Source organism: Trachypithecus francoisi, unplaced genomic scaffold, assembly GCF_009764315.1.
Source record: "Trachypithecus francoisi isolate TF-2019V2 unplaced genomic scaffold, Tfra_2.0 Lachesis_group5, whole genome shotgun sequence".
Classification (NCBI taxonomy): Eukaryota; Metazoa; Chordata; class Mammalia; order Primates; family Cercopithecidae; genus Trachypithecus; species Trachypithecus francoisi.
The window spans coordinates 25106897-25164057 of NW_022681470.1; the positions used below are offsets into that span (position 1 = coordinate 25106897).

The 57161-nt window shown below is 42.9% G+C and overlaps 1 long non-coding RNA gene across 1 annotated transcript; it reads right to left on the reverse strand.

The window, feature by feature from the left end:
- Positions 1-24361: 24361 nt before the first annotated feature.
- LOC117075257 lies at positions 24362-48610 on the reverse strand. The gene is made up of 4 exons (XR_004433893.1): positions 48544-48610; positions 48086-48160; positions 38214-38355; positions 24362-26510 (listed from the first exon to the last, which is right to left on the reverse strand). It is a non-coding gene; the product is annotated as an uncharacterized LOC117075257 (long non-coding RNA).
- Positions 48611-57161: the final 8551 nt, after the last annotated feature.

Consider the following 57161-nt stretch of genomic DNA (forward strand, 5'->3'; position numbering starts at 1 on the left):
AGCTATTGAGAAAACAGTTGAGGGCAAGATTGAGAGATGTGTGAAGGAAACAAAAGAAGGGGTGAGTTCCGGTGCTTGTGTAGAAATGAGGATACAGACTCAGATGATGCTGCACTCACAAATTCTTGGTAGGGAGAACTTCTTGAACCTAAGCAGGGCTTGTCCTAGGGTCCAGACATGACAGAATGAGAGAAGGGTCTGCTGGGGCTCTTTCAGCACGAGGACCTGCTTCTCAACCTCCTCTTGTTCATGGTCTACATAGAGAATGATCGTCATGGTATGCCACACTGAGGTGAACTGAGGGGCTGCTGTCTGCATAGGGGGCTTGACTCTGCGGCTCTTGACCTTCAGTGCCAGCCCAGCAACCCTGGAGACTTCAGGGGAACGATATCTTCTGGCACACCAGTGGCCTATCTGCAGCATGCTGGTTGGAAACTCTGGTTTTGAGGAACCTCCTTGTCTTCCTCAGGGGAGAGAGAACTGAGCTACACAAACTTTTTTTGAAGAAGGCGGGCAGACCCCGAGGTCAGGAGATCCAGACCATTTTGGCCAACATGGTGAAACCACGTCTCTACTAAAATTACAAAAGGTAGCTGGGTGTGGTGGCGTGTGCCTGTAATCTCAGCGACTCAGGAGGCCAAGGCAGGATAATTACTTGAACCAGGGAGTCGGAGATTGCAGTGCGCTGAGATTGCGCCACTGCACTCCAGCCTGGCGACAGAGCAAGACACCATCTCAAAAAAAAGAAAAATGACTTGGAGTCAGAGATAAAGGACAGTTTTGAGTACAGCATTCATTCTGCAGGACTCTCTCTAACCCAGGCCACTGCATGTTAAACAATGTTTATTGGGTGCCAGCAGATGCCACACTGTGTGCAGTGAACAGAGTGCTCCACTGAATATTGAAGAAGAGGAAGCTGTCATCTGAAATCTCTGAGACGGCCAACCCAAAGGTGGGAGGGCTTCTGCTGCGTTGTTGGTCAGGACACTGGGGCCCTGGCTGTGGTAGGATGGGAGGCATTGGCACATCTGTAGCTCTGGCACCAGGAGCAGCTTCTCGGGGCTGGCACTGCAGATTCAGAGGAAACAACAGGAGGCCATGGCCTTGGCCATGCTGGAGGCTTTTCTCCCATGGTGTCCGTGGAGACTTTGTGCTTTGGCATCACCTTTGAGTTTCAGAGACCTCAGGCATTGCAGCAGGGAAGAAGAAAAATGGCTGATGCCTTGTGGTGGCTGAGAGGACCCTTTGGTGAGCACATGGAGGCATATCTTGGGGATTTCCCCAGTAGATATGTTGACTTAGGAGGGAGGTTGGGATTCTGTAATGATGAGTAAGGGCAGTGTTAAGTAATGCTAAAGAATGAATGTTTGTGCCCTCCTTGTCCCCAAATTCAGATGCTAAAGCCCCAGTTCTCAATATGATGGTATTTGGAAATGGGGCTTTTGAGAAGGAACTATGGTTAGATAATGTTATGAGGGTGGGGCCCTGGTCTGATGGGATTAGTGGCGTTATAAGCAGAGACATCAGAGAGCTCGTTCTCTCTGTCTCCACTCACAGGCACTGGGGAAGGGCCACGTGACCACACAGTGAAAAGGTGGCTGCCTACAAGCTGAGAGATGAGGCCTCAGAATGAAACCTACCTGGCTAGTGCCTTGATCTTGGATTTCCTTGCCTCCAGAACAGAAAATAAATTTCTGTTGTTTAAGTCATGGTCTACGGAATTTTGCTATGATAGGTAGCCCGAGAGGACTAATACTAATACCATTAATACTAATAATGGCCAAACCTTGCCATCACTCTTATTTTAACTCCCAGGATGTGCAGCCCAAAAAAACATCTATACATGCTTGAAAGCAAAGCCCATTCTCTAGCAACAGGTATTCTTTAAGCCACAGCACTTATGGTGGGCAATGGGTGTGGGCAGAGAAGACCCTCATGGTACCTCAGCCGGACTCTCTGCTGGGTTCTTACAGATTGTGCCACTTTTCACAACAGCCTACAGAGTGGGTATCATTATCTCCACTTTACAGATGAGGAAAGTGAGATTCAGAGAGTAATTTCCTAGTAAGGATGGTATCCAGATTTGGATGCCTGTCATTTGATTTACACTCCACTTCCCATTCTCTTGAGCAGAGCTTAAGCTAGGGAGTAGAGAAGCTAGTATTGTATCCAAGAGCTATCTAAATTTGAATTTCATATTCTTTTCACTCTATCACTCTAATTCTCTATACTCTGGGAAAACAGTTTGTTTTTCAACTATTTTAAGTCTCTATTTCATTCTTAAAAGAATCATATTTTACTCTTAAAAATACATAGTTAAATGTTACTGGAAAGTAAGACCTACATTTTCAAGAATTGAGACAAAATGTCTCAATTGTCCTAAAACACTTGCTTCTCTAATGAAAATTTGGTTTGGATAATTTTTTTTTAGACAGGGTCTTGCTCTCTCACCCAGGCTGGAGTACAGTAGTGTGATCTTGTCTCACTGCAACCTCCAACTTCTTGGCTTAAATGAGCCTCCCACCTATGGCCTCCTGAGTAGCTACAGGTGTGCACCACCACACCCAGCTGATTTTAATATTTCTTTTTGTGGAGGGTTTTGCCATGTTGACCAGGCTGGTCTTGAACTCCTGAGCTGAAGCAATCAGCCCACCTTGGTCTTCCAATGCGATTACAGGCGTGAGCCCTGCCTGGTTTAGATGATTTTTACATGAAAGAAAGGGTCTGGTCAAAACACTGAGATAAGTGGATTGCACTCCCTATTACTTCAAGTCTGTCCAAGAAGCTTCCATTTCTTGAGGGCTAGAGAAGGCAAGTTTGGGGAAGCTAGAGGGGGAACTGAAAAACAAGTGACTATATTAAATGCATTTATTGGGCCTAATAGCTGGTGAATTTGGTTGAAATTGAATGTAAAATAGAACAATTGTGAGTCAGAGGTTAAATGAAGCCATTTGAAGGGTGTTTTGGGGAGACTATCTTCATCATGATCATTATAAACACTGACAGTTACACAGCACGCTAAGTACTTTCCATATATTATTGTATTTAATCTTCACAATGGCTCTAAAAGTAGGTACTGTTAATATCCCCATTTAACAAGTGAGGAAACTGAGACTTAGAGATATTGTCACTGTCTGGTTAACTGTGAAAAATAAGGGATTTTGGTATTGCTGAGTGTTGCCTACATGAGTAGGGGGAATCGTGGTGTTGTGCCATTTGGGGGTGGTTTGTTTTTGATTCACTAAGCAGGAAGATGTTAGTGAAGTTTAGGGGCAGAAGGTGATGTGTTTAGAGCAGTGTTTAAGGACAATTAGCCAGCGCTATCCACAATGTATTGAAGCAGGAAGATTGGTGCTCTGAAGACCAGCTAGGAAGGTATTATGTGGTTCAGAGGAGAGGAGATGAGTATTTGAATTGGGTGGTGGCAGGAGGTCTGGGAATGAGGGGATAGATGCCAGAGGCTGTCAAGGGAAGAGGGCACAGTCTCTGAATGAATACCAAAGTGGAAGATAGATGAAGGACTCAAAAGCTGATTTCAGGATTTCAGAGTTGAGCAATGAAGGAACTATGAGGCCTTCAGCAGAAGTGGAAAGTGATCAGGTGGAGCTTGTTTGGTTGGAAGAAGAGGAGTCGAGTAGGTGCCTTGAGCTTTAGTAGAGAATCTCTTGGTGGACCTATAGAGCAGACTGGCAAGAGGTCAGTTTTAGGGGCAGAGATTTGGGCAATGCCTGCAAAGTGGTGATAGTTGTAATCTTGGAAGTGTGTGCTTCCAGGCTGGGCTCCTAAAGCCATGGGGTTCAACCTTGAACCATCCCTTGGGGCTTGGCTTGCTCATCCCATCCCTCTATCTCAGGCCTGTCAGCTAGTCAGGTTGAAACCTAGTATGGGATAGAAAATAGCATCCTTCCTCAAGACGCTTTTCTGATATCTTTTACAAGTTTGTCAAAATAACTACACAAATCTAAAATGATTATGAGAAAATGGTGCCCCCTGGAGTTGTGCAATATGCACAACAAGCACTAGCCTAGTCATCCTGCATTAGCTCTTATGGTCCAGATATTTTGGCCTCCACATTCACCCCTCCTTCCAAGCTTTTCTGGCTGGGTTTGGCACACGGGCTTTGGACTGGGTACTTCTCAACCAAATCAATATCACTGGGTTCTCCACTATTATGTGCCTCAGGTATCAGGCTCTGCAGCTGCTTCAGTGTTTTCTAGGTCTCCCAGCCTCTCACTCTGTCCAATGTCATGAGACAGTAAAGACTGAGATAGTAGAAAGATAGTCAATATCAGGACTTTAGGGATAACCACTATTATATGTGGAAGAGACAAAGTGACAAGAACGCAGAAGTTGAATGACTCAGAGCCCCAGTGTTTGGACTCACAGTTCAGTACTTGTTCTATTGGCCTAGAGGCTTCCTCCATTTTACAAGTCCCAGGCAACAGTGCTTAATCTTAAAAGCAGCCTTAAATATCATAAAATGCAAAGGCTATATGTGTGTGGATTTATTTATTTATTCTCTAATAACTATTGTATCACTTAACTGATGTCAAACTAAATTGCAATTTCTCAACTGAGTACTGTCCCCCAGGTCAGTTCTCTTTTTGCCATTCTATACTCAGATGTCTCTTTGGTATGCAAGTACAGATTTTTCTCTGCTTGATTGGTAGACATCTAGAGACCAAGTGCTGCATCTGATTAATTTATATTTTATAACACTTAGCATGATGAAGCAGGCAGATAAGTGCTAATAAGGGGTATTGGTGATTATGTCATCTTCCTGGGAAGAGGTCTAGATGGCTTCAAACACAGCTATTTGTTAACTTGTAGGTCAATGATATGGATAGGAGCCAATAGGGTGATGGGAGGATAATGAGTGGAGGGAGGTGGAAAGTTCTGTCTCAGGGAAAGCCGTATTATCCACTCCTTTATATAGAAAAGTATTGGGAACACAATAGTTAATTTAATATTGGTATGTGCTAACATACATACTATGGCAAATTTCCAAAATTTTCTTTCTATTAAATCTAACTTTGATTCGTTACAACATATCAGGAACACCAAAGACACCTTGAAAGCTAATCAAATTGGCAAGTAGTAGAGATTTGTAAAAGCAAAAAGGTTGAGGCTACCTTGATTGCTGTTTTGGTAAAATAATAGTGGTTGTGCTGGATGGGCAGAGCCAGTATTCTGAGGATTTAGGAAACGAATTAATAGCATTCCTCCTTTACTTGCTAAGTTTAATGCAATGCTGTCACAGCAAATCAGCTGCTTTTGACTGTCTACCTGAAAGTCATTGAGTAACAATTTGATGATTAAGGCAGATGGTGTAGTGAAACATCCTATGTGATGTTTTCTTATAGGTGATATTCTAAGCATTCAGTTTGTCAGTTTCTGAGATTTTCTTTCTATCTTAGTTTTTTAAAAGTCAGAAAATGACTTTTCACATTCAGTTAGGGTATATAACAATGTTAACCTAAGGTTATGAGCTGAGTAGGTAGTTAATAAACATCCTTTTAAGTTGTAATGTTTTGAAATAGCATACTAAAGGGTTGCAAGGGAAAACTGGAACATCAGTGTGAGTTATTTTATGGTCATTTGTAGGTCTGTTTGTGACCTTGGCCCTTCCACAGTAGTTTCTCTATCGCCTTTAGTATATTACTCTTTGGCACAGGTTGTCTAATCACATTTCATTTTTGCATCAAAAATCCCTTGGTTTAGTGATTCTTAATCATGTTTATTTTGGAATGTCATGGACCTGAATTCTTTGAGAAGTTCTTGAAAACCATATACCTTTCCCAGAGAAATGGGCTGCATATAATTTCAGGAGGTTCAAGGTAGGGAAAACAAGCTAGAAATCCCAACTTATTTCATCTTGAGAACTTAAATTGCCAACCATATTCTTCTCCTTCTTTCCTTTCCTGAACCCCTTCATTTGCCCCTTCCTAAACTAGCAACTGCACAGAGTGGCGAGTAAGGACCTAGCTGATAGTTGGAGATCAATCCGGAGTAAAACAGATATCCACTGACTCTGTGTCAAGAATACTGTGCTAATGAAGGCGAGATACTAAATTTGAACCAAGCCCACTTCAATCATGAATTCATATAACAAATAGCACTTGAGCACCCACTATATTCCTGGCTCTGAAACAGGTCTGAAAATGAACAGTGACTAAGATGTGACCCCCAAGGGGTTCAAGTCCAGTGGTGTAGATCAGCTTAGAAACAATTAGTAAAATACCAGGTCTTGGTTCCTTTACAAGGTCAGATAGCATCTTGAATCCTAACCAAGTGACCTCACAGATGCATAGTTTCTAATAAAAAAGGCTGACACAATTTCACAGGAAATACACCTAAAAAACGCATGTTTTATTAACCAGAAGCACCTCTGTACAAATTTCTCTAGACATTTCCAGTGTTGGAATACTTCTGTTGCGTAGGTTCCTGGAAATGGACTTGCTAGATCAAAAGGCTGGAATATTTAAATTTTTAATAGAGAGAACCAAATTGCCTTTCAGAAAAGGTTGTGTCAATTTCCTATAAAATTCCTGTCATTTATGAATGATAATTCTTGTTCAGTGATTAATTTTGCAAGAAATATTGATATTTCCTTACATGGGCCTCTGTGTAAGTTTTCTTTCACTTCTTTAAAGTCTTACTCATCTTCGTCTTCTTTTTTTGTTTGTTTGTTTTTTGCGACGGAGTTTCGCCCTGTCACCCAGACTGGAGTGCAGTGGTGCAATCTTGGCTCACTGCAACCTCCGCCTCCTGGTTCAAACGATTCTCCTGCCTCAGCCTCCTGAATAGCTGGGATTACAGGTGCCCACCACCACGCCCAGCTAATTTTTGCATTGTTAGTAGAGACAGGGTTACACCATGTTGGCCAGTCTGGTCTCGAACTCCTAACCTCGTGATCCCCCCACCTCGGCCTCCCAAAATGCTGGGATTGTCTTGTCTTCTATGGGAGAATCCTGTCATAAGAATGACCTAATCCTCTGTTGCACCTCTGATGGATTGTTTTTGGAATCTCACTGGTCCTTGTCCTCCTTGTCGCCTTCCCCCAAATGCTCACCTCCCAGTTTCTCTCCCATGGGCTGCTCTGGGCCTGGTCTGTCCCTATTGCTGCTGGCCTGCTTTGTCCCTATTCTCGTCGGCAGCAGCACATCAGGGCCTCTAGGAGTGAAATTTATTGTGCCCTTCTCTAGACCTTTGAAACAAAGAGCATTCCTGACTTTTCCCTTGCAGGAAGGGAAAGTGGATTTAGCTAAGCATGGATAAGATTCTGGGTTGAGGAGGAGAAAAGGGATAAGGAGGGAAGAGAGAGACAATGTATTTTTCATTTAGCAGTGGCATCAAGCTTTTCAATTTTATTTTGGTCATTAGAGATTTTTTTCTTTGCATGTGACTTTTTGTTGATGCTGGCTTGAAAGTGAGAACTCTGTGGCCTGGCCTTCAAGAATCATAAAGGTCAAGGCTACCACCAGCCCACTGCCCTTGTGCCAGGCATATAAAGTGCTACCATAGGTGCAAGGTTAGACACAAATGGCACCTCTGCATACATTTTTTTTTTTTTTTTTGAGACGGAGTCTCGCTCTGTCGCCCGGGCTGGAGTGCAGTGGCCGGATCTCAGCTGACTGCAAGCTCCGCCTCCCGGGTTTACGCCATTCTCCTGTCTCAGCCTCCCGAGTAGCTGGGACTACAGGTGCCCGCCACCTCGCCCGGCTAGTTTTTTGTATTTTTTAGTAGAGACGGGGTTTCACCATGTTAGCCAGGATGGTCTCGATCTCCCGACCTCGTGATCCGCCCGTCTCGGCCTCCCAAAGTGCTGGGATTACAGGTGCATACATTTTAAAAGGCACCAGGTGGAGGCAGTCCTGAGCCTTTTCTTCAGGCGAACTCAACTTGGAGCCAGATGCCTGGTTTGGTAAGAAAAGGGCAGGTTGTACTTCAGCCCCCACTTACATTCTTGGCTACATGTCTTCGTGCAGTAGCCTATGCAACTGCGCACAGCAGTCCTCACGGTAGTTTCCATACTTAGTTGCTGCTCTAAAAGCCTCTGTGTCAGTGGCTTGTAGTGTGCTCAGGGAGACACACACATGACCTGAGGACTGAGCAGAGGCCTCAGCCTCAACAAATTCGTCTTCCTTCAAACTTCCCCGCCTCGACTGACTGCCCTGGCTGCCTCTTGCCTAATATCTCTCCCATGTCCTGGAAACAGCCATATTGAGGTGTATGTCTTGTTTTAGTTAGAGCAAGTTTTGTGTTCAGCTTTGGTTGGTGCCCCAGCTGTGCTGGCACCTCTGAACCCAAGGCATGTGTCATTGGCTTAACCTTGCTGGTGATAAGGCTGTGTAAGTTAATGCTAGCTGCCATAACAGAGACACTCCGAAATCCCAGTTGCCTACCACAAGAGAATTTTGTTTCTAATTCACAAAGCAATTCAATGGCTGTGTTCAATGGACAGTTGGCCCTCTGTATCATGGGTTCTGCATTTGTGGATTCAACCAACCATAGGTCAAAAACACTTGGAAAAAAAAAGAAGAAGAATACAGTATAATAACTATTTACACAGCATTTACATTGTATTACGTATTATAAGTAACCTAGAGATGATTTAACCTGTATAGGAGGATGTGCATAGGTTACACGCAAATACTGTATCATTTTATAAAAGGAACTTGAGGATCCCTGGATTTTGGTACCTGTGGGGATCCTGGAAGCAACCCTTCTTGGATACTGAGGGACACCTGCAGTGATTTAGGGATCCAGGCTCCTTCTATCTCCCTGCTTTGCCATCTTAGCCTGAAGCAGCAGGAGAGAGAAAGGGTGGAGATGGCCTCATTTGGATTTGAGAATGACCCATATCACTTCTGCTCACAGCCTATTGGTAGGAACTGGTCACATGGGGCCTGGGTACAGAGACTGCTGGGAGGAGTGCTTCTCCAAAACAGTTTTATAGCATGGAAGGGGATGGCTAAACTTTGGTGGCAGAAGGCTGTCTCTGCCACAGGGGCTGAGCTGAGAATGGCATCAGGATCTCTAGCTTCCTCTTCTCTGCCCAGTGGTTACCCTTTTCTTCTGTGGGGAGAAATCCTTATACTTATTGAGTGATGGGCTTTGCCCAGAGATTACGTTAATTGAGGCTTCCAGTAGGAAGGGAGGGGGGAGGAGAAAGAGGTTTTAACCTTTCTTGATCAGATTTGCCTCTGTTCCTGCTCTACAGAGCACAAACCCCTTCCCAGTCTCCCGCTACTATCCATTTTCTCATTCTCCGGATCCCAAAGCAGAGTCACAGATACATTCGCCTGGGGATCATTCGGGACCCTCCCTAGTTGCCTGTCCTGTTTTTTCTTTTTCTTTTTCTTTTTTTTCTGATTTTGCCTTTTCATAAAGGCAGCTTCCTCCCTTCCTGTGTTTGCTGAGGTGGGTGGGAGTGGGAGGGCAGCTCTTGGAGTTCTGGAGAAGCTCTGGGAATCAACCAAGTCTGACATAGGCCAGTGAAGCCCGCGGGAGGCTGCGGAGGTGTCCTAGCTCAGTGACGTCAGGCGCGGCTGGCGTTGCCTCGGCAACCTCACCTGATCCGAATGCCGTGGGCGCGCACGCTGACTTCTGGGCTCTCTGCTTTAGTGACGAGGAGCTAAAAATGAATCGCACTATCCCAAAAAAGCAACTTAATCATCAGGAGATACTCTCCAGTACTCATGCAACTCGTAGGTGGAGACTGATCAAGGGAGTGGATGATGTTGGAATAACCTGAAGGACACGTGGAAGACCAGGAATTCTTTCTTTTCACATAAAATCTTTATGTTCGTCCAGTTTCCTTTTTTTCCAAAAGGAAACTGCTAGTTTGCCCTGTAACAGAGATCTTCAGTTCCACCTGTTTCCCATGTAAAGTCTCATTGAATTACGTGGCCCATTACCAGTGAGGGTTCTGGAAATATCACAGAGGTGGGCACCATTAGATGCCAACATGGTAGAGAAGGGGAAATGCCCCCACTCAAAGCCCACAGATCCTCAGCTACCCACGTTCAACAAATGTGTCCTTTTTCCTCTCATGCTTGTTTTTTGAGCCGCTGAGCTGTTCCAATGTGCCAGTTTGAATTATATGCAAGAAGCAATAATTCACAAGAACTAGTGGTTGAGACAGAATTGCTATAGTGGCCAAACACCTAGGCATTTGCCTGACACTGACCCCCTGGCTCTACCACTTCCTGGCTGTGTGATCTTGACCCAATTAATTAACATCACTGAGCTTCAGTCTTGTTGTAAAATGATATAAATATCTACTCCATGGAGTTTTAAGGAATAAGTGACATAATGCATGTAAAGTGCGTTCACAGGTACTCAAATAAATGATGGTTATTTCTCCTCTTTATAATACTTCTTAAAATGCTTCTGGTCTGGGGCTGACATTTTCACACACTAAGCCTTTGCACACATTAGAAAAAGTGCCTCAGCTGGCAGACAAATTCAACAAAGGTCCTTCCTCCTCCAGCCTAATGCAGGCCTGTACAGGGTCCCAGAGGCTTTATGGTTTGGCAAACAAAGAATAACTTTCATATCAGCATGGAGCAGCCCTGGCTCTGAACTCCTACATCTCTAGTTTCTCTGTAATCTTCCTGGAAGGCAGCTTGGAAGACTTAAGTCTAATAGAAACATTTAAAAGTTTCAAAATACATAAGGGATGGGGAAGATGACAGTTCTACATAGATTTAACCATCAGAAATCAGGTGTCAATTCAGCATTGGTGGTTTCCGCTCTCCTCTCACCACAGGCCTGCTTACTCCCAATGGCTACCCTGTCTGTTACAAGCTGCAGGCAGCATCAGCAGCTTGTTTTTCTTTTTCTTCCTTCTTATTATTGTATTTTAAGGTTGGCTTGCTGTGAGCTGGCACTGGATAAGATGTGACCTTGTTACAGGTGGTGTAGAATTTAGGAGAATTTGATGCTGGCTCTGAAAGCCCTTGCTCAAAGCTGACTCCCTGGGACTGTTTTCTCCATTGGAGTGTGGCTATGGTAAGTATTAGAGCCATTCACTCAATATGCATTTGCAGAGCAATATCATACACCACAGCCTGGGCTGGACTCTGGGATCTGAAAGGTTGGACATAGTCCCTGTTCTCAGGGCACTTGTATTCTAATGTGGGAGAGGAAAGAAAGAAAAGTGGTCATCTGGTCTTGTATATGTATGTACACCTGGGAATCCTTGATTGAATGCTTGGATTTTATATAAGAATAACATCCAGTTAACATCTGGATCATTGTAACTTTCTCCAGAGAAAATTTATTTCTGCTTCTGGCAGGCTGTTAAACTAGGGGCACATCACCTTAATCCTGTTTGGGATTGAAATGATTCACAGCTGTGTTTCAGTTGCATGAGAATTTTTCTATTTCTGAGTCACTTTTACTTCAAAGATGTGTCTGCTGAATAATGGCTCCCCGAAGACATCCATATCCTAATTAATGCCCAGAATCTGTGAATATGTTAGGATATGCAGCCAAGGAAGAATTAAAGTTGCAGATGGAGTTAAAGTTGCTAATCAGCTGGCCTTAAAATAGAGAATATCCTAGATTTCCTGGGTGGCTCCAACATAATCACACAGGCCCTTAAAAGTGGAGGAGGGAGGCGGAGGAGGAGGTCAGAGTGATGGACTGTGATGAGAACTCCATCTGGGCTTGTTGACTTTGAAGATGGAGGAAGACGGTCACCAGCTGAGGAATGCAAGCAGCTTCTGTAAATTGGAAAAGGCAAGGAAATAGATTCTCCCCTAAAGCCTCCAGAGGGAATGCTGCCACCTTGATTGGAGCCCAGTGAGATTCTCCTCAGACTTCTAACCTACAGAGCTATAGGTTAGCACTATACCTTTGTGTGGTTTTAAGCCATTACATTTGTGGTAATTTGCTGCAATGGGACACTAGTATAAGGGGTCCCTGCTGAAAATCTTCAGTGTTTCCAAGAGCATCCTCTTGGTTGGTCCTGAACTGCACATTTTGTTTCCATATCTCTGTGAGGCTGCTAAAATCTTTCCCTTTTACTCAATGGTTTCTGCTTGCTGCTTACAAATCAGCAACTGCCTGGAGTGCAAAAAGCTGTCCAGAATTCAGAATCGCTTCTCTGCATTTCCTTTCTTTTAGGAATCAGTTCCCTCAGGTTTGGGCTGCCTTGGTAACCCTGAACTCAAATATATGTCTCTCCAACCATGTGGCACCTACCAGCTTCTCAGTGTGTAGCCTCCTGCTGCTTATGAATCAGCAGATATATATGCAATAAATAAATGTGAGCTATTTGTTGCCATTATCATTAATTGAGTTTGGGAAATCCTGGCTCAGCATAATGGCTTTGGGCGAGTCATTGCCCTTCTCTGGGCTTCTTTTCCTTCATCTATATAATGAGGGTTTCAGATTAGATTATCTCCAGGTTCTCTTTCAGCTCTTGCTATCTGCAATTCAGGAGTGACCTCTGTGTGCAGGAGAGCGATTTTGTGAGGGTCTGAGAGGTGGAGTCCCTGTGGAGAAAAGGGAACTCTTGTACACTGTTAGTGGGAATGTAGATTAGTACAGTTGTTATGGAAAACAGTGTGAAGGTGTCAAAAGAAATTACGAATAGGAACTATCATACAACCTGGCAATCCCTCTGCTGGGAATACACCCAAGAAAAATGAAATCACCTTGTAAAGATATCTGCACTTTCATGTTCATCGAAGAATTATTCATAATAGCCAAGATATGGACACAACCTAAGTGTCTGCTGATGGATGAATAGATAAAGACACTGTGGTACATTTTTACAATGGAGTGCTATTCAGTCTTTAAAAAAGAATGAGATCTTGCCTGTTGCTACAACATGGATGAGCTTGCAGGACATTATGCTAAATGAAATGAGTCAGATACAGGAAGAAAAATATTGCATGATCTCATTATATGTGAAATCTAAAAAAATTTCTAATATACAAAGATAGAGAAAAAACAGTGGTTACTGGGAGTGGGATGGGGGAAGAATCAGTGAAGTGTAGGTCAGAGGATACAAAGTAGCAGATATTTAGGATGAACAAGTCTAAAGAGATAATGTACAACACGAGGACTATAGGCAATAAAATTTTATTGTAAATAGGATACACGCTAAATGAGTAGATTTTAGCTGGCTCTCCCCAAAATAGGTAACTGAGATGGTGAAAATGTTAATTTGCTTCACTATAGTAACTTTTTTACTATCTATATGTATTCCATAACATCATGTTATGTATCTTTTTTTTTTTTTTTTTTTTTTTGAGATGGAGTCCCGCTTTGTCGCCCAGGCTGGAGTGTGGTGGTGCAATCTCGGCTCACTGCAGCCTTTGCCTCCCGGGTTCAAGCAGTTCTCCTGCCTCAGCCTCCTAAGTAGCTGAGATTACAGGCGCCCACCACCACACTCAGCTAATTTTTGTATTTTTTAGTAGAGACAGAGTTTTGCCATGCTGGCCAGGCTGGTCTCGAACTCCTGACCTCAGGTGATCTGCTTGCCTTGGCCTCCCAAACTGTTGGGATTACAGGCGTAAGCCATAGTGCCCAGCACTGTTATATATCTTAAATATACAAAATGAGTGTTTTTCTTCCTGTGCCTTTTTACACAATGAAATTTACTTAAAAGTGAAGAAAAGGGTGAGGTCCTTGCCCAGAAAGTGATTCCAGTATCCTTATTATATTGATGAAATTGGCCTATTTATGCAGAAAAAAATATTAGAGAACCAAATAGCATATCATCAAATGATGAAACAATACAGTGCAGGCAGAGAGCAAGATTTCAATGTAGATAAAATGAAATGACACAGCCAAATATTATGAGCTCTTGTCTCTAGAAAAATAGCAACCGTAAGCCTTAATACTTTCACATCAGCACAGTTTGGTTAATTAATCCATGATTAATCAGGAAAGTTAATTGAATTCACAGAATTTAATGAACTAACATCATGATGGATTTATGATCCCAATGGAGTTGCAAGCTATCTAACATTGATTATTTGCACAAACTGTGATTTTGACCTGACAGCTGACATTCTTGTAAGTAGTGTGGCAGTTAAATGGATGGCAGTGGGTTCCAGATTAAATAGGATGGCATTAGGTGGTATTTTTGCAGGATCTGCAGTTCAGTTTGCTTTCTGGGAAGGGAGTCAAGAAAAACGCAATAAAAGCCCTTGATTATATAAGCATTAGACCAAAACAAGGACTCCTCGGAGAGTTCTAACTCTTATCATCTTTGCCTCCTCAGTGCCCTAGGGCGTTGCTTGGCACATAGTAGATAATTAGCTAACTAACTGAATGAATGCATGCATGCGTGAATAAATAAATGATTTCTCCATCCATCTCTTAAATACATATTCAATAAATTACCCTGTTCCAGGACCTAAGGTAGGTACTGTATCTAAAAGGTGACAAATAAACCCCAGTCCCTGCCCTGGGAGAGTGCCCAGCCTCATCAGGGTAGCTGTCTCCCAACAAGTAATTGCATACAATTTGATGTAGTATCAGGTCAGTGACTAGAATGGGAAGGACAGAGAGAAGGATCTGAGGGAGGCTTTCACAGAGGAAGTCACACTTGATCTAGATCTTCATGCATGAATAGATGTTTGCCAGAAAGAGAACTGGGTAAATCGTGGTCCACAGAGAAGGATGGCATTACTGTTAAAGATGGAGGTGCAGAAGCAGAGAGCCTTTGAGGAATGCTGAGTGGCTTTGTACAGCAAGAACGTGGGAAGAAGCAGAGAGTGGAATCAGAAGGAGGATTGGAGCAAATTTGAAAAAAGGAGCTGAGAATGCCAGTTTCAGGAGCCTTGACTTTATTTGGACCTAAAAGGGAGTCTTTGAAAGATTTTCAGTATGTGAGTGATATGGTCAGATTCATGTTGTAGGAAGGAATTCTTGTAAGTGGACTCAGGTGGGTTGGAGGAGAGAGAGACTCATGGCAGACTGGTTAATAGTTGGTATAGACAGGCACAGTAAGACAGCAGCAGGTTGGGTGGGGAGGATAGGTGGCCATGGTGGGAAGAAGATAGGAGGGCAGAAGCTCTGGTCAAGTTAATTTCTCTGAGCATCCTTTAATCTGTAAAATGGGAAAAAATAATTCCTGACTCGTAGGGTTGAGATTTTGATGAGAAATTGCATGCAAAACTCTAAGTATATATTACCTGGCTTGTAATAAGCACTTAGTAGATAATAGCTGTTTATGATTCACCTGGAGAGCAATTATAAGAGCCCCAGTTAAGGTAGTAGCTATAGGGATGGAGCTCAGGGATGAAAATGAGAGATATTTCGGAGGTTAACTAGAATGCTGAGTCATGTTGCTGCCCCTGGAGCTGAAGACAGTTTTATGCTGACATTTGCTGCTGCACAGTTGGCTCTGCTGGCTTCATTATAAACTTCCCATGAGGCCCTGAGTCGTTTGACCTTGGGCCATCCTGGGTTGTCAGGTAGAGGCCACAAAACCAAGTCAGCCTCCAGCAAGAGAGACCCCACTCCGGTTGATAGCAGCTGCACCTGAGCATCATTTCTCCTGTCCTGGCAGGAGCCCAAGGCATGTCTTGCCTATGTGCTGTGATGCATGGTGATCAGCTTCACTCCTGAGCAGCAGAGCCACATGGGCCCTCGACATGGAGTGGCAGATGTGATCTGCATTGGGAAGGAGGCTCAGGTGCAGATAGCGGCTTCTGTGAGCCCCAAGTAGGTACTACTCACAGGGAGAGGCTTGAGGGGTGCCAGGAAGGACCTCTGCCCACGACTTTTCTCTTGGTCTGAAGCCCTGCTGTTAGGAACCTAATCGTTTGTATGTAAATGCTCTTTGTCTTCCACTGAATGCAAATACCCCAAGGAAAGGTAGTATATTTATTAAGGGAAAGGATAATAATGGTACCAGAAATAATAATAATATTGTGACATCAAATATTTATGGAGAACTGTTCAGTATCACTAAACACTGTGATGAGAACCTTCTATATTATTACACATGCAGAAATGAGAACTGTGAGAAGTTAAGAAACTTGATTAAAAACACACAGCATGCATCATTTGTCACGGGAAGTCAGGGAACCTGAATGGAGGGACCAGCTGAAGCCACGGCAGAAGAATATAAATTGTGAAGATTTCATGGACATTTATTAGTTCCCCAAATTAATACTTTTATAATTTCTTATGCCTGTCTTTACTGCAATCTCTGAACATAAATTGTGAAGATTTCATGGACATTTATCACTTTTCCAATCAATACTCTTATAATTTCCTATGCCTGTCTTTACTTAAATCTCTTAATCCCATCATCTTTGTAAACTGAGGATATATGTCGCCTCAGGACCCTGTGATGATTGCGTTATCTGCGCAAATTGTTTGTAAAGCATGTGTGTTTGAACAATATGAAATCTGAGCACCTTGAAAGGAACAGGATAACAGCGATTTTCAGGGAACAAGGGAGAAAGCTAATAAGAGAAATATCGCTGAATTCTTTTTCTCAGCAAGGAGGAACTGCCCTGGGAAAGAATGCACTCCCATGGGGAGGCCTCTAAAATGGCCACTTTGGGAGTGTCTGCCTTGTGCAGTTGCAGGTAAGGGATGAAATATGCCCTGGTTTCCTGCAGGGCCCCTAGGCTTGTTAGGATTGGGAAATTCCAGCCTGGCGAAATTCTAGTCAGACTAGTTCTCTAGTCTTGAACCCTGTTTCCTGTTAAGATGTTTATCAATGACAGTGTGTACCCAGCAGGACATGGACCTTCATCAGTAATTCTAGTTTCACCCTGGCCTTGTGATCTCACTCTGCCTCTCTGCCCTTGTGATATTTTATTGCCTTTGAAGCATGTGATCTCTGTGACCCACTCCCTATTCGTACACCCTTCTCCTTTTGAAACCCCTAATAAAAACTTGCTGGTTTTGCAGCTCAAGGGGCATCACAGAACCTGCCGATATGTGATGTCTCCCTTAGTGGCCCAGTTGTAAAATTTCTCTCTTGTACTCTTTCTCTTTATTTCTCAGACCAGCTGACACTTAGGGAAAATAGAAAATATGTTGAAATATTGGGGGCTGGTTCCCCCAATAATCATTGAGAGCACTGTGGTAGAGAGACTGAGAACTAGGGCGAGAGTGAGAGCGAGAGCTGAAGAGACGTAGATGTTGGGTATGGGATGCTGAGTAGGTGTCCCTGCAGGGGAGAAAAAAGGAAGAATGGAAGGTAAAGGAGTAGCTAAATTCTGGCCAGGACCAGTCCTTCTTACTTCATAACCATTAAATTTATAGATTTGCTTCTCCCCATGCAATCAGTTCTATCTTAGTTTGGAGGCACAGAGATGATCACAGAGCTCCTAAGATGGGTTGAGTTAAAGACTTTAGAGAGGACTAGCTTGACTGTCTAAGAGATTCAACTTTCTCTAAATCTGTCCAGCCACAGCCAGAGAGAACAAAAATCCCTCAAGAGCCAGGGCTGGGGATGAATAGTGTTTGCACTCCCTATGCAAGGCACAGGGCAGGGCACTCAGTAGGTGCTCAATAGATGTTGACCTTAAAACATTAGCTAAGAAGTCCCACTGGAACTCAGGTTTGCTCACCTCAGAGCCCTGCATACTCCTCTGATTGCTCTCTCTGTTTCCAGTGATAAAGGAATCAGAGCTTCTTTACTTATGCATTCAGGAGGGACCACATGAGGATCAAATGGAACTGAACTGCATTGTTAATGATCAGTCATCTGAACTATTTAAAATTTTAATCTTAAATTCTAAGTTTTCAATCAGAAGTGGGCAGAGAAGGCACTGGTGGACAAGGCAACTGGCCTGTTCTTCAGGGTCATGGTGACACATATATCTCAGACACAAGGTCGGAATGGCTTGATGGTCTCCAAGAGGTATAGCATCCCAGCAGTAACTGTATATAAACTGTAAAGGTAACATGGGAAGCTCCAAAATGACACTGGAGAGAGCACTGGAAGTTAGGAGATTCTGGTTTTGCCACTAGTTGTGTGACCTTGGTTATCATGTTCCCTTTTTGGGCCTCAATTTGCTCATTTGTAAAATTGGGATATTGGATTTGATGAGTAGTTTTCAAACTGCATTGACATTTGGAGTTTTGATAGTTTTGCAATCTATTCCAACTCACACCTGTAACATTTGGCTTCTGCCCTCCCTATTGCACTGAAATGGAGTCACCAATGCTCTGCAAAACAAATAACACTTTTTAGTCTCTGCATTCTTTCTGTGAACCATTTTCTTTTCCTTCCTTTCTTCCTTCCTTCCTTCCCTTCCTTCCTTCTCTCTCACCTTCCTTCCTTCCTCCCTCCCTTCCTTCCTTCCTTCCTTCCTTCCTTCCCTCTTTCTTCTTTCTTTCTTTCTTTCTTTCTTTCTTTCTTTCTTTCTTTCTTTCTCTTTCTTCTTCCTCCTCACCCTCCTCCTCCTCTTCTTCTTCTTCCTCTTCTTCTTTTTCTCCTTCCTTCCTTCCTTCCTTCCTTCCTTCCTTCCTTTTTTCGTCTTTTTCTTTTTTTTTTGGCAAGGTCTTGCTCTGTCACCCAAGCTGGAGTGCAGTGGCATAATCACAGCTTACTGTAGCTTTGAACTCCTGGACTCCAGTGATGTGATCCTCCCACCTCAGCCTCCAGAGTATCTCAGACCACAGGTGTGCACCACCACATCTGGCTAATTTTAAAAATTATCTCTAGAGATGGGGGTCTCCCTATGTTACCCAGGATGGTCTTGAACTCCTGGGCCCAAGTCATCCTCCCACCTCTGCCTTCCAAACTGCTGGCATTGCAGGCAAGAGTCACTGTGCCTGGCCCTGTGTAGACCGTTTTCTTCTAGCAGTTCTCCTTCCTTTTGACTTCTGAGGTATCGCTATCTTCTGGTTCCTTCCTAGCCCTACCTCCTTCATGGAATCCTCTTTTTTTGCCCACTTAAACTTCAGTGTTTCTCTTCTTATGCCATACCCTAATGGTGAAGGACCTTATTTAAAGCCAATTTCAGCTTTCATGGATGAGTACTAATTATCTTCAGCCTTCTCTCTGGTGTTCTACAGAGCTATCTCTCTACTAGATAGTTCTACTAGGATGCACCTAGGCATTTCAAGTTCAGTATGCTAAATTCCTGGCAAAACATGCAACTTCTGCTGTATTTCTTATTCCCTTAAATGGTATCACAGGTCCTTAGCTGTTCATTTCAAGGATGACTCCTTTCAGTCACTTGTGCATCTTCTCTTACTCAGCAAACCAGTCACCATCTTCCGTAGCCTCCTTAAACTCTCCCATATCCATTGACACGTCTCTGTCCTCACTGATGTTGCCTCGGATTAGTCCTTCATTGTTTCTTGCCTGGGTTACTATATGTAGTTACCATATAGTAACCCAGGTTACCATTCTTCCTGCCATCAGTATTTTCCACCCTCCAATACATCTTCTGTACTGCAGACTGAGTCATTTTTCTCAAATTCAGTTTCCAAACTGATATGTCACTCTCCTCCAGTGGATTTTTCTCGATGTGATCCTTGGTAAAGTATTTCAAGGTCTGGCTTTTGCTTACCTTGCTAGCATCATTTCTCTTTACTAGGCCACATACATTCTTTGATCCAATAGTACTACCCAGCCAAGGCCTGAGCTTCTAAAAAATTATTTTGCTTCTTTTTTGTCCGAACTTGCTTTCCTGTCTTTGAACTTTCCCAGATCATCTTGAGGCCACTATCTTTGAAGTCTTAATATTTTAATGGTAACAAACTTAGGCCATTTATATTTAATAAAATTTATATTTCCATTAGGAAAATACCCATATAAATTAATCACATAAATGAATGGGAACACACACACACAAATACATGGGATAATGAGTTTTATGTTACAAAAATGTGATGTATACTCAACTTTCTAAGCACAATTATAAAGTAGGGAAAAGTGTATAGCTTTAAGGAAGTAAACAAATTTATTAATAGATTTTCATATTGAAAAATTAAAGTAATTTGAGAATAGTTTGCTCCTCCTTTAGGAGGAGCAAATGGTTGCCACTGGCAGCCATTCTTGCACTGTTACAGACTGGACAGTGATGTATCTGATTAGAACAAGAGTGTAATGGAGAGTGTTTTCCAAATTGTGGGTCAGGTGTAAATAATTAAAGGAGACGTTGTCAGGCTTATTATTTGTGTCTAGCTTAATTTTCTTCAGATATATGTTCATATGCAAGGCTGCATTAAGATCAGACTTAATTTTCACTTAATCCATCAAAAAATTTTTTCTTAAGCTTAATCAAGCAATGGTACAATGATTGAAAGAAGCAAATTGTTCATATACTTCAATATGGCTTCATGTATCATTATTACAATTGATGTTGTGACTTATTTCTGAAAAAATATTAAATAGCTGTCATCCTGGTCTCATAATTGAGGGAATGGGTGGTTTAAAAAAATCTAAAAGGGATCTGACTTGGTTTGTAAATAATTTTGACCCATAACATAATGAGGGGGTGAGCTATAAACCATGCATAAATACATGGAATACATTTTGGCAAAAACAAAATTAAGATGAACATTGTCATTATGAATCTCTTAAGTGGACAAAGAGAAAGTCATTAAAGATTCCACATAGTTTTCTCTCCCTGGTTGCTTAGTGTTAGCACTCAATCAGATTCATTGAAAAAAGTAGTCCTATGCTGAAATAAGAGTGTTGAAAGAATGTGTGGATGTATTTTAGTGCTGATACCCAGTTACTATTTTAGGTCTATCATTACGATAACTTTTAGCAGTTGTTATGTGTTCTTAGGCAAATCCCCTAACTTCTTTGAGCCTCAGTGTGTTCACCTGTAAAAGGAGAACAATACTAGCAATCACACCCACATCACAGGCCTACTGGAGGCATAATGAGTTTATATATGGAAAACTCCTACCGTAGTGCCTGCAACTTGGTAGGTCCCCATTCAATCCAGCTTCCACAAATGCAAACAGGCAGACACATGTGCACAACACATGGGCTCAGGCACAGAAGGACAAGTACGACTTTCATGTAGGCATGAAGATCGTCCCATGGGTCATAGAGAAATGAAGACAAACTAAAAAACAATGGCTCAGGCAGGCGAGTGGACTATTTCATAGAAACCACTTGAGGCAAAATTCTTCATTTTTGGTGATCATTACTATGCTCATTTTATATGCTTGTTGGTTGCTAGTCAGCCATGACATCACATAAGATTTTCTAAAAAGGAGTAGATTAAAATTTATAATCCTGTTTCTTCCAATTACTCATCCCCACTTAGCCTGCAGGAATAGCTGATAAGGATCTTTCGTAAAGTGGTTTCTCAGAATCATGTTCATAAAGCTATAATTTAAAGCCTTTTCATTCTATGGAATGTGATCCAATGTTATTTCTTTGTGGAGTGGAAAGGGGTAGGTGGAGAGTGGGTGGAGACTGAGGGGATCAGGGCAAGGAGAGTGAGAGTAAAATTAGGCATAAATATTTGTCACCATCTTTTAAATTAAGTATAAGATTTGGACTCTTTCTTAGATATACAAGTTGTCTTTGAAATCTTGGAACATTTTCCTCTTATTGAAGGTTCTGGGAAAAGGTTCCTGAGGTTCCCCAGGGCAGGATCTGCCTACAATTAGCTGACAAGGTGGATCAGTGATTTGCCAGCTTCAGGCTTCCCAAGGACTGCTCTGAGAAGTGGCAGGGGCCCGGAGCCAACTTAGGGTGTGGTTCAAGGCATGGGGCTATTCATACTGGGAGCACTCGGGATGCTCTTTTCTAGAGAGCATCTGGGCAACAGTGGTGGTGGCAGCTGAGCACCAGCGTGCAAGTCCTAGCTCTGACAAGTGAATGATTTCAGGGAAGTCACTTAACCTTTTTGTTTCTGATTTTCTATGTCTGAAATGTGCAGATTATGATATCTGTCTTGCTTATCAGAAAACATTGTTTTGAAGAGCAAATTGTATAATGTATATGAAAATACCTGGAAAACAAGAAAGCTTAATACAAATACAAACCATTCCAGGCTAAAATGGAGATTCTGCACTGCTTGAAGGAGGAAAGTGTGTTGGAAATGCTACCAACAGGGCTATCCTGATAAGTGGAGGGGTGTGGCAAACAGAGAGACAATATGGAGTGGTGGCTTTTAACCACCTGAGGTCAAATCCTGATGCTACCACATACAGCATGCACATCAGTAGCTTGTTATTTAACCTCTCTTAGTCTCGGTTTCATCATCTGTATAATGGGAATTATCAAATATTTACTACTTGGGTTGCTGTGAAAATGAAATGAGAAAATACATGTAATGTGCTTGCCATGTTGTAAGCTCTTAGTGAATATTAGCAACATATAAATAGATATAACAGCTCTTCTAACTTTGCACTATGGGCTGACTTCATGTATATGACACTTGTTTTTTTTTTTCCACAAGACCTTTCCCAAGTTCTCTATGCCCTACACAGGGGAGGTAAAATGAGAGAAATCACAAAAATTGTGACAATTTCCAGATTAGACATAGTGTAGGTGTTGTCATGTCTGCAGTGTAGAAGTCACCTTGGAAAGAATTTGGTCATATTTCTTAAACATTTTTTAGAGTTGTCTTAGAGATGATCCAAGAACATTTTTTTCATTCATTCAACAAACTTACTGAGCACTCAGTGTGTGTAGGATGAGCTAGGCTAGGAGATAAGGATGCAGTGGTGAGTAGGATAAATAAAATTCCTCTGCTAAAGAAGCATATGCTCTAGTAGGGAAGACACAAAAAAGTACATATTTAGTATGTAGTATGTAGCAACTAGAGTTAGGAGGAAAAGTAAGATAGGGGAAAGGGACAGCATTGTCTTTGGGAGGACCAAGGGTGGAGACAGTAGCCACTCTCCCCTGTTCAGAACCCAGGAGCACATAGTGCAGGTCACAGCTCAAAGGGCATTGCACTTGGCTGTCCTCTGTGGCCTTTTCTTTTTTTTTTTTTTTAATACAAGCATCTGTTTTTGTTTTAAGACATGAAATGAGGGAATGACCATATATCCTCTCTGTCTCTAATTGAAGACAGTGAATTTGGGCAGTTAAGATCCTAGGATCATAACTGTGATAAGGCAGAGGTGACGATCTCCTCCTGCCTGGACCCCTGTCCTGGCCCATCACTACCCATAGGGTAGGGGTGTGTGTGTGTGTGTGTGTGTGTGTGTATGTGTGTGTGTCTGTGTGTGTGTGGTGTGGGGTGGGGTGGGAAGGTGGATGGCTTGGTATACATAAGGTCTTTTTCAGAACACTTGAAATGTAGACCTTGTCTGATAAGACTTCTGTGACTCAGGTATATTATCTTCATAGCTCACAGTTTCATGGGACATTTGTGAAGATGAAATTGATCAGCAGCGGGAGGAAAATAGTCGTTTCCTAGGAAACCAGCTGATGACTCATCCAGGCTTTGAAGCAGCCAAAGCCATGAGACTGCAGTAATTTTCCAGATGCTTAACCCGCCTTCCTCTTTCTCTTCTCTCTCATTGTTTCCCACTCTCCATCCTTCATTTCTTTCTCCACGCCCACTACCCTGGATGCTGCTCACTAGAGCCTGAGCTCTCTGGAGCAGGTATTGAGACCTCATCCCACCACTGCATATGTGACTTGATCTGCTGCTGCTCCTCATTCTAGCAACCAGGGGATGGATGGCCAGGCTACAAAAATCTTGTTGCTACAGAGCTCCAAGATGCTGCTTGTTGCCTTTAATCATAAAAAGCTTCAGTGAGTGTAGCACCTTTTCTCCTAATCGAATCTAACCTAAGCTTACCCGTTCGTCTTAGATCTGCAGTGCATTTCTTTGGGGAGAGGCAGTTAAATCTTGGGCCTCCCCAAGCAAAGTTGTGAAAATGGTATTTAAAGGTGACAAGGCCCTTTTTGACAGCAGCTCTCTCTGCTGGGTCTCCTCATCCTCTTGGCCCACCTTTCCTCACTCATCATCTGGGGTCTGATTTTCCAGGCTCTTCTTAATTATCCACCGTAATCCCCTCTAAAATGCAAAGTGGTAGAAGTTTAAACCATTCTGCTTTCCAAAGGCATTTTCATTTTAACAAAGAGCTTTCAAAGGCAAATTATTGAAGACCCCAAAGAAAAAAATATTTTTAATTAGCTTTTCAAATACAGATTTAGGCAGGGGGGCTTTGGTGGTGGGCTGTGTCTGGTAAGAAGGTTTTCCCCTGTACATCATATGTGCAGTACCTTCTTTGCTGCTGATACTGATTTTAAAGACATTCATATTGGATACTTGTTGGTGCCTCAATTCTGTATCCCACTCCCCCATACATGTGTATTCAATTCACACGTGTACACACACACACACACACACACACACACACCACACACACACACCCTTGAGCAGCAGGAACAACTGATGGGGAAACAACAAACCCCAAGAGATAAAGGTTGGCTCACTCGCTTTTACTTATTGGATGTGTGTCAAGCATCTACTCAATGCAGAACATGGTAGCCATCACCGGGATTGGGATATCCACCTCAAAATGGCTTACAGTTAGAACAGATTAAAGGCGAGCAGACACACACTTTGGTGGGAATGAGTAATATGGTTTGGGGAGAGGGTGCTGGTTATGACTGCCTCTCAGAGTTTGCCCTCTGGGTCCCCTTACTGTTCTTGGTCTTAATTAATTCAGTTGGCTCAGGCCTATGAGAGCTTCCTCACTGGTGCTCCACTGGTCCCACCACAGTGTCACTCTACCTTGAGGTGACCAACCTGCGCAACCACCAGAGTCACAGACAGATGCTCGTTCCCTTCATCCTTTCCTGAAGACAGCTCTCCTGGTTGCAGGGACCTTCACAGTCTGAAAAGAAGCTGAACACATATCCTTCTGGTCTCTCTGTGCATTTACACATACAGAAACACACACGACTTCTGAGATAGGTGAGTCCTTAAAGGGTACACACTCCAGCCATCTGTCTAGTGCCGGCATCGCTTTGAAAGCATCTCCAATGGTCGTCATTGTCATCTCACTGCACTTGAATGCCCCAGAATGAGCAGCTGCTTCTCACAAGAAAACTCCTTTGTTTTTGGACAAGTTTTAATGTGAATTTATTTGTGCACTTATTGAACAATTCCTTTACTCAACAAAAATGAATTGACATGCCTATGGTTTTTAGACACTGGAGGTGCAATGGTGAGCAAAACCATCATTGCCAACATGGCTTGTGGTCTTCAGGGGAGGCAAAATTAATTGAACAATCAGGCAGGACTATATCAGCGATGGGGAAGAGTCCTGGGAGGCAGCAGTGCCTGGGTTGGAGCGATGAGCCTATAGGGTAGGGAACTCTGGGCCAGCGAAGATGGGAGGCAGGGGTCAGGGAAGTCCAGAAATGGCTTTCTTGGGAAAGTGATGCAGGGGCCAAAGAATGGAGTTAGCTGGGCAGGGCGGGGCTGGGTGGGAGGAAGAGCATTCCAGGCAGAAGGAATAGATTGTTAAGAGATTATCTTGAAGTGGCAGGAACCACAGCAGGTTTGAGAAAGGGAAAGGAGGCCAGTGTGGTTGGAGAGTCCAGAAATGGGCAGCAAACATGGCTTCCAGGACACTGTGGTAGAAGCCCCAGCTGACTCGCAGTGCAGTTCAGATGAGGGAGCAATAATGGTTTCTTCCTTTTTCTCTCCTTCTTCCTCTGCTCCATGTCGCCCTCCTCCTCTGTCTTCTTCTTCTTCTTTTTTTTTTTTTTGGGAGCTAGTGCTCTATAACTAATTTGGTCTTTCTCAGAAACTCCATCTGCTGAGAAGCAAAAATTTGTTTCAAAGCTTAGTGTGAAGTAAAAATATAAATACAGACAGTCCCTGAGTTACGGTGGCTTGACTTAATGATTTTTTTGACATAACGATGGTGTGAAACTGTCACAAATTCTATGTAATGTACAGTATTCAATAAATTATGTGAGCTATTCAACGCTCTATTACAAAATAGGCTTTGTGTTAGGTGATTTTGCTCAAATGTAGGCTGAGGGAAGTGTCTTGATCACGTTTTAAGGTATGCTAGTCTAAGCTACAATGTTCAGTGGGTTAGGTTGTAGTAAATGCATTTTCGACTTATGAGATATTTTCAACTTATGACGCATTTATCAGGATGTAAATGCTATAAATTGAGGAGCATCTGTAACCTTTTGTGAGTAAACATTTTCAGATGCAGCAACCCTGACCTGTAACTCTTCAAGATGGTTTTGAAGAGTGGAGTGGATTTTGGCTGACTTGGTACTTGTAACAATAATGACAAAAGAGACCTTGGAACTTTGCAGTGACTTGGACTGTCTTCTACTTTTTTCAGTCTCTTCAGAAGTGTCCTTGTCTTCCTGGCCTCCAATTGCTCTGCTGATGTTGGTGGCTGTGGCCTGCTACTTATGCATCTTGTAGCCGGATTCTTTTTCCTTTTCTCTCTCAAATTGGTCAGAGCCCAGCATCTGCCCCCAGGATGATCTGATCTTGTCTCTGCTCTTGCTGTATTTTTGTCATGTTCTCAAATGGCTTTGTCCACATTTCCACCTGAAGCTTGTGGAGTAAAGTCTTCTGATTTCTGCCCCATAAGTCCTGGTGCAGTGGGATAATTGAAGAGTCAGAGAGACCGAGGGTCGAGGAAGATATATATTATTTATTATTTAGGTGCATCTACGCAGTCAGATTAACATCCAAAAACACCCTGAACAAAGAGTCCGGTTACCTTTTAAGCATTTTGTGGGGTGGAGGGAGATCTGTGCAGGGGGAAGATAGCGAGAAACAAAGACATTTAGTTATTCAATTGAGGCATGCATTACATTATTTCTTACTTTTCAAGGAAAAACACATTTTATGACTTGAGTTTATCTGCCTAGTGACCTTGCATCTGCACAGCTAGGGAAACAGGGTCTTCACAATGCCCGGGAAAGGGAGAGATAAGGCTCACTAGCCACAGAAAAACAGGCAGTTAATTTTAAAGGACTCCAGCTCTTTCTCTTCCACAAGGGGAATTGGGTTTTCTTACACACAACTGAGTTTTTGCTTACACATTCTTTAATTCTTTTAATTCCTGTTTCACTTGTAGGCTGTGGGCTCTCAGCTAGGAGCTCACTGTATAAGGGAATGTGTGCAGGATGAGAAGTATGGATTAGATGTTTTGTTTTCTACCATAGAACAGTAAGCAGAACCCTATGTGTTCTGTGGGGAACCCAGGATCTCGGCAGCCGGACTTGATTCTGGATTAAGCTAAAAGAGAGGATAAAGGAATTCAGGAAAGCTTTTCTTGCATGACTACTGGCTTGCTGCAAAATTCCATTTCAAAGTAAAAAATCAGAATATGAACTCTTCCTCCCAGCTTCTTTGCATTTTTCCTTTACAGTTTTAATCTTTCCCAGAGCAGATGGATGGCTCTGGCCATCTAGGGGATACATTTACTTTTTTGGGTTGGCAATAAGAGAAAAGTGTGTGGGGATGTTTCAAAATAGGATTTCTGTTACTACACTATTTTAAGGATTTTGGGTGCTTTTCCCTAGGATCATTGGGAAGTCACTGAATCATTTTTAGCAAGGGAGTGACAGATTCAGATTTGCATTTTTATAAAGACCTTGCTGTCTACTGTAGAGAGTAGATTGGCTGGGGCAAGCTACATGCAGGCAGATCAGTCGGCAGTTAGTGGGTGGCGGCAAAGAGATAAACAGAGACAGAATTGAGGGATGTCTAGATGGTCAGACAATAGGATATGGAGAGAGATCAGATATAGGGTTGAAGGAGAAATAGGTATCAAGAAAGAACCTCAGTTTCTGCTTTATATGACTGGAGGAATTTGGGGACCATTTACTGAGAAAGGGAATAGAAGGAGACCCAGATTTAGAGAGTGGAGAAAAATGATGTCCAGTAGGACATTTTGCCTTTAAGGTATCTCAGAGAAATGCAAATGGAGATGATCAGTAAGTGGTGGGATGTTTGAGTCTGAAGCCCAGGGCAGAGTCATTTATGTGTAAATGTCTTAGTCTGTTTGAGTGGCTTAACAAGATACCACAAACTGGGTAGTTTATAAACAACAGAAATTTATTTATCACAGTTCTGGTGGCTGGAAATCCAAGATCAAAGTGTCAGCAGATTTGGTGTCTGGTGAGGGCTCACTTTCTAGTTCACAGATGGCTCCTGCTAGCTGTGTCCTCATGTGGTAGAAGAGGCAAAGAAGCTCTCTGGGGCCTCTTTATAGGGGCACTAATCCCATTCATGGGGGGTTCCACCCTCATGACCTAATCACCTCCCAAAAGCTCTACCTCCAAATACATCACATTAATGACTCACTTTCAACACATAGGTTTGGGGGTACATACATGTCAGATCATAGCTGTAAGTGAACATACGTGCAGTGGAAGCAAACAACCCAGGGAGGGAGCATGGAAGAAGAGAAGTGGGTGTTGGACAACGAAAGAAAGCACAGAGGTTTGGTGGTAGATAAAGGGGACTTATATTAAATGTATACAAAGAATTTATAGGAAGAGAAGCTTTTCTTGTTAAAGAAGGGAAAGCTTGAGCAGTTTTAAGTATACAATCCTATGCCAGTGGCAAAGTGAAGAGGAGAGAGTGGATGGATTTAGAGCACAACTTCCCTATCTCCTTTCTCAGATAGGGAAAAAGAAACTTCCTCTATGACATAAAGGAGGGAGCAAGGGTTCACCTAAGGAAGATAAATTTGTAGTGGGGAGACCAGGACTTGAAGGCATTACCACCTGATGATCTCCGTTTTTGTTGTCATGTAGGATACAAGATCCCCCAGAGAGTGGATTGGCTTTTAAGGATGGGGTTTTGGTTGGGGCTTTAAGGATGTGGTAAAGGTGTTGCTGTGAGGTAATGGGAGACAGGTGAACTGGGTTAAATAGGGTAGATGATAGTATTTTGTTTTGTCATCTCCAGCCTTAACTTTATGTGTTTTCCCCGCTCTGGCCTTTTCTCCTCTGACTCTTCCCAACCACTGGTTCTCAGGATCTACTGCCTTCTCCATTGGATTCTTCCCCCATCCCCCAATTACTATCCTCAGAGTGAGAAAATGATGCACACGTTGAGTTAACAAATCAAAGAATCACTCCATAAAGGTCAGCCGTTTGTTATTTGAATAAAACTTTAAAAACAAAACAAAACACCATTTCCCTTAATTCTCTGTAGCAAATTGGAATCTTCCTTCCTCTTTACTTCCCTTCTTTCTTTTCCCCAGACTAGGTGTGCTAAGATTCCCTATGAGTTGCCCTTCTGCTAAAAGATTAAGAGAGGAGAATAAGTTCATGAGCATGGCAAAGCTGGCGGAAACAGGGAGATCCAACTAAGACCACTGTAAGCTTTGCTACCATTAGAGGAAGAAAAGTTAACTGTATGAAACGAACAAATATTTGAAAAAAACAGTAATTTCAAAACATCTAAAAGCAATTATTTTGTTTTGGTCTGCATGGAAAATATTAGAATATAAAACAGATTAAAAAATGAAGATGGCTAATGCTACTAATGACAACTTTATAAGAATACATGAAAAGCAGTATGTATGACTGCCCTTCAAAACCATTAAACAGTATATATGACTGCCCTTCAAAACCATAATATATTCTCAATATATGAACAATAAAAATATAGATAAAGATATAATCAACATATTGGACAATAAAACATGAAGATATAATCAATATATTGAGAATATATTACCTATTTATTGGAGTGTAGCAAGATAGCATTAGCTACAGAGTATAATTCTTCCTTTTAGAATTGTGATTGAAGTTCAAAGCTGAGCACAGGAGGTGCAAAGAACATATATTCTACGTTCAGAAGACCATTGTGAGTTGCTGAGGCCAATCTTCAGAGGACTGTACATAAAGAGGACTGAAGAGAGAGGAAAAGCCTATCTTTTATAGGAATGCAGTGTTTGTGTTAAGGGATGATTCTTCTTCCTCCTCTTCGCCTCCTCCCCCTGTGGATGTTGCAAGAAAGCTACCTATAACATTACAAATGGCTAAGGCAGCCCTTCTTGTAAGTTTCAAAACCATTGGGGCATCTGATTGTTGGTGGCTATTGGGGTACGGAGAAAGTCAAACAAAGAAAGTGAGAGAGAATATAAATAAGGAGCTAGAATACATTTCCCCTGTTTGGTGTGATAAGAATGCTGTTGTTAAAATTAGATTTGGCTGCAGGTGATAGAAAACTAAAGTAACAGTATGACTTAAGTTGGATACTTATCTTGCTTTCTCATATAAACAAAATCCACGGATCTGGGCAATCTAAAGGACTTCCAGTTCTGGTAATAATAGACGAGGCAATTTGGGCCAGCCACCCTGCCAAAGGCAACAAAATGCTGGGAAAAAACCTCTCCTTAAAATCATCAAAGAGCTAGCAAGATAGTGAGACATACCAGGCTATGACCCAGAGAAATGAGTAACACCAGGCCACTTTTGTCCTGGGGGTACTTTTTAGTTCAAAGGAGACCAGAGAGACTGATTTGTACTTTCTTGTGGCTCCTGAAGAAGAGAGAAAAAAGTGGTAATTAGTGGACCCTGGTGAATCACCTCTGCTTTATGCTGCGGTCCCAAGGGGCTGTACTTTAAGAGTGTAGATAAACCAGAAATTTATTTCCTTGTGCAAGAGTCCAGTTTCTTTGTGTCATATGATGTTCCACAAATCCAAAGGCCTTCAACCTAGATTAAAGTGGTCTTCTACTGCTAATGTCTCTATTGCTTGGTAGAAGCCAACAAAAATGCCCTAAGAAAATAACAGTATGTTAGGTCTCAAATTATTTCAGCAAATAATTTTATTTCAAATAAAGTATGTACTACACCATCAAAGATAATGCAGCACATGAGGAAATAAGACATGATGAATAAGAATCAACAGAAAAAAAGACAGTGTAGGTACAAAAGTGATACAGATATTGGAATTATCAGACAGAGACTATAGAACAACTGTTTGCTCTCTTCAAGAAAATAAATACTTGAAAATTTTAGCAAAACTCAGAAATTCTAAAAAGTGACAGAATAGAGTTAAAAAGAGTATCAAATAGAAATCCTAGAACTAAAAATCACAATAAGTAAAGAACTCAGATGGAATTAACAGAAAATTAGATATAGTTGAAAAGAGAATTAATAAATTGAATATTATTAGAAGAATCTATCCAGTGTGGAGAGCCAAAAGGATAAAAAGACTGAAGAGAGGGTAAGAGACAGGGAGAGTACAGTGAGAAGGTAGGACAATCATCTAACTGATTCTTAGAAAGAGGGAAAGGAAATCGTGCATCTGTCAAATTTTTCTAATGGGGCGCAGGTGATATTTGAAGTGATAATGACAGAATTTTTCAAAACAGATTAAAGACATTACTCCATAATTTTAAGAAGTCTAATGTGTTCCAAACAGAATATATTTTAAAAGGATCCATGCTTAAACATATCATAGGAAGAAATATTAATACCAAGAAAATACCTTGGATTACCTCGAAAGTAGGAATAGTTTGGCCAACAGCTAACTTCTCAATAGGAGCAATGGGATTCCAAATACAGAGCACTCAATATTCTAAAAGCAGAAAACACTAAGTTAAAGCTCCATGTCTAAGGAGAATAAAGACATTTCCAGACAAAACAAAACTGGGAGAATGTGTCATCAGCAGAACAACAGAGAAGGAAATACTAAAGGATAAAGAAGAAGGAAAATGATGCCAAATAAGAGAATTTAAGATGAATGAGAATGTTAATATGCGGATAAATGGAAATAAATAATGCTGTATAAAGCAATCATCATCGTCATCATTATGCCCTTTGGAATTAAAAAAAAATCTACAGAATTAAATATAGGACAACAGTTGCACACAACAGGGGTGGAGCAGGGATCAGAGAATGGAGTTAAAATGTTCTAAGGTCTTTACATTGTCTAGGAGGAGTGAGGATATTATCATCAGACTTTGTTAAGTCATAAATGCATATTAAAATTTCAAGGATAATTATTGAAACAATTCAAAAAAGTGTATAATTATGAACTAGTGGAGGGGAAGAAGTAAATGATTAACATATAATCAATTCAAATATAGCAAGAAAGAAGAGAAAAAATGTAGAATAGGCATGTAGTAAATAACCAACTTAAGTGCTAACATGTCAAATTATGTTACGTGTAAGTGGAGTAAATACCCTAACCAAAATGATCTAACTGTATTAGAAAGAAAGGATATACTCTTTACAAGAGACCAGCTAAAAGACTGCAAGTAGAATGTTAGAAAAAGATATACCATACAAACTAAAACCAAAACCAAAAGTCAAAGTACCTATTTTAAAATCAGATAAAACAGACTTTAAGAGAAAAAAAAGCATTATTAGAAATAAACCATCTCTAGATAATGACAAAGGACAGTTCCTCAGGATATAAGTCACTTCTAAATTTCTTTACTCCAAGTAACATAATCCCAAAATACATAAAGTAAAAATTATCAAAACTTCAGGAATAAGTAGAGAAACTGACGACCATAGTGGATGATTTCACTACACTTCTGTCAGTAATGAATAGAGCAATCAGACAAAAATCAGTAAGAATTTAAAAGAGTTGAACAACACATTGAACAAATCTGAGAATGTTTCGGGAACTGTTCTAGGTATTGGGGAAAGAGCAGTAGATAAAACAAAAATCTTGGCTCTCATAAGGAAAGCTATGAAGAAACATCAAACTGAGAAGGTAATACAGAGTACTAGGGGTTGAAGAGTGGTTTGCAAATTTTAGTGGGGTGGTCAAGGAACATCAGACTGAGAAGTTGACATTTGGGCAAAAACCTCAAGGTGATGGGAGGAAGAGCATTCCAGGAAGAGTGAATAGCAAGGATACTCCTAATACCACATCCCAACTCTCTCCCATTCCCCAGGGATGATCTCAAATATGAGGAAAGAAAGGATTGCGTGAGAAAGGGAGTGGCAAAGTGGAGGGAACTTGACCTTGGAAAAGAAATCTAGAGGCAGAAATAAAATTTTGAACTTTATCTCAAAAAAATTCTAGCCCTGTTCTCGGCTCAGAGGAAGAATAAAGTTGTAATGATGAATTTTTATTTTACAGGAATTTATCCATTTTTATTCTGTAGTCATTTATGCATTAAATAAAATTTCAAACCACACACAGAGATCTCTAATCTCACCACCTTCGCAGAATTATTTTCATTAATTAGTTTTCCTTCTTGTCTTATCTATATGGATGCCTTTTTTTGACTCATAAAAAACTTTTACTGAGACCAGATATGAGTCACAGAGTTAGGTGACTCATCGCCCACAATTTATTTGAGCCAGAATCTGAAGGTGAAAGGGAGATGATTTCCACGGACACCCTGTGAAGAAGGGTTCTGGGGAATTCAACTGCACGAGTTGCTTGATAGCTCCTGAGGGCATGATGGGTAATACAGGATTAGAGCAGTTGAGCCAGCAGTCAGGGTCCTCAAAATAGGAAGGGCTGGGGCAAAAGCAGCACGAATGAGCCTAGTTTCTATTCTGTACACATGGGCAAAAGGGCAGCAAACAGCAGCATAAAAGGGAAGGAGGCCCAAATTAAAAAACAAAAAACACAACACTTTATCAATAAGAAATCAATATTCATCAATCCACCCTGAGAGAAGCCATGGAAAAATTCAACCTTCTCAGCAGAACCTTACTCCTAAATTTCTAATGAATGTATATTCTTCCCTGCAGATGTGGGTTGATTCTGAATTTAGAATTATTTTGGAAAGTGATGGAGTCCCAAAACAGGAGGCTCAGGTGGATGGGCACTTTCCTGTCTTCAGAGTTGTGCTTTGCTGCTTTCCCCAGAAACTCCAGACTCCTTGGAAATCAAGCAGATGGGTTTCCTCTGTACTGCCGCTATTGACTTGTTAGACCATACAGTATGGCTTCAGCTGCTGCTTCTCCCTGGCTGGCTTTTACCCCAGCTTTCTAGTGCCCTGTTGTATTTTTCTGTTTTTAAGCTCTTAGCCAGAGTGATGTTGAGTTTCATTCTTAGATGAAAGAAATGCCAGGAACTGTTGACTCCATGTTTTGCAATTTCTTATTCCTCGCATACTAGGGTAGATCACTGGGTCTTGTTGATAGGAAATCCCATTGTCAGGTTGCTGGGAGCATTGCAAAGCAGACTGAAGGAACTCCTTGATGGGTAGGTGAGGAAGCCGTGAAGGCACCTCCTGATCCAGGCCATGCAACGTGAGGCTAAGGAGGCAGGTACTTCAATGGTGGGATCCTGGCAACCTGGTGCTGTCCAGGGCACTTCCTGTGCTAAGCTGTTAGTTTGGGCCCTCTAACAAGCCAATGCCAAGATGGGATTAGGTGTGTGAGATTTTTATTAAAGGACCATGAGAGGAAATGGGGAGGAGGATGGGAGCTATTGGGAGAGCTGCAAGACTGAAATGCAAATCTGACCCCAACTGAAGGAGAGAGGAAGGAGAAGTTGGGTGGAAGCATTTCAGACTTCTGTGTAGCCTAGCGAATGTTCAAGAAGGGATTTGACAGTCCTGGCACCTCAGAGTGCCATGTCTCACAGGAGTGGGTCAGCTGTAGCATCCTTGCTGCTCTCACTTACGACCAGGAGCCTCTGGGGAAGCGTGGCCTCCATACAAACACTGCAATGAGTTTCAGAGAGCAACGCATTTCACAGAGCAGGAGCTGGCACTATTGTCCGTTATGCTCCAGGGTTGGAAGGGCTGGTGGTGGTGGCAGGGGTGGGTGGCAGAGTGAGTGCTGTGGTGGTGAGGATGGTGGTGGTGGTGGGGTATAGGGGCAGGTGGGTGGTAGGGGTGGTGGGGCATGGGGGTGAGAGTGAGGGTGGTGGCTGGGAGTGGTGGTGGAAGGAGTGAAGTGGTGGTGGGGATGGAGGTAGGGGGCTGGTGGGGGGTGGTGGTGGTTGGGTGGTGGTGGGGTGGTGGTGGTAGGGGTGTGATGGTGGTGGTGGGGATGGGGGTGGGGGTTTGGTGAGGGTTGGTAGGGATGGTGGTGGGGGTGGTGGGAGGGTGGTTGGGGGGTGGTGAGGGTAGGGGATGATGGTGGTGGTGGTGGTGGTGGGATGGTAGTAGGGGGTGGTGGTGGGGATGGGGGTAGGGGGATGATGGGGGTTGATGGGAATGGTGTGGGGTGGTCATGTGGGGTGGTGGTGGGAGAGTGAGGGTGGGGGGTGATGGTGGGGATGATGGTGGGGCTGGTGGTGGTGGTGGTGGGAGGGTGATGGTGGTGGTGATGGTGGTGGTGGGGTTGTGGTGGTGTTGGGGATGGGGGTAGAGAGCTGGTGGTGGTAGGGGAGGATGGTGGTGGTGGTGGTGGGAGGGTGATGGTGGGGGCTGATGTGGTGGGGGCTGGTGGTTGAGGGTGGTGGGGGTGGTGATAGTGGTGGTGGTGGGGGAGGTGTGATGGTGGTGGGGATGAGGGTAAGGAGCTGGTGGTGGAGGTGGGGTGTGCTGGTGGGGAGTGGTTGGGGGTGTGTGGTGGGGGATGGGGGTAGGGAGCTGCTGGTGGTGGTGAGGATGGTGGTGGGGATGGTGGTGTGAGGGTGGGGTTGGTGGTGGTGGTGGTGGTGGGGGCTGGTGGTGGGGAGTGGTAGGGGTGGTGATGATGGTGGTGGTGGGGGTTGGTGGTGGTGGGGAGTGGTGGGGGGTGATGGTGGTGGTGGGGAGTGGTGTGTGTGGTAGTGGTGGTGCTGGTGGTGGGGGGTGATGGTGGTGTTCATAGTTGGGGGTGGTGGTAGGGGGATGATGGTAGTGGTGGCAGGTGGTGGTGGTCGGGGTGTGGTGGGGGTGGGGGGTGGTGAGGGTGATGATGGTGGTGGGGAGTGGTGGGGAGTGGTGGGTGTGGTGGTGTGTGTGGTAGTGGTGGTGGTGGTGGTGGTGGTGATGGTGGTGGTCATCATTGGGTGAATGGTGGTGGTGGTGGGTGGTGGTGGGTGGTGGTGGGGGGTGTGGTGGTGGGGGGTGGTAGTGGTGGGGGTGGTGGTTGTGGAGTGGTGGTGGGAGGTGCTGGTGGGGGTTTGGAGGTTTGCAAGGTACATGCCCATGGCTACTATATAAAGTTCTAGAACTGTCTTACTAGACCGCAGATAGTTGTGAATACTTACCTCAGTAGGTGCTAATTGTGAAGTGAAACCAATTATATTCACATGGGAAAAAAAAAGTATCTCTCTAGTAGACGTGACCTCAAAGGAAGGAAGCAAAGGGAGTTGAGCCTTTTATTTGGGCTGTGAACAGCGCTCTTCACCATTAGACTCCTTCTTCTCCACGCTTCATTCTTCGCAGCCTCCTTCTAAGACACTAACTAGCAATTCCAAATATTTCATCTTCACTCACAGGTTATACTTCTTTATACCACCTCCAAAGGCTAGCTGATGTATTTTTCCCTTGGGGAGTGAGGTAGGACAGAAAAGAAAAAACCATGTATGTGGGCTGCTGCCTGCAAAAGTCTTTCCAGATCTCTGGTGAGTGACAGCCCAGGGTGGCATTTGGTGTACCAGCAAGGCCATGCAACCCTCAGTCAAGAAACTCAAGTTCTAGTCATTTGTTTTTGCCCATCAGTTACTTCATGATCCAAGCAGATTGTCTCCTTCTCTGGAGCTTTAATATCCTCAGCTGCAGAACGAGACAGCAGGCAACTGTTTTCAAAGGATTGGTATTCTATAATGTCTATATTTTATTTTATTTTAAAATTAATTAATTATTTATTTCAGAGCCGGTGTCTCACTCTGTCTCCTGGCTGGAGTGCAGTGGCATGATCATAGCTGACTGCAGCCTTGAACTCCTGGGCTCAAGTGTTCCTCTACCCTCGGCCTCCCGTGTAGTCCTGTATTTTAAAATGGCAGGTGTGTACGAGAGAGGCAGTGGGCTGGAAATCAAATGTCCTCAAGTTTTACCAAACACTCCTTTCTGCCATTTTTCTACTTCAATTATTGCATTTCTACAGTCATGAGTTATCATTGTTTACTTACATGTCTGCCTTTAAACTGTGAATCTCTGGAGGGCGGGATCCATCTCTCTCCCATCTATGTTCCCAGAGCGCTTACACAATGCCTTCTACACAGCGAGTGTGCCACGAATGCTGGCGGGATTGGCTGAAGAAACAGTGATGCGGCCGGGTGTGGTGGCTCACGTTTGTCATCCCAGCACTTTGGGAGGCCGAGGCGGGTGGATCACGAGGTCAGGAGATCGAGACCATCCTGGCTAACACAGTGAAACCCCGTCTCTACTAAAAATACAAAAAATTAGCCAGGCGTGGTGGCGGGCGCCTGTAGTCCCAGCCACTTGGGAGGCTGAGGCAGGAGAATGGCGTGAACTTGGGAGGTGGAGCTTGCAGTGAGCCGAGATCGCACCACTGCACTCCAGCCTGGGTGACAAAGCGAGACTCTGTCTCAGAAAAAAAAAAAACAAAAAACACCCTAAAACAAAAAACAAAAAACAGTGATGCAGTGGCTAGATGTGGTTAGCACTGTGAGAAACTGTGAGCTTGACATGCCTGGGTTCAAATTCTAGTTTTGCCACTTGCTAGTTGTGAGCCTTGGACAAATTACTTTTTGAGCCTCCATTTCCTAATTTTAAAATGGCTGTAATAGTTCTTACCTGGCAAGGTGATTGTGAAAATTAAGTGAGATAATTCACGTCGTGTGCTTCTCAGAACATGACAGATGCTGTTTTAAAGACTTTGTCATTTTGGTCCTGTGACCATCATGCTAAAGGCTAGAAGTGAAGGTTGGGGAGATTAGTAATTTGATTGTTAATCCATAACAAAATATTTCAGGATATTTTGGTCTGCATTTTGCAGGAAATATCTTAATTCTAGCCTGCATTTTATCATCTACCACAGACCTAAGTAGTCTTTTAATTGGCAGTAGCATTACTGTCTCTGGCTGTGAAAAATAGGCAGTTCTCCACAGACCTTTCCATGTGTGTGCTGAAAGGTGCAATGCAGAGTTTTGCTGCAGTGAGTCTGCAGGCACTGTCTTGCTGAGAAAGTATCTTAGACTTCCTGAAGCTGGCTTCGTGAAGTTGCTGTTTTGCATGATAATACATTTGGCCTAGAAAGGGCTTCAGGAACATCACTGTCTTTTATACTGTGAACCCGATTATATTAATAAACTCCCAAAGAGCAAGTCAATCACTTTTCTCCTTGGGCCTCTTCAGTGCCGTTTAGAAAAGTATCTTGTCAGTGGAGTAGTGGTACCTGTACCTCCCTGTGATCTATATGGACTGGGGCAAGGTGCAAATCAAATGCCCCCTTCCTTTTGTCTGTAGAAGAAGACAAGCAAGAGAATGTATTCAGATTTACTAACCTGGGACTTTCTGACTGGAGACTGATTATCACTTAATGTTCAAGTTTAAATGGGTCAAACAAAAATGTATCTCCATCCTCAGAACGTCATTCCAGTTGAGTTTGATTTTATTTATTTATGTGCTTGTAACTAAAAGTTTCCTCTGGAAGGAATAAAATCATAGGAAATTAAACAAAATTATTAACACTTTCTCTGTTTTCTTAATGTCACAATTAAATATTGCTCCCACTAATTGTAATAGTAGTTATCCTTTATTGAATAATTAGTATATGTTAACTATTGTGCTAAGTGCTTTACATGTTTAATCTCTTTTTCATTTTTAAAACAATTTGCAAGGAAAGAAGTGTTTATCCCTATTTTGCTGTAAAGGAAACTGAGACTCCACAAATGACATGTCTGTACCTAATTTCATTACAATGTCCTTCCTTTAATACTCTGCTTATCTGACCCTGCAACTCTGCTTATCTGACCCTGCAACTCTGCATTCTGAGCCCTCGTGTCTACGTTTGTAGGCCTTTAGTCTCTTCCCTCACTGTTGTTCCAAATGCAGTCTCAGCCATGACCCTAGTATCTGAGTATCTGAGCATGGGCTGGCTGCAGTCCATCACTATTTGTTGTTCTGGGACCTTTTTGCTTTTTTTGCTTATGTTCTAGGCAGATGAGGATATCGGGTCACCACCAGAAAGGAGCTATGGTACTGTGTTATTTTGTAAAACTGGTGGTAAATATATGGCATTTGATAAATCTTGAGATGGTATAGGCTCAAAGTAAAAGTGGGTTTTAGAAAGTATTTAGGCAGGCCGGACATGGTGGCTCACATCTGTAATCCCAGCACTTTGGGATGCTGTGGAGGGGGGGATGGATCACTTGAGGTCAGGAGTTCAAGACCAGCCTAGCCAATGTGGTGAAACCCTGTCTCTACTAAAAACAAAACAAAACAAAAATTAGCTGGATGTGGTGGTGGGCGCCTGAGGAGAAGGCAGCAATATTCAAACGATTTGATCATAGGAAGTAGGGCAGTGCTTCGCAGTTAACCCAGTGAATTCAACAGTCTATCTCTGACACCAGCAGGTTGTTTCTTGCTAGAGCTTAATGATTTTCTCTGTTCTTAACATCCTAACTTCCCATTAAAATGGTCTCTTAAGAGACCTGTGCATCCAATGCCCTCATTTTACAGATAAGAAAACTGGGCCGGGTGCAGTGGCTCATGCCTGTAATCCCAGCATTTTGGGAGGCGAAGGTGGGGATCACGAGGTCAGGAGTTCGAGATGTACTGGGTGACATGTCGAGAGACTCTGTCTCGAAAAAGATAAAGAAAAGAAAGTATTTAGGTAAATGTATACAAGAGATTTTACTATGAATATGGAGACTAAGATTCCAATGGCTATCACCTCTTCTTTTGTTCTGCTTCTCTTGGGAACATATGTTCCTCAAGTCCCAGCTGGCATCTTCATCAGTTCTACTGGACAATGTATGGTGCCACCCATTCCATCATTCTGGTGCTCATTTCCACTAAGTGCGGATGGGGGATTAGTGAGGGAGAGCGAACAGGTGCCTGGTATCTGCAAACCTGGTTTCTCTTCTCAACTGTACCACCCACCAGCTATGAGACTTTGAGGGAAGTCAATTAATCTCTCTGGGCTTCAGTTTTCTTTTTTTTGAGACAGAGTCTCACTCTGTTGCCCAGGCTGGAGTGCAGTGGTGCGATCTTGGCTCACTGCAACCTCTGCCTCCCAGGTTCAAGTGATTCTCCTGCCTCAGCCTCCTGAATAGCTGGGATTACAGGTGTGCATCACCACACCTGGCTATATTTTGAATTTTTAGTAGAGACGGGGTTTCACCATGTTGGTCAGGCTGGTCTCGAACTCCTGACCTCGTGATCCGTCTGCCTCAGCCTCCTAAAGTGCTGAGATTACAGGCATGAGCCATGCACCCGGCGCAGTTTTCTTATCTGTAAAATGAGGGCATTGGATCCACAGGTCTCTTAACAGACCATTTTAATGGGAAGTTAGGATATTGAGAACAGAGAAAACCATTAAGCTCTAGCAGAAACATCCTACTGATGTCAGAGATAGACTGTTGAATTCATCGGGCATAGCTGAGAAGCGCTGTCCTATTTCCTATGCTCAAATCATTTGAATATTGCTACCTTCCCCTCAGATGTTGAAAGCATGTCTTCCTTTTTCAGATGAGAGATCTGAGGCTAATTTTGGCCATTGGTTGGCCATGGACTCTTATTTATTGCTGATTACTTAATTTGCAGGGCAAATGCAATGTCAATGAATGGCAGATGAGTGGCAGCTGATGTGATGGTAGCCAGGAATAATTGACAGTAAATGGAGAGGGCTGCCCTACTTTGCTTTACTAAAGTTAGCAGGCGCCTGCAGAGACTCGTATGGCTCCTAATGATTTTTGTTAAGTTTGGAGAACAGTTGGACTGCAGATTAATTTCACCATGTTTCTTCCTGACATTTCTCATTTAAAAGGTGCTAAAATTCTAAAATGAACAAAAATAAAAAGTGTCTTCTTTACTCAAGGGGAAAATTGCCTCTTTGCAGAAATGCTTTCTAAGGAATATTGACTTCTTGATTTGACTGAGACATTTGTCTGTCATGAGCTTCCTCACTGATGCTACTTACCTTTCTTCTTCCAAGTACTTGTTTCTATGCACGTTTATTCTTTCTTCTCTTCCGTCTGAGATAAAAAGATAGTTTTCTTCCTTTCTATGTACCAACTCTTCCACCTGTACTCTGGAATTATCTTTTTGATTTCAAAAGTAATACATACTTATTGCAGAAAATTTGGAAATTGTGGAGTTGTAAAAGAAGAAAATAATATCACTCATAATCCCACCACTAGAGACAGTTGCTGTTAACGTTTTGAGGTCTTTCTGATTTTTTTCTAAGCGTACTTTTTAAAATAATAAAATTGGGATTCTATTGTACACTAATTTGAATGGCACTTAAAAATTAATATACAAAGAGCATTTTCCATGCTACTAACCACTTTTCGAGAACCTTGTTTTAATAACTGTATGGAATTTTATTGTGGGATTGTATGCTACTTTGCTAAATTATTCCTTTCACCTGACATTAAGGCTTGTCCCTACATTTTTGATCCTGTCCTTTCTTAGCTCCCCTGAGAGTGCACCCTTCCATCATGCCTCTGCTCTTCCTTCATCACCGTGGCGTTTTCTACTGATGCTTTTCTTGCATCTTCCGGCACACAGGTGCATCTCTACTCTCATCTCTAATCTGCTGTGTCATTTTGGATGTTTCCCATTTCGGTCTCTGGTTTTTTCATTGTATCACAGTCTATGAACTGCATGTTTTGTCTCCTACAAATTCATATGTCGATATCCTAACCTCCAATGCGATGGTATTTGGAGATGAGGCCTCTTGGAGGTCATTAGGCCAAGAGAGTGGAGCTCTTATGGATGGAATTAGTGCCCTTATAAGAAGAGGCATGAAGGAGCTTACTTCTCTCTTCCACTGTTTGCCATGTAAGTATACAATGAGAAGGCAGCCATCTGCAAACCAGGAAGAGGGCCCTCCCCAGAACCTGACCATGTTGACACCCTGATCTCAGACTTCCCAGCCTCCAGAATGGTGAGAAATAAATGTCTGTTGTGTAACCCACCCACTCTATGGTACTTTGTTATAGTAGCTGGGACAGACTGAGACACACAGATAATCTAGGCATGGCTCTGGGCATGTCACTGCACCCAGTGAAGATCAGCCCCCAACCTAGCTTCCCAGGCTCATTTGCCCTCCACATGCACCCCTTGATCTAATCTAATTGTATTGCACGTGTACACCCAGACATCCCGCTCATGACCTCCTTTCTGGCCATTATGCATAAGCATGATACATATTCATCGAAACCACTGATAAAAATGTCAAACCTCAGGCCTGTGGCTCAACATTAGGGACTTACAAGATGAAGTCAATCTACTTATCAATACTCTTGAAGCAAAGATGATTTAGCCAATTGTTTATATAGAGAATGGTTGAACATTGCAGCCCGTGTTTCTCCATCCTGCCTCCTGGGATATTATTAGTGGTCCATTTGAAACTTTGGAGTAGGTCAGACATGCTGCACTTCCAGATTTCCCTAATCATCACATCCACCTTCTAGAGCAAAAAGGGAGGTGACATTGTCAGATTCTGATCTTCATGAGGCCATGTTGGTTCCTGGAGATCACTGCTGCCTCTTCTAAAGGTTCAGAAGATTCCTTATTAAGCCACTCCAAATATGTGAATTGTTTTTGCTCCCTTTATGAAAAATTGAAACTATCTGTGTTGATTGTTTGCTGATATCCATAAGGTGACAGATGGAGAGTGCAGTCCATGTGCCTGGGGTGGACTTGAAATGGGTCCGTGGTCTTTGTAGGCATTTGCTGTGGGGAGGACTTAGCTCTCCTGCTTTCCTTCTGCTCCATGACCCTGAACTAAGGCCCACTGCCCCTTCTAATGCTGCAGCCACCAGCTGCACATAGTAGGGTGGTAGGCAGAGTAACACTCCTGAAAGAAGTGCATGTTCTAATCCCTAGAACATGTGAACAGGTGGTCTCACAGGGCAAAAGGGCTTTGCACATATGATTATATTAAATATTTGAGATGAGGAGATTATCCTGGATTCTCTGGGTGGGCACAATGCAATTACATAGGTCCTTAAAAGGGTTAAAAAAAGATTTGAGGATGGAGGAAGGAACCATGAGTCAAGGATGCAGGCAGCATCTGGAAGCTGGAAAAGGAAAAGGAGCAGATTCTCCATAGAGCCTTCAGAAGGAACATAGCCCTGCTGACACCTTGATTTTAGCCCCGCGAAATCCATTTCAGACTGCTGATCTCCATAACTGTGAAATAATAAATCTGTGTCGTTTTAAGCCACCAGATTTGTGGTGATTTATTATCACAGCAATAGGAAACTAAAACAGTAGGTAACCAATAGGCATTTTAAATTCTTGAGATTTGAAAAAGGCCTTAATATCTGTCTACTGTGATCCCTATCCTGAATTCCCCTTTTATGACTTCTGTCAAAGGGGAAGTCTGTGGTGTGTACGTTGGGATTGGAAAGAAGAGTACAGCCAAAGGAAAATGGGAGATGAGAAAGCATATGTAAATATGCTTTATTTTGGAGACATAATACATGTAACATTTCACCCATTTAAAGTATAGAGTTCAGTAGATTTTAACATATTCAAAGAGTTGTGCAACCACCACCACAATTGATTTGGGAACATTTCATCATTCCAAAAGGAGATCTTCTACCCATTAGCAACCAGTCTCTAATCCCTCTCACCCCCGATTCCGGGCAACCACGAATCTATTTTCTGTCTCCATAGATTGATCTATTCTAGACATTTTACATACATGGAATCATACTGTATGTGGCATTTTATACCAGGCTTCTTTCGCTTGGTACAATATTTTCAGGGTTCATCCATGTTGCAGCACGCATCAGAACTTCATTCCTTTCTATTGCTGAGTCATATTCCATTGCATGGATAGGACCACATTTTGTTCAACAGTTCATCAGTTGATGGACATTTGGGTTGTTCACACTTTTGGCTTTTATGAATGATGCTGCTATGAATAATTGTATGCAAATTTTTATGTGGCTATACACTTTCATTTCTCTTGGCTGTATACCTAGGAGTGGAATATCTAGGTCATCTGGTGACTTTACGTTTAAACCTTTGAGGAGCCGCTTGTCTGTTTTCCAAAGGAGCTGCACCATTTTCTAATACCTTCTCACAAGCAATGCATGAGAAACCATCATCAATAGGAATTCTTGCTGGCCTCTGAAAATTATGTAAAGGACACAAAATGCAAAACGTGGATAAGAAAGAGTGACCTGGATGTTTTCAGAAGTAAAACAGCATGAAAAGAAACTTGGGTGACCAGTTGGCCTGGAAACTCTTGAATGATACCTGAATTTTTTTTTTTTTTTCTGAGAAACAGTTCATATTGGCTAAAATCTATTGGCAAATGGCTGCAATAAATTCTTTTGAAGATTTTAGTCTGTTTGGTTTCTTTGCATTTCATTTGATTAGCTTTTGAGAAATTCTGATGACTAATGCCTCAGAAGAGCTTCTTGAACCACAACGCAGTGGGGCAAGACTAAGTGCCCCATGTGAATAAACACATGCTATCATTCTTAGTTAAAAATAACATCATTTCAAGGTGAAGAGCATTATGCATTTTGGAGTTTTTATTAGTTTGTTAGGGTTCACAAAATAAAGTACCACAGATAAGGTGGCTTAAACAACAGAAATGTATTCTCTCATAATTCTGAAGGCTGAAAGAGAGCTGAATCAAGGTATTGGCAGGTGTAGTTTCCTTGGAGGCCTCTCTTCTTGGCTTATAGGTGGCCATCTTCACCACCTATAGGTATGTCTTCACATGGCCTTCCCTCTATGTGTATCTGCATCGTAATCTGCTTTTGTAAGGATATCAGTCATGAAGGCCCACCTTGATAACTTCATTTACCTTAATTACCTCTTTTTTTTTTTCTTTCTGAGACAGAGTCTCACTCTGTTACCCAGGCTGCAGTGCAGTGGCACCATCTTGGCTCACTGCAACCTCCTCCTCCTGGGTTCAAGTGATTCTCTTGTGTTGGCCTCCTGAGTAGCTGGGATTGCAGGTGCGTGATGCCATGCCTGGCTAATTCTTGTATTTTTAGTAGAGACGGGGTTTCACCATGTTGGTCATGCTAGTCTCGAACCCCTAACCTCGTGATCTGCCTGCCTCGGCCTCCCAAAGTGCCTACCTTTGTTACCTCTTTAAAGACCTTATCGCCATATACTGGGGGTTAGGACTTCAACATAGGAATTTTGGGGGGATACAATTCAGCCCAAGACAAAGTTCAGTATCATAAAATCATACTTACTGTACCAAAGGGGTCCATGCTAGTGGAGAAAACAGATTTTAAAAATATATATTATTTTTACTGTGTGTCTTTAGGTAAAAGCATAAGCCTCAGGTCCTTATTAAACATGGAAAGATGTTTATTCTTGGTGCAAGAATGAAGGGTACTGTGCAACTTAGAGCAGACTCGAGAAAAGGTTAAGTGGATGCATTCTTAATTGTTCTTCTACCTTCCCCTACGTTTCCTCCTCATTCATCACAGTTAGGTATCAATATCTTCTTGCTGTAACTCTTCCATTAAAACCTGTTCTACCTGCAACTTAAGCATGCTATAATACGAATGTCTGACAACCACTTCAGGAGTTTTTTTCTGCTTTATGTTTTATTTTTCCAGAGACCCAAGCCTTAAGCCAAAGGAATCATACCTTAAAGGAATTTCAGAGATCAGTTAGGGGACGAAGAAAGTATTTCCTGAAATCCTTTTCAGTACCCTGGATATCACCCCACCCAGATAATTGCTTACTCAGCCTTTTACAATGTCAGCCTTGATGAGAACTCAGAAGAAAGATGTACTTAATTAAAAATAAAACCCAACTCCAGAGAAAGATATCTTGTAGAAAAATTTTCTAGCCCTAATGTTACCCACCTGTGTTGCTAATGATGGTATACTTTTTAATGTGAGTCAATATGTGCTGGCTTCTGTTTTCAGTGTTCCTAGATTTTTATCTGCCTGGCTTATTTTCGGAGGAACTGGCCTAACATCTCATGAGTGTTGATACTATTAGAAATGGCCAGTATTTGGGTTGGTTGGGAGGTAGGGTGGGCCTGGGAGGCTGGCTTTCCTGTTGGTCTCTAGCCTGCAGAACTGTTGTTGTCGATCATGTAGAATGAAAACTGCAACTTTAATGGTGCTCATTACATCATTTACTGTCTGAAGAGCATGCACACTGTCACACAAGAAATGATAGCCAAGGATGGAGGTCTGAATATATTTGAGCTTCATGATTTCAGTGTCTGGAGTGATGACTAGATATCTTTGTGCCACTTTCCTTTCTAGTGGCCGAAAAGGTATCTGATTCAACAGAAAAGTCCTTCAAAGTCTATACAAAAGAATTTGTCTCACAGCTTCTTGATTATGTAAAGGCCTCTTTAGCTTTGAAATGAGAAAATAATCAGAATCTTCCTATTACATTCTGGGAAACATACTCAGAGACATAACAGTTCAGGAGGAAAAAAAGACAAAATGCCTTCCTGTCTCACCAAAATTAAATTAAATAAGTGGAGCCTGGCAAAGGGCAGGCTTTACGCAGAAATGATTTCCCCCTAGATCTAGAGATGGCCTGATAGCCAAAGGTTGAGATTCATTTGATTAAAGTGTAAACTTCCATCTTTTGTGTTATGAGTCTCTTTGAGGTTTATAATCCTCATTTATAAAATGGGATTAATATTTTTACTTGTGTTACAACAAAATAAGATAATACAAGGTTTGTAAAGCACGTAGCACATAAATATCAGATTACTTTTCCTTGCCTTGGTAGCAAAACTCTCTAAAAAACTCACTTATTATGAACATGTTGACTTTTTTGAAAAGTAGAAAGAGAATAGTAAGATGAACACAATTTAAGATGAACACACCTAGATTTAACAATTGTTAACATTTTACCATATATACTTAATTTCTTTTTAGTTATTTTCTGAAGAATCTGAAGTAAATTACAGACACAACTTTATTTTAACTTGAAATATTTAATATGTGCCTTTAAAAAGGAACATATCCCCCTATAACTACAGTACCACTTTAATCTAACAAAATTAATACTAATTTCTCAACGTCAGCTGACACTTACTCTATATTGAAAATTTTCAGTGGTTTCCAAATGTCTTTCAAAGCTGATTTATTCAAGTAAGATCCTGATATGAGCCTCTCATCAGGGAACTGTATTTTATCTCATTGCTGCTCACTAAGGGGGCCAACCTTGTTCCGTTGTTTACTAGTCAGCAGATCTGAAATTCCTCCGTAAGTCAGGCTAGGAACACACCTTAAGCTAACTCAATATGTAAACTTGAAAAGATAAATTGTTCACCGCAGCAAATGACTCATATGTTTTCAGGGACTGGTTGAAGACTTGAAGTCGTGGTCTTCCTTTTGGTACATCTCAGCGTGCATTCACAGGTGCTGGAATGATAGGAAGACGATTAGTGACGGTGGGTTTGGGGGGAGGCAAACGGGATGAAAAACTCATTTACATGGGGAATCTAAAATAATCAAATTTACAGAAGAAAAAAATAAAGTGGAAGTAGGAAGGGAAACTAAAATTGGGGGATCCCAGTGGAGGAGGTGGCTTTGCATGAGGATGGAATGAACTCATCAATACCCCACATAGGTTTAACTCACCACCTATCATGGCTCAGTGGAAAGGCACAGATCTGGGTCCAGATCCCAGCTCCACTCTTCTAGCTGCATGACCTTGGGAAAATTACTATACATTTCATACTTTAGTTTTGTTTTTTCTTCTATGCTGTGCTAATACTTTTGTCCACTTTTCTTTTTTTTTTTTTTTTTTTTGAGGCGGAGTCTCGCTCTGTCGCCCGGACTGGAGTGCAGTGGCCGGATCTCAGCTCACTGCAAGCTCCGCCTCCCGGGTTTACGCCATTCTCCTGCCTCAGCCTCCCGAGTAGCTGGGACTACAGGCGCCCGCCGCCTCGCCCGGCTAGTTTTTGTATTTTTAGTAGAGACGAGGTTTCACCGTGTTCGCCAGGATGGTCTCGATCTCCTGACCTCGTGATCCGCCCGTCTCAGCCTCCCAAAGTGCTGGGATTACAGGCTTGAGCCACCGCGCCCGGCTGTCCACTTTTCATAGATGATGAAGAGATTATAGCAAGTGAACACAGAGTTCTAGGTATATAGTAACCACACACAAAAAGCATCTATCTATCTATCTATCTATCTATCTATCATCTATCTTTATGATGATGATGATGATGATGATGATACTTTACCTCCTATGGTGTTCGGTGCTTCCAACTCCATTGATGAATGCATCCCATACACAATTGTGCTCAAAATGTCATGACCTAAAGTGAAATAAATACAGGAGACATAGAAACTTATCATAGGATAGGAATTTTCTGTCATATTTCAAGCAAAGCAGTTCTCCTGTGATCCCTGTCCATCTCCTAACCCTCTTCGTCCACGTGGAGGTACTGTAGCTCAAGGTCACAAGGCTATCCATGGCTGAAGCCTCTCTCTAACGCCCAGATACCAAAACCTTGCAAAGCTCTGCCTCCTGCTGGCCTTACTTCCCAAGGTCAGTCCTGGATCTATCCCACTGGCCAGAGGGTCTTATAAGCACCCTCAGCTCAGCTCTAAAGAGAAAACTCTTTCCCAACTTCCTTGGTGGCCAAATCATCCTTTTCTAAAGCAGATTTATTCCTATAGAATTTAGAAAGCAAAATACTTTTGTTTTCCCAGGAGAGAGGTTTTGACAATAGTGTTTGGCAGGTACTTGTCATTGCTCAAGGGTTGCTAGGAGACAAATGAAGGCTGGCTCAAGATAGTTGCAAAGCATGGTAGTCTACTCTCTAGAACCGCAGTCTTGATTTCAAATTTTAGCTTGCATCTGAATCACCTGGCGATAGTTAAGATTCAGGTTCCTGGGTCTCTAGGTCTTGGATAGCTTGTGTTTCTAATAAACACTCTAATACAGGTGACCCAGGGATCAGGATCATACTTGGAGAAACATGGAAGCAAGTCAACTTGCCTAAAAGTGAGTCTGTGGAATTACCTCTCTGGGAATTGGTTTTCAGTGAATTGATTAAGGGCTGGGAAACATTTTCCTAAAGAAAATAGCGTCTTTTCAGCATGATTTCAGGAATATAGATCTCTACAGTCATTTATCAGTGCAGGAGTGGTGTTCTGGTTTCTTTGCCTTTATTATCAAAAGCTTCTGTAGCTTGTTATCATTGATCTGATCATTGACCAGGTAGCCAGGAGAGGGAAGGAGGAGCTTTCTAGGCCATGGAACATCAAGTGAAAGGCCTGTGATGGGAAACACATGAAGAGCTGAAGGATCTGCAAGGTATTCAGCAGGTAAATTAATATGATCTGGTGCTAGTTTGGCTATGGGAAATAGCATGGAAAAGATGATGTCCATGATGGGTTCTGGTTTCTGCTTATCCACCTGGTTGGTATCATTCAGGAAATTAGGAAACACTAGGAGAAGAGTCTTGTCTTTTTTTATTGTTTCTTTGTCTGGAGGATTGGGAGATGGAAATGAGAATTTGGTTCTGGACCTGGTTAATTTGAGATGCCTTTGAGATATCTAACGGAGATGATAAGTAGGCAGCTGGGCTGATGGGCATGGGGCTGGGAGGCATATGGGTTCAACACAGAAAACTGTGGGTCATGTGAGAATTGGTGGTTATGGAAGCTGTGGGTATGGGTGAAAATTTCCAGGGATAATGTAGAGGGAGAATCATTGAGTTCTAATGATTGACCCTGAGGAATCTTAACAAGTAAAGGACAGGGAGAGGGGAAGGAGCCAGCAAAAGGAAGCCTGAGGGAAGCTAATTTTTCTCAAGTGAAAAGTTTAGGCGTTAAAAGTCAACTGGAGAGGCCGGGCGCAGTGGCTTATGCCTATAATGCCAGTACTTTGGGAGGGAGAGGTGGGAGGATTGCTTGAGGCGGGGAGTTTGAGACCAGTCTGGGCAACACAGCGAGACCTCATCTCTATTAAAAAAAATTAACTGGAGGAAACCAATTGTTAGAAGGAGGTTGAATGTACTAGAGAGAGAAAGATTCCATATGAGATGTACGTAGGAAGGCAGGAAGGATGGGACCTATAGCCCTGGGTTCCAAAGAGGTTATGGTGACACTATCACAAATATTTTGCTGAATATCCGTCAGGACGCAGGTATTCTGAGAGTGTCACAGGGTTTTTGGTCTCTGAAGGGCTAGTGTGCTTTGACTTTGGCTTCCACATTGACTCCTCTGCCTGGGGAAGAGAAGTCTCTATGTACATGCAAGAGTTGTACATTTTTATAGAGACTCAGAACCGAGAAGGGTTTCTGTGTGGGAAAGTTTATCTCCAACATTCCCTTCAACCAGGCTGGTCATGTAGTGTCTATAGTGCCCTGTGCCCTGACTTGGCTTCAAAAGGAATGGCTTGGAGAGACCAATACTTGTTCATTCTTTTCTATTTTCCTCAACTGAATTATGCAGTCATACAGGATTCCTATTATAAATTCCATGAATCAGCTCTTCCTAATGAAAGATTTTTGCATTTTGGGGCAATTTTTGTGGAAATATTTTGCAAAAAGTGAAGTGACAGCTGCCTCTTGCCAGACATCCTGATTCCAGCTGCACTAGCAATTTGGGTTCCAGAAAGTTCTCAGACAGGAAGGAGTCATGCTATAGACAGAAAACAACCTATACATTTAATTCCACTGGAACTGCATTTAGATCCTGTGGTCATGCTAGAGAAAGTTTGTAATTCTGGAATGGTTGCTGAGAAAGACTGTTTCCAGATTTTTACTCATCTGTTTGTACTTTCTTGGTGCCGATGATCAGTTTAATGAATGTCAACTGAGCACTTTGTCAAGTCCCTGGGTGGGAGACAGATGAACAAGGTATGGTCCATGTTACCAGAGTGCTGGGGATAGATGGATTCACAGACACAAAGTCATCATCTCTACAATATAGAGGAAACAAAATGAAATGAAACAGTAACACAAAAGCAGAGAAGGTGAGCCAGGTGATAGAGTGTGTGTGTGTGTGTGTGTGTGTGTGTGTGTATATTTAAGGGTGAGACTGGCAGAGCTAGGACAAAGGCTGGAACTGGAAAATGCCCATAGAGCAGATGACAATGAAGTTGGATCTTGAAACGTGGTGGGAGGTTGACAGACAGAGATGGAGGGTGAAGTGGGGAAGGTGGGGAAGCCAAAGGCAAACACAAGGTCTGTTTCGTTATGTTTGCTGAGCAGAGCTGTTACCTTGGACCTCTCTAGTCCACATACCTTTGATGAATTCCCACCACTTGCAAAATAAAGCCCAACCCTACAGCCAGTTTGGAGTAGCGAATGTCTGGCTGTGCAGTTGGTCTTCATTTTGCAGGTAGTGGAGAGTTATTGAAGGAGTGTGGCCTGGAGAGGTCCAAGGTAACAGCTCTGCTTAACAAGGTCACCAAGGGGAGAAGCAGGGGAGTGAGTTCTGGGGCACAGAGGCCTGTTGGGGGGCTGTGGCAAAATCCTAGGTGAGAATCCATGAACAAGAATGAGAATAGGAACAATGGGACTGAAAAAAAAAAGATGGCAGCTGTGAGGAAAGGACATAGAAAGGAAAGGGGAAAGTCAACAATGAATTGGAATCAACAGACATATTTACTCAGTAAATACAGTTAATATTTCTCCCCTATCCCCAATATTTCCTCTCTTCCTCTTCTTTAGTTATGGAAATAACTAAAGGTTTTAGCTAGGTACATGTTTACTCTGGATAAAGACTACATTTTTTTCCCAGCCTTTTTGTATCAAGGGGTCTCTAGGTATCAAGTTTTGGCTAACAGGATGCAATGGGACTGTTTCTGCATGATCTCTGATCCTTCTCCCCCCATCCCCATTTCAATTATTGGATTTGGCTGGGATGGTTGGAGCCCCATCCAGTCATTAACAAGGGCTCTGCAGGACTGGTCAGCAAGAGGGAAGGAGTCTTCGTCCCTGACACCATGGACCAGCCTGGCAAGCAACCCAGACTTTTATGGGAAGAAGTAATAACTATGGTCTTAGTTAAGCTACTGTTATTTTGGGTTCTTAGTCACTCACAGTTGAACCTAATTTGAGCTGATAATTGGTGACTGATTTTGGCTTCTGCTGACAAACGCAGAGACTAAAGGTAGGAGTCGGGGCCCCAGCAGAGGGGATGTTGGAAGGAACATCCCATTCAGGAGAGCAGACCAGGTTCTGAGTACAAGGCAGTAGGCTAATGCTAAGAAGAAAGATGATCAGGAAGAACCTCTGCCCCATGTGCTGTCTTTCGGCCCTGGTAGAATTTGTCACACGCTAGAGTCCTTAGTTAGCAATGTCTTAGGAAGTGAAGGGAGATGCCAGTGTCCAGGCTTGGCTTTACAGAGGATGAGCAGCTTGAGCAGCCAGGAGAAGCTGTTACGAGTTGGTCAGGGATAAAGAGCAGAGAGGTGGTATCTGGAAGAGGCATAAGAGACATCTTGGACAACATAAGCACTTCTGGGCATCCTTAGATGTATTTGGGAGGGTACTGATAATTTTGTCTTGAACAATAGGGAGCTTCCAAATATCGAAGGGGACAACTCGCATTTGGCCTTATGTTAAAGGTTGGTCTAGGTGACCTCTAAAGCTATTTTCAAGTCTGAGAATCTATGATTCCATAAAACAATTAAATCACTAGCTTGATTTCCTAGTAGACATCATTCTTGTTTCCTCTCAACTGACTCTAGGCCAGAATCTTTTCTGGCAAGAGTAGTGTGCTCAGATGGTGTGCATGTATTGGCCGGTGGGTGGGGCTAGGATAGTAACATTGTGATTGGGTTTTCAGTCCACTAAGGTCCGGCTAGTGCTGACCCTGAAATGGAATCAGACTTGAGAAACACCTGGGAGGAGGGTCAGGAAGCGGATGGAAATGGAAGTCCTGGAAAGGAACCCTGGGGTGAGTGCCAGGCCATACGATAATTATTTTTAGAAGGTGTAATGATAAAAAACAAGTTTTTGAGCAGGAAGCATTCCAGGACTGGATCTGGGGACTGGGATCCCAGGAGAAGGGAAGCCAAAGGGACAGGTAAGGTTTAGTCTGATGTGGCTGATGGCAGAGAGGGTGGCTTCCCTTGAGGAAGTCTCTGTTTATTTATTTTTGAATGTGCAGAAATGCTGAATGAGAGAGATCTGATTTAAACCAGGGAATTGGAACTAGTTGCAGAAACTCCATTTATGTGTCAACTAGTACCAGGGGGCACTGTGGAAGGTGCAATGATGTGCGTTTCGCTTAACCTGTGCATAGAGTGTGTCTGTAGACACTGTAGAGCATGCTTTCTTATGGAGAACTGGGTAGGCAGCTGGGCAGGAAGTTCCTGATTCTGGAAGCAAAGCTTCTGAAAGAGAAATGCCTGCTGCCCTGGGTGGCAGTTCTGGAAAGTTAGCCAAGTGTTGGCAAAATCAGGAGGGAGATTTCATCATGAGGACTAGATCTGGGTATATTGTATCTCCAAATTAATTAATTAATTAATTCTTTTGTCATCTTATACCATCTATATATTTCTATCATTCATATACATCTTATTTTATTTACCATCATAGAGCACTCAATCCTATATACCGCTTGGCACAAAATTGAGTCTCTATCTATCTATCTATCTATCTATCTATCTATCTAAGTATCTATCATCTATCTGTTTTTGGAGGGAGCTTAGTTGGTCACTTTTTTTTTTTTTTTTGAGACAGAGTCTCACTATGTTGCCAGGCTGGAGTGCAGTGGCACGATCTTGGCTCACTGCAAGCTCCTCCTCCTGGGTTCATGCCATTCTCCTGCCTCAGCCATCCAAGTAGCTGGGATTACAGGCATATGCCACCATACCCAGCTAATTTTTGTATTTTTAGTAGAGACAGGGTTTCACCATGTTGGCCAGGATGGTCTCGATCTCCTGACCTCATGATCCACCCACCTCGGCCTCCCAAAGCACTGGGATTATAGGTGTGAGCCACCACACCTGGCCTAGTTGATCACCTTTTAAAGACTGTGAGAGGCATTTTATATTCTGCTCCAGATTGGCTTGGATGATCTGTAAGGACATCATCTATCAATCGATCACCTCTCCCCCCCATCATCTATGTCTAAATTTTTTTTTTTTTCCAGAAATAATCCCTTCAGCAAATGCTTATCTGTTGCCTCCTCAGGATATTAACTCTTTGGGACAACTTACCCAGAAAAACATTTCCAGCCATATCTTACTCAGTAAACAGAAGGTTATGTTCTACGGATAGAACACTGTGAGCCCAGGCAGCTCTGCAATTGCAAAGAAAAAAGCCCTAGTCCAGAATTATTTTTGGAATGCAAGAGAGGCCAAATACATTGCTGTACCATATCAGAAAAATGAAAAGTGAAGAGGGAGGGACACTATGGAAAAGGCAATGAGCGTAAGAATGAATTGCAGGGAACCAAATCAGCATACAAACAGTACGAGGCAGCCCCACTGGAATCCTTCATGCTGACAGGTCCCAAGGCACAAGCTGGGCACCTTCTTGAGGAATGAATCATTTCAGCCTGCAGTGGGGGGAGCTGGACAGCCAAGATCTGCCAGAGACAAATGGTTCTCTGCAAGTGAAGAATGAGGGCACTGCAGCCAAGTGTCCCTGGAGCACAGTGTGGCTTTGCAGAGGGGAGAAAAGGGCAGGAGGCAGCACTGAAGGATCCTTTCCCTGGGAACAGGCACTTCCACTCATCTGCTCCCCGAGGTCTCTGGGCATCCCTCAGGGGCTCAGAGAACTGGTGTGAACTCAACTCTCTGTATTTTCTTGCAGTAGAGTTGCGGTCTCATGCCTTTTGAACTCACGGGAGGCAGTATGAGGTTGGAAAAGCATTTTTTTTTTTTTTTTTAAATGAGATCGACTCAGTTTGAATGCTGGCTCTGCCTCTTAGATGTATGATCTTGGACTAGCTACTTAACCCCTGTAGGCCTCAATTTCCTTGTCTGGAACATTGGGATATCTCCTAAGACAGCTACGAAGTCTAAGTGGTAATAAACAATACTTTTTGTGTTTTTGACCTATAGAAGATTCTCAGTAAATGTTAGTCCTCATTCCCTGGGGCCATGTTTTAGAGCTGGCACCTGTGGAATTTGTGTGATTTCGTAATTAATGGCTATCCCACCTAAGATGGCACCAGCAATATGCCTAATGTCACTGGACCCAGGTGAAAACTGACCAGCTGAGAATGCTTCACAGACTTCACCAGAGAGGGGACAGAGCCATTCCCATAGGAATCCCTGACCAGACAATACCAGATATTTATAAAATGCCCACCTTGTGCCCTGCACTGTGCTAGGGACAGTGAAGTAAGTATACATAGCTATTTAGAAGAAGATTTCTGCCCTGAAGGCTTTCTAATCTGGATGAGAGAGGAACTCTGACATTTGATAGACTAGAAGCTCTGAAACTCAGAAACAGACACACAACCCCAGACATGGTGTACATTGCAGAGTACAAGAGGGACTATGACATTCTGGCAGAGAAATTTTGTACCTCTTTTAATGCAGCAAAAGATGGCAGTGTTCCTAGGGCTGAAGCATCTCATGCTGAATTAAACAGATTGAGGACTGATAAAAACAAATAAGAGCTAGTATTTCTTTAAGGGTTTTTGTGTGTGTGTGTGTGTGTGTGTGTGTGTGTGTGGGTCAGACCTTGTACTAGTCACTGTACTTCATTCATCTTTATTGTAACCTGACAAGGATAAGTAATATTAACCACAGTTTAGAGGTGCAGGGCTGTATGCACTGGGAGGCAACCCAGTGTCACACGGGAAGGGACAAGATTTAAACCTAGGTCTTTCTGACCTTAAAACTTGATGTTCCTTTGACTATGATGTGCTGCCTCTCACAGAACTAGGCAGCACATCCCTAAGAACTGCTGAGTAGGCAGCATTTCTCCTAAGAACTTTCAGATATTACTTTGGAGTGAGGACACCCAACCCTGGTAGAAATATAGCAAGTGGCTGATTACAGCATTACAGGCAGAGGGAGGGAGTTACGAAGGCTGAGTTGAAAGCACCCCTGCCAGTCTGCTCCTTTCTGTAGAGTGCAAACACTCTTTCCCCACCACAGCCAGCTCCGGGTCACTTCCTTGGCTCTGAGGGGCAGAGGCTGCCTGGCAGGTGCTATTACCTCTCTTGGGTCCTCAGAATGAAGTACTTTCCTCAGGGAAGGACTATTGCAGCCAGGTGAGACAGATGGTGAATGGAAAAGGGGAGCACTTTAGTCCCAGGTCCTTGTTCTAATTCTTCCCTTTCCTGGCTGGTCACTGAACCATCCAGGCCTGAAAACTAGGTTAGTTTTACCATCTCCTTCCCAGGGTTTTGAGGGAGTAAGATAAAGTCCTAGGGTGAGAGAGCGCTGTAAAGTGCTGCATCCATGCCAGGTAACATTTGACCACTTGACACATAGCACTGCGATGGGTGATGGGTAGTTTTTTTTTTTTTTTTTCTTAAAATGTAGCTTGTTAAATTCTTACTGAAAATAGACTCCAAACTACATTCTTGGCAGGATACGAGAGAAAGGCCTGACTGTTGTCTGCTGAAGCCATGAAACTGCTCTCAGGAAGCTGCTGGCTGCTAGGAGAGCCCCAGCTGAGGAGAGCGGCTGAGAGAATAACCTCCTCGGCCCCGCAGAGGGAGGGAGGCCTGCGGGTCGAAGCCAGCCAATGCTCAGAGCAGCGTGGGCGGCCTGGAGGGTCCACACAGCACTTGGCTACTGCGCGGCAGTATCATTCCTAGCAGGCCATCTTCTCATTCCACTTGTCTGGCATCGGCAGGGCTGCACAGAAGCCCAAAGACTGAGCCAACTGGGGTGGCAGAGAGGAGCAGTAAGAACAGAATGAAAAAAAAGAAAGAAAAAAACCCCCTCCAGCTAAATGCTATCCTATCATGAAATAACAGAATTTTTCCCCAAACCCTCGGTTCCCCTTTCACCAAGCCCAAGCAAAATAATGAACGAGTCTGATTCTGTAGCCACAGCAGACACACGGTCTGTCAATCTGGAAATGGGGGCTGTTACCTCCAATTCAGCCCTGGGCGCCTGCAGGGTGGGGAGGGAGGCCGTGGACCCGGGTCACTGGGCTGGTCCTATCCTTGACTCGGGGTGGCGTATCTATCAGGGGTCTGGGTTGGCCCTGCCTTGGTTACTCCCGCAGAACTGCAGCCTCCTCAGTCTTCCTGCAGATGTCAGGAGCATATTTTATAAAGATTGGATCCTCTTGCTTTGATCTCCTTGGGAGGGAGGATTGGTGACCACAAGTCTGAGGATGCTTCTGCGTTCAGAACTTGAAATCTGAAAGGGTCAGAGGG